Source organism: Oncorhynchus nerka, linkage group LG19, assembly GCF_034236695.1.
Source record: "Oncorhynchus nerka isolate Pitt River linkage group LG19, Oner_Uvic_2.0, whole genome shotgun sequence".
NCBI lineage: Eukaryota > Metazoa > Chordata > Actinopteri > Salmoniformes > Salmonidae > Oncorhynchus > Oncorhynchus nerka.
The window spans coordinates 16,591,361-16,660,164 of NC_088414.1; the positions used below are offsets into that span (position 1 = coordinate 16,591,361).

The 68,804-nt window shown below is 42.6% G+C and overlaps 1 protein-coding gene and 1 pseudogene across 3 annotated transcripts; both read right to left on the reverse strand.

The window, feature by feature from the left end:
- Nucleotides 1-284: 284 nt before the first annotated feature.
- Nucleotides 285-17,909, reverse strand: LOC115101114 (E3 ubiquitin-protein ligase ARK2C-like; annotated as a pseudogene).
- Nucleotides 17,910-19,663: 1,754 nt separating this feature from the next.
- Nucleotides 19,664-43,277, reverse strand: LOC115146899 (protein ARK2N-like). Of its 3 annotated transcripts, XM_065004762.1 has the most exons (5): nt 43,076-43,276; nt 41,191-42,045; nt 24,163-24,360; nt 22,585-22,696; nt 19,664-22,273 (listed from the first exon to the last, which is right to left on the reverse strand). In XM_065004762.1, the coding sequence occupies exons 2-5, from the start codon at nt 41,972-41,974 to the stop codon at nt 22,075-22,077; spliced, it is 1,293 nt and encodes a 430-aa protein (XP_064860834.1). In that variant the 5' UTR covers nt 41,975-42,045; nt 43,076-43,276; the 3' UTR covers nt 19,664-22,074. The 3 variants fall into 3 exon arrangements, with proteins under 3 accessions (XP_064860834.1, XP_064860836.1, XP_064860835.1); XM_065004764.1 differs by lacking the exon at nt 24,163-24,360; XM_065004763.1 differs by lacking the exons at nt 19,664-22,273; nt 22,585-22,696; nt 24,163-24,360 and adding an exon at nt 25,250-31,330 and having other exon boundaries at nt 43,076-43,277.
- Between the last annotated feature and the right edge of the window lie 25,527 nt (nt 43,278-68,804).

Sequence of the window (68,804 nt, forward strand, 5' to 3'; positions counted from 1 at the left end):
TTAGGTTTTATAAGTGTATACAGTTTTGTACTGCTTATTCAAAACACTTGTTTCTGAAAACATATTTTTTAAATGCTTTATCAGATGTGTTCAGCTCCAGGCGAGATTGATTACTTTGAAGGGAGCCTCGGAAAACAAATCCAAACATGATTGTCAGCATCATCAGGATGGAGATCATGTCTCATTCTCAATGAAAGTATTTTTTGAAAAACATTTAGAGGCATGGCTAGCTGGCCTTCTAGGGACACAAGTTAGCCTCCACTCACGCACACCCATAATACACCTTCCATTTTATCCAATTTATTACAAAAAGAGCACATACAAAAAGGATAATATACAAGCCTTGAAATAAAATTGAAAAAAAAAGAGAACAGTTTCGGTTTAGCGATGCAACTTTTAAAATCATTATTAGTAGTAATAAATAAAGTACAAAATTCCACCAAATGTGAATCTAACATTTTACACAATATGCTCATCCAGTTCTTCATCAACACACTCATCATTAATGAGCTATTGCTTTAATATTAATGATAAATAGTTCTACTCTCCGATAAAATATCCTATATTGAAAAACATTGCGCAGTCACAGCTAAAACAGCAGATATCTCATACAAAGGTGGCGGTTGCCCTTTCACTGGCACTTTTTGGGATATTTTCTCTTTCCTTCAGTTTTTGTTTGTCAGATGCAAGCAGCAGCAAAATGAATTATTTGTATTATTCTTAGTGTAATCTGCAAATATTTTCACCATATACTTATATACCATCGAGAATATATATATATATCCAAACCTGAGAAATACATGCATTTTTAGTTAGTTTGTGCTTTAAGAGATCCTCTGTTCTTGTTTTCCCTTGAGAGAGGATTGTGAAGGGAAACATTGGATGGGTTCTGAGTGACGGGAGGGATGGACGGTCATGAAAAAATAAAGGGAAAGTGAAAGATGGGAATAATTAGTGTAGCGTCGATGAACACAGTGAAACCTGCCTCTTTGTAGAAAGGTTTTGGTCAAATATTTCATACATTTTTTATAAATCAAAGTTATTTTAAAGGAATGGTCTGATTTGGTACGATTTAGAGTTTAACTAAAAAAAGGAGAACAACTGGTTATGTCCAAATACTCCTAAATAGCTGCTTTCATTTCTCTCATAAGGTAATCACAGATATATTTGGTTAGTGAAAGCATTAATATGCCAACCACACCACCGGATGATCCCACACTTCACTTATGGGGGCTGACATATTTATTTCACCTTGCAGGTTGGTCAGTGGTGACCTTAAAAAGAGAAAGGAGGGAATAAGGGAGGAAAGACAACATTAAACACTATTTGGAGATGGATTTTGGGTAAATGAATGCGGTTTAAATCATAAGGTAATATCTCTTGACACTAGAAGCGAGGCACTTGTTGGACTCAACTACATGTTTTTCTGGAAAAGAGGTAAGGAGAAATATCCCATGACAAAGACGAGAAGGAACATGCTTCGTAACAGACAGAATGGATAGAAGGATGAGACGCAGAGAGCTGGAAATGACAGAGTATATAATAATGATGATAATACATCTATGTTCGTAAACTGTTATGCCAGTGAGAGGGTTCCCATGTTAAAACTAAGAGTGCAAAATGAGAAACAGGAAAACAAATCAACTAAAAACCATTTCATTTCATTGCAGTTTGTCCACTACGTCACAGCATAGGGGATAAGGGAAAATTGCATTGAATGGAATGTAACCAAGATATCCACAGCACCACATGAGAAGGGCAGGCCAGACAGCTCAGCTCGGGACAGTAAACATAGCACAGCCGGCTCGAGGAGAGATCAAACAGCAGTTTTTTTTGTTTAATTTCTTCAGGAAAAATACAACTGCATGCGGAGCATTCCCATTTAAAACAACGCAAAAATGAGGTAAATCATTTTTTGTTATTTCTAAATAAATTGATTAAAATTGCAACAAAACAAACTATATCAAATTAAATATGTACCCATGATATCTACAGTTAGTAATAAATTATGATTGTTAAATACTTAAGGCATCTCAACTGACAACACCCTGTGTAAACTATCAAAACATCCCATAGAAAACTCCACTAAAGGAGGAGGCAGTATCAACACTGGCAGTGCACAGGTCAGTAAGGGTCTGTCCCAATCCTTCACAACTAAGTCCACAGGGCAATTCAATTTTTCCTAATGCTTCAATACTTCAATACAGTCCACAATCCATATGACAGATAGGTTCTTAAGGATTGGCACTGCTATGTACTGTTTATGCACATTGACTTAAACGTCACAGGGCAACAGATCAAAAGGAAAACATAAAATATCAACATTTAAATCCTTCATTATTTTTTTTATTTTTTTTACAATAAAAAGTGTTCTATGACCCTTATTTTGCCCCCCCGTCCGTCCGTCCGTGTGCACTGTGGATACTGCCCCCACATCACACAACATTCTACATTGTTGTTCTAGCAATACAGCATAGAAACCAGCATAGCAACAACGAGGGGAGATCTGTCACACAAAAACACAAGTTCAACAACTAAGCTCCTCACTCGGTCCAAAACATTGCGTGTTTATATACCTAAATATACAGAAACCAACGCAAATGCAATACCAAAGAAAGAGGTTGTTGCTATATCTATCATCACATGTGCTTGTTCTTTAGGCAATAAGGTAAACGTCACAATAGGATTCCATTTTGTTTGCCACCAAAAAGGGGCAGGATGAACACACGCTACAGGTCAGGGACAGCCACTGACATGGTGCTCAGTTCTTTTTTCTTTGTTAGTGTTGAGAAAGATAGTCACAGCTCAGATTAACTAAGTCATGCACAGACAACCCCCTCCCCTCCCCTTATAATTTTTTTGTACGCTAACACAACAGCCCAAGCCAACATTGAAACATGCATTTCACTACACTGCTCAGCCATAACGTCTGCGCCAGGAGGGGATGGCACAGAGTTGCTGTTTCCAGGGCAGCTAACCCTCCTGCATACCCAGAATGCCCCACACCTCACCCAGTCACTGCAGTGCATGATGGGGGATTGGGTCTTACTACATTTCTTTTTTGCATTTTTTAAAGTCCTTATTTGGCTTTGTATTCTACAAGCACTCCAATCAAACCACCGTTAATCTAACTTCTATATTCCCCTTTAACCCTTGATACACACTTGAACCCGCACTTTAAGTTTGTCACGCATGATCACGCATTGGTTAAATACACACTGAAACCCACACACTGGGGCAGAACACACACATTAACCCGTGCTGCAGCAGGTCAAGCGATACCATAACTCTTTTGGTGAAACACTCACTAACCTGTGTATTTACTCAAACACACGCCAACCCATGCATTGGGGCAGGCCGATATGGCAGCGGTGAAATAGTCGTATTATGTCCCAACACTGATGACAGCATCAGTCCCAAGCAAATGTACAACTACTGTATTGCTGTGTCTGATACTGCTACTGTACTACCACAAATGATCTGTAGGCAAACATGGCGACAGGGCTTTTACGTGATTGATTTAGATTCCTGTTGTGGCAGAATAAGCAAGGTGTGTGTGTGTGTGTGGCCAGCTGGCAAGTGGGGTAGTGTGTTTTTCACTCAGTACATTAATGTCATGGCTTTAAGAACATGCTACAAAGACACAGGAAACAGGACACACACCTGCCTCCCCTACCTACAACAACACGACGGCAACAACACCCCACCTCCAGCAAGCAACTAGTAAACCGTGTGTGTGTGTGTGTGTGTGTGTGTGTGTGTGTGTGTGTGTGTGTCTTTTTGCCGGGGATGTGCTTTTATTGAGAGAGAGAGAAAGAGAGAGAGACTCCATTCTCTCGTGCAGTAAGTAATCCTGGATTGGCTCAGTAAAGCGAGAGTCAGAGGGTGATGTCACATGACGTCTGGAGACATTTGGCAAGCACCCGTGTGAGGAGGGACCAGGGCCTGGGTGGATGGGAGCAGGAAACACACCAGGGTGATTGACAGCAGCCAGGCCGTCAGGCTTCACCCCCGGGCCATCAGCTGTCAGGATGGAGCTGCGTCTCGATGTCCACGCGGCAGATTGGACACTTTCTGCTGGTCGCCAGCCACTGGTCCACACAGCCTTGGTGGAAGAGGTGCATGCAGGGTAACCGCCTGGACGGGTGAGGGGGAGAAAAGGAGGAAGATAAATCGTCTGGTCATCAATTCACATATATTGAAAGAAAGAAATATACGGTATACACATCACACTGGTATATTTTATATGCTCCCAAAGGTTATTGATTGACGAGACGCAGAAATGGACACAACAAATCACCTTTGGGAGCATATCAGTTGCAGCCTACTCATTATTCAGAGGGTCCTGACAGTCATTACCTGACATCCTCTGCGTCCTCCAGCATCGACAGGCAGATGGTACATTTCTCATCCACGTCAGTCTCCTCGTCTTTCTCACCAATCTTCATATCCAGAGGCTTCCTCTGTGGACCAATCGAATGACATATCCAGACTATAATCAAATGGGGTCATCAGTGCTCAAGAGTTTTTAAAAAGAGACAAAAGGCTTCAGAAGTAAGCGACATTGCTTTAAAAAAATATATATATTTCTTTTAACTTTGTTTGTATACAACACCATAATCATACCACACAGAATGCTAACCTGTGCTTGTGTATCTATGATGATTTGGAATCATGCTTTAGTGTTGAGGTAGGCCTGTCTGAGACTTAAAAAGCCCATGAGCTTGAGGATGTCTTCTTGGTCTAAGACATTAGCAATATAGCTCCACTTCTGTGTATACTTGTAGCTGAAAGAGCTGCCTCCTCACCTTCTTGTATTTGTGTGGGAAGGTGAATCTCTCTATGGTGGTCTGAACTGCTCCTCTACTGACACTTCCCAGCCTGTCTTCAAGCTGCAACAGCTCCTAGGGCACAGGAGAACAAGGCTTTAGACAGAACTTCACTAGGCATTTGCAATTACAAGTCCACTGGTAACGGAATATAGAACAGATAAGGCATTGCCGTTAAAGCTAAATTGTTAAACATGTATAGTACACATTAGAGGTCGACCATTAATCGGAATGGCCGATTAATTAGGGCCAATTTAAAGTTTTCATAACAATCGGAAACCGGTACTTATGGACACCGATTTGGCCGTTTTATTTATCCTTTATTTACCTAGGCAAGTCAGTTAAGAACACATTCTTATTTTCAATGACAGCCTAGGAACGGTGGGTTTAACTGCCTTGTTCAGGGGCAGAATGACAGATTTTTACCTTGTCAGCTCGGGGATTCAATCTTGCAACCTTACAGTTAACTAGTCCAACGCTCTAACCACCTGATTAGATTGCACTCCATGAGGAGACTGCCTGTTACGCGAATACAGTAAGAAGCCAAGGTAAGATGCTAGCTAACATTAAACCTATCTTATAAAAAACAATCAATCATAATCACTAGTTAACTTCACATGGTTGATGATATTACTAGTTTATCTAGCGTGTCCTGGTTGCATATAATCGATGCGGTGCATATTCGCGAAAAAAGGACTGTCTTGCTCCAATGTGTACCTAACCATAAACATCAATGCCTTTCTTAAAATCAATACACAAGTATATATTTTTAAACCTGCATATTTAGTTAATATTGCCTGCTAACCTGGCTCGTTGCGAACTCTGTGAAGACTATTTCTTCCGAACAAAGACATCCAACTTCGCCAAAAGGGGGATGATTTAACAAAAGCGCATTTGCGAAAAAAGCACAATCGTTGCACGACTGTACCTAACCATAAACATCAATGCCTTTCTTAAAATTAATACACAGAAGTATATATTTTTAAACCTGCATATTTTGCTAAAAGAAATCCAGGTTAGCAGGCAATATTAACCAGGTGAAATTGTGTCACTTCTCTTGCGTTCATTGCACGCAGAGTCAGTGTATATGCAACAGTTTGGGCCGCCTAATTTGCCAGAATTTTACGTAATTATGACATGACATTGAAGGTTGTGCAATGTAACAGGAATATTTAGATTTATGGATGCCACCCGTTAGATAAAATACGGAACAATATTTCACTGAAAGAAAGAACGTCTTGTTTTCGAGATGATAGTTTCCGGATTCAACCATATTAATGACGTAAGGCTCGTATTTCTGTGTGTTATTATGTTATAATTAAGTCTATGATTTGATAGAGCAGTCTGACTGAGCGATGGTAGGCACCAGCAGGCTCGTAAGCATTCATTCAAACGGCACTTTCGTGCGTTTTGCCAGCAGCTCGTCGCTGTGCTTCAAGCATTGAGCTGTTTATGACTTCAAGCCTATCAACTCCCGAGATTAACGCTGCTTCGAGGGAGGCTGTTGTCGATGTGTTCCTGTTTCAAGCCCAGGTAGGGGCGAGGAGAGGGATGGAAGCTATACTGTTACACTGGCAATACTAAAGTGCCTATAAGAACATCCAATAGTCAAAGGTATATGAAATACAAATCGTATAGAGAGAAATTGTCCTATAATTCCTATAATAACTACAACCTAAAACTTCTTACCTGGGAATATTGAAGACTCCTGTTAAAAGGAACCACCAGCTTTCATATGTTCTCATGTTCTGAGCAAGGAACTTAAACGTTAGCTTTTTTACATGGCACATATTGCACTTTTACTTTCTTCTCCAACACTTTGTTTTTGTATTATTTAAACCAAATTAAACATGTTTCATTTTATTTGAGGCTAAATTGATTTTGTTGTATTATCTTAAGTTATAATAAGTGTTCATTTAGTATTGTAATTGTCATTATTACAAATAAAAAATAAATAAAAATCGGCCGATTAATCAGTATCGGCTTTTTTTTTTTGGACCTCCAATCATCGGTATTGGTGTTGAAAAATCATAATCGGTCGACCTCTAGTACACATGTATAACACTAGTAACAACAGATATAGAATACAGCTATAGGTAAAACAGAATATGGTAGGATACATCTAGAGATGGACGTTTACCTCATAGCTCTCTCGTACAGCCGAAGCGTGGCGTGAGGGGTTGAGGCTCTGTAGAGCCAGCAAGTGTAGCTGGGGGTATGGATAGTTTCTGATCTCGTGTACAACCTGTAAAAAAAAACACACAAAACACTTTAGTCATTCACAGAACATCGTAAGATATGACCGAAACATACAGCACGGGACAGAAGTCAAGCAAAAACCTAAACCTAATAAAACAGCGAGACAGACACCAAACAAAAGATGTTAACAGAGACAGACAGACAAACCACCAACATAGACCCCAAAACAGGCAGCACACAGTCTAAAAAAAAGCTAAAGCATAGATCTACAAAGACACTGAACAATAAAGATAGACATAAAACAACAACAAAGCAGAGACAGACCAAAACAGCCAAGTCATTGGTGTACCACTTGAGTAGAAGTCGTGTTCCTGGGAAAGTGGTGCATTCTGGGGGATGCCGCCAAGTAATGCTGATAGTGCTGTGGAAGCTGCTGGAGCTGGTACTGATGGTGAGAAAGGCCGGCGTCCACACTGAGGTCCCTACGAACAGAGGGACAGTGAGCGACCTTGATTAACATCAACACAGAATATGAAGGCGTTTACAGACAGGCTGCGATAAATAGCAATTGAACCGCAAGAACATCGGCCTACTGTTTGTAGAGACCAGGTCCCGGTTGTTGTCAGCTCGAATGTTGTCATTAAAACATTGTTTGATTGGTTGACAAGATTAACTCTGCTCATTGGTCAACCATGCACAGCGGCTGCTCAATACTTCAGCTAATTTCATATTTTGGCACCTCGAGCACCGGGCTAGCAGCGCAGCTCATGGTAGCGAACCGCTTCTGTAAAATGCCTGATGAACAATTATCAAATCAAACTTTATCGGTCGCATATGTACTATATGAGTGAGAGAAAATAGATTGTATTCACTTGGCTGAATGACAGAGATAAAGATAAAAAGTGCTCATGTTACTAGCTCCTTACAATGTAGTAAAATGTCAAACACTTAAAATGTAAAGTGGAAGAAAATACAAAAAAAAAAAATATATATATATTTTTTTAATTAATCAAGAACGGCAGGACAGTTGAGCTATGATCTATGGTCAGTTTAGCATTTACCTCCCAAATTGTTAAGGTTGTGATTTGGAATGGGTATGCTAATAATAGATCCGTTCTTATGAGTAACTACCCAAAGCCATAAACACTCCCGAGGTGCTCTCTACATGCAGGTGGAGAGACACCTAAATCAACAAACACACTAATGCCTGACAGACGCGGAGGTGGAACAATGACTTAACGTCTCCATGGTTCCCGGTTTAATTTCAAACAGTGACTCACCAGTCTGTGCCCTCGGCCAGGTAGCGAGGCTGCTGGCTGATTGGCTGGGGGACGTGGAGGGGAGGGGTGTAGTCATACCCCGAGCGGAGCCTGTGAGGGTTCAGAGGAACGCGCTCCTGTGTTCGCCTGCACGGAGGAGGCATTTACATCCATTAGCATTTGGAAATTGGAGGGGCTGTAGTGCTCTAATGTCTGTTCGTGTGTGTGTGAGAGAGAGCGAGAAAGAAGGGTCGATAAAGTGTATCAAAGTGTGTGTCTTAATGAGCATCCAAGAGTGTGTTTAACTGAGCATGTCAAAGTGTCTTGGAGAGTGAGCTTAAAAAAAGTGTGTGGTCATACCGGGAGTGTGGGAGGATCCTGCGGTGCTGCGCCTCTAGAAGCTGCTGCTGGATGAGGTATTGCTGGTGTAAGGCCTGAGGTAGAAACGGAGGCCCCTGGACGTCCTGGAACTGAGGGGGGGCCGGCAGGGCCGGAGGTTGGTGGGGGGCTGGAGACAGGTGAGGGGCCAGGCCAGTCTGGGGGGGCTGGCTGGCATGGCCCAGGGGGAACTCTGCTGAGATGGGAGCCTGGGGGCCGCAAGGTTAAAATGTCGGCAGGAGGTAGCATGGCTGTGCTGATGCCTGGTGAAGTGTGCTCCTGCGGGAGACAAGCGCACCCAATCAGGATTTAGAGGAAGTAGGCCTCAACCAATCAAGACAAGACCGAAAAGTCACTCAGCCAATCAGACGATAGAGAATCACACCCACCCGGAGAATAGACAGACAGAGTGATCAACCAAGACAAGAGAACACTCACCCAATCAAAGAAGACGCCAGAGAGAGTAGAAAGATTGAGTGATCACACCAATCACAGACAGACAGTGAACAGCCAAACAGATAGAGGGAGTCAGTCACACTCAATTAAACATCACACAGAACTACACAGACATTTTACATTACATTTTAGTCATTAAGCAGATGCTATTATCCAGAGCGACTTACATAAGCAATTATAGTTAAGTGTATTACTCAAGTCACATCAAAACAGATCTTTCACCTAATTGGCTCTGGGGATTTGAACCAGCGACATTTCAGTTACTGTCCCAATGCTCTTAACCGCTAGGCTACCTGCCGGCCACAGACCGATCTAATGATAGCTTAATCACACAAAATATGACAAACAATCTGACAACAGACAGGAGACGTACAAATCATTCTCAGACAGAAACCAAAACCACGCACACAGAGTTTTAACCAACACAATCGTAAAAACACATTCAGAAACAAACTGACAACACACACACACACACACACACGAGATCACTCACACACAGTCATACAGATCAATCATACACAGAGAGAAAACAGAAAGTGACCTCACCCAGGAAGAAAACACAAAACAGATGAAAGAGCAGATGAAGAACAGACAAAGTGGAGGGACGTCTAACCTCCAGAGAGAGCCAAACTATTCAGCTCATATCCTGCCGTTCTACAGAGTCAGCCGGGAGTGATGGGGTTCATTGGGCACCGACCGACTGGCCTTTAGTTTGATTTGGACTTCAAGCAGGTCTCTGATAATATCAGCTAAGTTTGATTTCAAGGTTTGATGAGGACTTTTGCTTAAGTAGGTTTGTATAAAAGTTATAAATAAGTACCCTGGGTTTAATTGCACCTTGAATGAACACATATTTTCATATGGTACGGAGTTCTAGTGTATGAGAATGTTTAACGTGATATGGCGGTACATATTTTCAACGTTCAACATGCTACTTATTCACAAGGAAAACAGCCACTCTCTACCTGCCTGTCCAGCTGTGAGATGTAACTGCAGTATTACCATCAGACCTCTGAACACTAGGCATATAGGCCTCTCTCATTATGGAGCCTGGCATTATGGGATCAACTGATAGATCCACCAGCCACTTGGGGTGCGACTCAATAGTCTAAAGTGGGGTCCTCATCTTGTCTCATTTTCTTATATCTTCGCTGATCTGGAAAGACAAGGCAGGTGAACACAACATGGCAAATAGACATGCCAAAATTGCTTTCACTTGTCCAGGGTTGCCAGTTTCCCGATGGAACTTAAGCTTACAAGTTTTTAATGATGCATCTTTCCTACAACGGCCCGAAGACACCACGAAGAAAGAAAGATCGCTAAGTGCGTGGTTGGAGGGTGTTTCTATACTGATAAGATCGAAAGAAAGGAAATAATAGCATAACAGACGGATCAGCTCCTAGAGAGATATTACCACCTACGGCTGCATATATTGAGGTGGCTTATTCTAATGCTTACCCCCCCAAAATTCACAAAATCACCTACTTGGCACATCATTGCCCGCATTTTAGGCTACACATCATGAAATATATTGAGACAAATTACAGAAAGTAGCCTACAAGTAGAAAAATAAAACACAATTGAACATTAAATGTATTTCAATATGATTGAATAAATAGGCTTATAGCCTACTGTTTATATTTTAATGCAGCATCTTGGTTTTCATTTGATGCATATTTTAATATGTCGCTTGTTTGTATCAATTGCAAAGACAGTGGCAACTTTGTATTTGTAGTCAACTTTACTCTGAAGTTATCGGCAGTCAGAGACGGATAACCTAAGTGATTCTATGTTTAGCGGACATCTGTGTATGAAGTCATGAAGGGCAATTTTTTTTTTTTACGCATTTAGCGCTCTACAAGTGGTCTGAGGCAGGCGTTAGATTACGAGCGTTTAAGTGCAACGTTAATAACAATGGTTTTGGGAAACAGCTCGGAGATTTAACGACGCTCCAACGAAGGTTCTAATGAAGAACTTAAGATCCTTTTGGGAAACCGTCCTTCACACAGATCTGAAAGAGAACTGGGCTAGAAGGAAAGGACACAAGAGGAAGCCAATACAGACAATTAGACTATTGAGGTGCAGACCTGTAGCTAATCCTACACTCCCATCTGAGGCAAGCTGCTGCTGATATATTCCCCACGTATCACCCCCGGGTTAATGCCGCCTCTCGGTCTGTCTCTCTGTTCCTCAAAGGAGGAGTTGTGAAGCGCTGGCCAACCTGCTGAATCAGCACACTGCTGGGTCGCAGCCAAACAATCAATATCCATTACACACAGAAGGGAGGTGAGGAGGGGGAGGCAGCTGCTCCTTCAGCCCCCAGCTGTCTGAGCCGGGGAGCAGACTCCAAGGTCTGGGACTCCAAGGCCTAGTTTATTCAGCAAGCAGGTTATTCCTCACAAAACAAGAACAAAAAAGCCAAAGTATTTAAAAAAAAAAAATGTACTCCATAGAAGGGTCCTTCGGAGGAAGGATAGTTGACATATGTTCAACTTGTATATGCCTGTAGAGTATATTATGTTCAACAATGTATTGAAAAAATAGCCAAATGAAAAATGGTATATTTTCAATATTCATGTTATTTTACAATATTCATAAATGAATATAAGAAAATTGTGATTGAAATCAAAATACTACTTAGATTACAGAGCAAGCGGAAAAGCTTCATATGACATCAATTCTGGCTTTGTAGCACTTACCAGATGAAACACTATGGAGTCTTAAAGGAGGCCAGAGCAAGGCCAAAATGTCACAAATATTCCAACTTCAATGAATTATTTCTCAATTAAGCTTCAAGATACAACATGTAAAATGTATGTCAACAATCCTTCCTCCAAAGGACCCTTCTATGAAATACATTGTGAAAATCCCCAAAGTCATGTTCTTTTTTTGTTATAGTTTCGTGAGGAATCACCCAAGCTATTTGACTATTATTGTGATAATAAAACGATACTACTGACCTCCATAAATGATAAAGAATGGCTCACAAAACAGCTATGCAACTTCGTTCTAATTTGATGCAGAGACGAGAGGGTTTAATCATTATCTTTACTGTTCAGAGGGGAATTTTAAGTAGCACTGCCTCTGTAATGATTATGATAAGCAGAGGTGTACTTGATACTTTTAGCTGATGGTTGAATCACATTGTGTAACCAATTCAAGTGACAAATGTATTTATCTGATACAGTGGTTGGACTATTTAAATTACAACCCGAAAAGGTTACTTCAGATCAACTCAAAATTGTATAACCCCCCCCCCACCATAGCCTACGTAATTCAAAGCAGTTTGAATGTTTTAGTCACAAACTAAAATGACATATTCTGCTTGGTTGTTCTTTTGCTACAGTATATATTGCCCTGAGACACAGGAAACCCAGTGAACCTCAGCCATAAGAGGAGAAATTGTGTTGGCTGGCTGAGGAAGTAGAGCGGAAAAAAACTGTTGGCTTCTGGCTTTGGTGGAAGAGGATGCCATTTCAAAGCATTTTCACTCCGTTCTGACGGAATGCTTTACATTTATGTTATTTTACAATATTCATAAATGTAAGAAAATTGGGATTGAAATCCAAATGCTACTTATATTACAGAACTCAAGAACAAACGGTTAAACTGACCCCAGTAACAAAGGAGAAACATGATCATACATTTTATTAGATTTGGATATAACAATATCTCATGGTGGATGTGTCCTATGATGACAGGGTTGTCCCCAGTATTTTTTAACAAGGTGTTGCTGCTGAGAAGGGGGGCATTGGACCCCCTTTGGACTCAAAACATTGTTTCATTTTTGAACACCTGTCACAAGGTGTGCGAGCACCCCTCTTACATTCCTTGGAGAGAACCCTTGATGATTCTAATCATAAATGGACCATGAAATAGCCTACTAAATACACCTTACTTGGCACACATTGCACCACTGACAGACTGAGCAGCATACAGCCTCTATAGCCTATTATTGACTGTCTGTCTACTCATACCTCTGTACTGAGCTCAGGCTGCAAATCTCCTGACTGGTGCATATCTGTGCTCAGACCCTCCAGAGCTGCACGCACACACCCAGCCCCTCCCTCATGGTGTGGCTGCGGCATAGCTCCCCCTCTTGACTGACAAGCCTGTAGCCCTGCCCATACATGAATGCAGCAGTCTGACGTCCAACCCGGCTGTCTCTGCAGCTTTATAATCACTGCTACTACTCCCCCCAACATAATCCCCATCTACACTACACACCCCATTCCCTCGGCAGCATAAGCATCCCATTATTTTACAGTGCACAAATAGAGGGGTGAAGAGGTAATGTGTAGGCTAATCAGTGCAGTAGCTATCAACCAATCATGAAGGATTTAGTACCTAGGTCTATCTGATGTAATGGCATGTAATCTGCACAAGTGCAGGGTTTAGTAGGAAATTGCAAACTGGTTTGAGGGGGTAGCTAAGAAACACCTTATGTTTTACATATAAATAACCCTAAGTATCAAAAGATTCATAACTCATTATGGCTGTAGGTGTCCGGTGCATACTAAAGTATAGTAAGATAAGGTGCATATATCAATTCTAGTGATTTGTGCATTATTTCATCACATGATTAGAATACACATGTAAAGTCTAAAGTGGCTGCTTGCATGGAACACTACAGTAGGGTTGAATAATTTGTAATTGACTCCCGAATATGACCTTGTAAGCGTTTGAATACCAAGGCGGTGACAATAACCTTTACCTGTAGGTAGGAAGGCTATAAACCTTAGCCAGATATCTTTGGTCTTTTGGTACAAGAAACTGTCATAGAAAGCCTCTTTTCCCAAAAACATGAGATATTCATTAAACGAGGGCAGTTGACCAAATTTAACACAATCTAGCCTAAATTTATATCATCAACAAATAGGCCTAGCCGACATAAAAGCGGTTTTACCTTTACCTTGTACAAATATTTACCCATTTTCAAATTGCACTTAAATCGGATCCAACTTCGTCTGTGTATAAAACTGATACAACCACAGTCTGCTTAAGACATTATCCAAAAGGTAAAACAAGGCAACTCAGAGATGTTATGCTTCTGTCACAGATTTATACCGACTTAGGGTTGATGTAATGTCTTTTACTGCAAAGTGTATTGAGCTTTTCAAATGAATTTTAAATACAGTATCATTCATTGTATAAAGTTATTTTGCTAATTGAGTTCAGTTTGATGCTGATTGATCTAGCTCACCTGAACAGCTAGGGGTCATTCCATATTGAAGCAAGAGAGAATTATGCATCTAAGTGTATATGTCAAGGTAAAGACATCACTTGTTCCTTGTGCTGTAGTGTTGTCAAAGTAAAAGTTTCACTTGCTAGTTTTGAGATACAGGCAAGTCTATCTATTTGCTAGTTTATATAGCAAATATAACAATTCAAATGCTTTATGTTGACCAACTCAGTCTGTACAGCAATTGAATGGCTGGTGCCACGTGTCAAAACTCTATTGAAGAACACCAAAGTAAACAGAACCGGCATAACCTCCATAGCATTTAAATCAGTGTTTTATGTTGGGTGTCATGTAGAGGAACTTCAAGGTGTGTATTCAGCCTCATAACAACACTCAATCTCCCGTCCTGGTCAGTTTCTGAAAGACACTAATTCAAGATTCATTATTTTGCAAAAGATTCAACGCCAAATTCATCCGCTGCGTGCGACACATGGTGCATATACGGAATAACACTTTTGTAACCAGATTACAACAATCTTTAAAAAACAAACCGAGACTGGCAAAAAAGGGTGAAAGGAAGAAACAGATTTTGCTCACTATTACTACTACAGTAAACAACCAATGTGTTACAGCTGACAAGAGTCAAATACAGATGGAATGTGTATTGATTGGGGGGGTGACTATGGTTCCAACATTGATCCCTGCCTCCCATGTCTGTCAAAATGTATTTTCCCAGTAGGACCAAGTGATTTGACTGTCCCTAACCCTATGATTGGGAGTGGGGAGAGAGCAGCACCCTGAAGTGCCTCCGCAAGAGCGAGATGAGAGCACAGGGGGGGGGGGGGGGGGGCTGCCTTAGTGATGGCACGGTGGTGGGGACACACACACATGGAAATCAGCAAAAAGCACACTGAAGGTTAGGAAAAATACTACAAGTCTTTATTGGAAAATATTAGTATGTGTGGCACTGTGTGATAATAGTAATAATAATATAACTACATGCAAATAAAGACCAAAGGCAAGGCCCGACCATGCTCTGTAGGGTTAACAGAACAGAAGCAGCATCCAATGAGTAGATGTGTATGCTACAGCACATTTCAGTACAGCAGGGACATCTCTACACCAAGATTTACATTGGAATCTGCTGTTCAATGTGAAAACATAAAAGTAATAAAAAATGATCATGCATTAGGTTCTAATACAAGAACATAAGGTAGAGAAACCACAACCAAAGAATAAAGACATTTTGATTCTAAAAGGAGTTCTACAGCAGTGCAGGATATACACATCCCTGTAAAATGGATAGCATTCTGTGGAGGTGTTGAGACTAGGGAATTTAGCATGACTGTGGATCACAAAAGGAATATTAAAAAGCAAGTCAAGTCTCGAAGATTCGCTGTGACAGACTAAATGGGTTCATTCAATTAGATGAGACAAGGGCTCATACACACATATAGGATTATGGCTGGCCTTTTAGCCACCAGAACAGGTGCATGGACCATCAAAGGTGGCAATTTAGGATCATTTGGGGAAAGGGCATGCAAATTAGAATGCAGATTTATTGCAGCCAGTTGTCCAATTGGTTATTTGCGATTAGGATGATAGCATTTGGAAGGGGGAATGAATGTGAATGTGATGCGTTTCAAACAGGCCATCAGGTCCAATTGACAAATGCAAGTTGGTACAATGCACCTTAGATTCAAGAGGGATGACTGGAGACAGTTATCCACAAGTTCGATCAAGCCGGACTATAATCTAATCGAGGGGCCAAGGGGTCTAAATGTATCCACTTTACAGAAATTTACAGCAAAATGTAGTCTATCCACACTGAATGGGAGAATCACAATGACATTTTGTAGTACTAGGTCTAAGGCTACAATGGGTTATTTACTAAAGAGCAACATGACAGTTTAAATAAAGACAAAACTGTTTTCCTAGAGAAGGTGTTATTCTTTAGTCTGTTACACAGAAGGATACGGTATGAGTGGGAGAACTCGGGTTTTAATGCCAATGTCGTCTTCAGATGGAAATAGGAAATGAGGAAGAAGGGGTTCACAATACAGCTAGATGCAGAGAACAGGCAGAGGCTACGGCAGACAGCAGCAGATGATCGTTAGCAACACAATGGAAGGGGACAAAGGTCTGAGAAATGCGGAATGTAGCGCCAGCCTCGATACTATGGAACAGGAAAAAAGAACACAAATAAAAGCACAATGAAATCATTGGTGCTAATGCATGTCTCTTAAAATGCACGTTCATATGATTATTATTACATGATTAGTATAGCCTTTTACCGCATATGGAGTATGTTACTTATTTTGGCCGCTTTGGCTAGTATGGTGTTTGCAATCGAGCGAAACAAAAGGCAACCAATTGTGCTCGTGTTTTTCCTGGAATATATAACGTTAGCTTGATAGCTCAAAACTAGACATAGGGTTTGGTTTCGGGTTTGAGAGAAGAAAAAAACCATTTACAAAGCTACGGGATAGTGTTTCTGACCGGACTATAGTTGACTAAGAAAACGCGTCACTAGACTGCAGTGCATTTTAAAACGCCGAACGTCAGCCAACCAGCTCAGATTGATTGAACGTGGCAGTCGTTTTCGGGAGTTAATTGCATAATGAAAATGTATATAAATGAGGGATTTTAGTAAGCCGATTTAATGTACAGTCTCTGCCAATAACATTAAGCTACCTACACCAAATAGTTCGCTGAAGTCAACTAATCCCACACAGTACACACTAACACGATATTGTCACTCGCCAAAAACCAATACATAAGGATAAACAATTGATGCCACTGATGTGATGTTCGCTAACCAGCTGCTCGACCAGAGTAAATACAACAGCCAGTTAATGTATTAGTCGACGGTGTAAAACATACATTTACAGTTAGAGTACTGTAGGCCAAATTGGTAGAAACGACTCCGCTAGTTATATCCTACTGTACTGTTAGTAATAAAATGGACTATTCTACTGATGGTCCTTGCGCGTCTATCAGCCTAATAGTAAAGGCTGGCTCAGCCAGGGTGGCCCATACCACATAAACTAGCGGTGTTGGCTGGCTAGCTGCCATTTTGCTTCGTTAGTTAGCTTGGCAATTTAACGTTTGGCTTTGACAATAAGAATTGCAAGCTAGAAAGGATTGCAAACATTGCGCATTCGTTACATCAGGTACACAAGTTGATTATTTCGTTTGACCTTGTTCGATTAGTTACAACCTTTAACGTTACTGCAAAGCCAGATTTTAGTCGCTCGAGCGAAGTTGAGCTAGCAGGCAATCTAGCTAAGCAGCTAACGTTAGCTGGCTGGCTAGCATTATTAGCTTGGCGTCTGGCACTGCAGATGGCAGTTAGCTTTAATATTTACTTCGTACAGGAACGAGAAAATACCTAAAAAATTGACATAATAAATACATAACTTTACCTCTATTTCTTACAGAGCCAAATACGGGAAGAACCAAATATCCGACATGTACTAACACCATCCTGGGTCCTTTGTTGTATCGCTAGCCTGTGAGACAGATGGTCCATGGAAATGGTCCCTTCCAATCCCTGCACATTCAAACGGACAGGCTGCTCAGCTGCCTGGCATACAAAGACAGAACGAACCAATCAATGAACACCTCTCTTCGTAAGCCTCTTCCTGTGGCACACGGGACAGCCAATCAAATCAGCGATTTGCGTTTTGCGAATTACAAAGAGGTGGTCATGTCCGTCTTCTGGACATCTACTCAAGTCAATCAGGCTCAGATCCATCCATATCATTGAATTTCTTTCATACCAATACACGATGCTGCTAAAAATGTACACATTGTGTCATGTTCCTATATGTACTCCAGGACATTTTTTTGTTGAAGGCCTATTATTTGAAATAAGGATATTGTCATGCCATGGTGTCCTGGCTAGACTCTCCAGTCTGCACCACCAGAGTTAAGACAGGACCTGAGCAAGTCTGACATGGGAACAGATGGAGAGGGGAGGTAAGAGGGGGTCACTAAACTCAATCATTCTCTACTCAGTGGCAACCCTTATACCGCCTAGCCTACCCACCACTATGGTCTTGCACAAAGGACCTGGAGCTCTTTACTGCACCCCCGCGGTCTGACTGTCGATGCCTTTACGGAGGTCATGCTCCAGCCACAGATATAACCTAATTTACCTTTTAGTTTCATATCATATTGACTGAGAGACTGACCAACACTCTTTGACATCCCCACTATCAAATTGACCCTTTACTTAGTGTGAGAAGTAATCACAACGGTCATATTGATCAAATCAGGAGAAAAAAAATGGAAAACCATTCCTATGCATTGTTGACACCAGTTGAGAGATTTGGTTAATTTTGGTACAAAATATGAATATTCAGACACAAAGAGCGTTACACTGATCTCGGAAGTCTGATGGCAATAAAAGCCCCATCACATAGCTATCTTTGGATAATAAAAGGATATTCCTGCACACAGATTAACTTCTGCATTTATTTGCAGAGTCAAGCAAGTACGTGGTGGAAATATTTGTTTAATATTGTGTGTAGGCTATGATCGTTGGTTTGTGAAATTAATTACAAACTCAATGCAGTGACAGCTCGGTCGTCCTCCAGCAGGCAGCAGTTAGCTGAAATGAAGTCAACACCATTTTCATGCCTATGACATGGCGGGGTAGGGGAAGGTAAATGGTGACATGCAATATAAACCTGTGGATTGTTTACAACATATTGAATAACCTAGTATTTTACCATTAATTTCAAGGACTCGCTTACTGGTACTTAACGATGGTCCTTACCTCTGTGAACGTTTGTTTTGATTTCTGCTAGGACAGGGCCCTCTGGTGGTCAAGTGTGTACTCTACAATCACAGACATAATTTCAATGAAAACGGCACGAACCAACGGCTACTCAGATATCCAATCACCTCCTTCAGAGTTCCCTAAAATAACAGAACATAACAATTTAATTTATTTTCTAGGCTAGTAAAATATCTATTAGCAATTGTTCATGTCATTACAAGGGGACTAGCCATGGGAATTAGCATACAGCTGTAGTGGTGGCCTCAGGATTAACAGAGATGGCAGAAGGGCTCCGTGGTTGAGGTTAGGATAGGCAGATTGCACAGCTCTGGTCCCCCTTGCCTGACCCCTGACCCTTTGTGGGTGAGGGGTCATATTGTTCATGAAGAGAGGGAGTCCTCTGTGCTGTTGGGGTACTGAAGAAGGGAAACACTGCTCTACACAGATATTGAATCAGAGACAAGTAATAAGTGAAGCAGAAACATCCCTTTGTCACTCTGATAAGGCAAAGACACTGACAAACCCAACAGTACATGGTGGCAATTACATAAAATAAAAATCACAATCAACACAGTCCTTAAATAATACTTTATTTATTTAGTTTTAAAATAATTTCCTTTTTGTTCTACAGACATCATTTCAAAGAAGTCCGGGACTTGCAAAATATTAACTCTCATTTCTTGTTAATTTAAAATAATGACAGTAAAATAAATTAAACAGAACAAAAGGGTTAAATTACTGAGAGCGGGTTGAAACAATGTTTGACTTGAGGACAAAAATGTAACAATGGTATGCGCAACCATACCCGAGTGATGCTGCCCTAGTTTCTTACAGAAAGCAATCCACTAAGCCTAAAAGGTATGAGCAATGTCTTAACCGACAAACAATAATCAGCTACACAACAAGAATGGGCTTAGCGGTGTTGCATGCAAGAGAATAGGTCTGGAATAAAAAATGTAAATTTCAGTGCTAGCTGCATGCAGTGGAGAAAACTGGCCAGTTAGAAACCGTCATGGTGGAAACTAAAATTCCAACATAATCATGTCATCATCTAAATTACACAGTATTTTTCTCTGGAAGGAGGGTGATAACACATTCAAGTTGAAATCAACTAAACAACTTAAGAATAAATTCATAGACCTCAAAATAATTTAATACATGCAAAGGGAAATAAAAGCTGTCAAAAGCTTAAACATCACAAGTCTGTAAGGATTTGAAGTCTTTCGTTGACAAAAATTTGATTAGACTTTGGTTCAGTTCCTGGTGTCGAGAACTTTTCCCTTTCTGTGACCAGCAGGAGTGAATTAAATGCTTCAATATAAACCTCTAATGAGGGAAAGAGAGATAGAGACCAAGAGGTTAATGCAGTTCAAATGGATGTGATGTTTCATACCAGATCATTGGTAAAAACTAACTAGGCGTGGTTGCAGTCTCACCAAGCCTGAAGTACTGCATGAGTACACAATAAACAGGAGAACCAGGTAGTCCTGAGGAATCAGGGTTAAAACAATTCGTACATTAAATAGGTATCTCTATAAAGCCCCCAAATGGGCACAACACTCACCAGTACTTTCCTTGTTAATATCTACGTCGTAAATTCACATCTATTATTAAAATAACTTTTTTGTAGAGGCGGCAAAATCCGCCACACTTTAAGGTAAGAGAATATACATGACTCTGAAAGAAAATAGTTCACATTCCAAGGCATTCAGGCAATCTTTGCTTTTTAATGTTCAATGGAAGATACATTTCCTCAGATGTCAGAAGGGGGTCTCGAAAAGTTAGGAGGGATATCTCATTCACACTGATACACATACACACAATCCACATAAGTGCATCCAGTTAGCACTGCAGGGTCATACAGTCACTGACTACCAAAATGACACCTGGGACACTTTCAGACTGTTCTCCATAGCAACGGGCTGGCTCAACAGCCAGCAGACCTGTCTTACAGTAATAGTACTGTACATAACCTGCTATGTCAGAGAGCTGCAGCAACTGTTTAAGTACAAACAGGGCTGCAGCACTCATCTTGTCTTGTGTGTCTGACCACTAGCTACTCAAAGAGAAAGACAGGAACTGAACATAGAGCAGTGATGCTGTTTGTTTCCTTGAATAGATAGTATTTTTTTCCTATCTAGCTAGCTTAGAACTTGATTTAGCTACGGTCTTACAGGCATCGAGTCACTGACAGCACAGTTATCAATAGTATAAATTAAACATAATTGACTATATATTTTTGTAAGCGAAGTAAGGTAAAATCAACATTATTACGGTAGTTTGACCAGTGAGAGTGTGGAGCCAGTGGTCAAATCTTAACATACTAACACCTAAAAAAGTGACTCTTATCGAGATGTATGAATCAGGTCAAGCCACCAAAGCCCTGTCACAGGCCGGCGGATCATGCTGTAGAAAGTGTACCAGTTGCCATTTAGTATCAACTGAAAGCCCAGTCCAGTCAGTTGGAGAATAGGTCACCAGTCTGTAGTGCAGCAGGTTCAAGCCACTGATCCTGCCCCTCCCTCATGCAGCAGCTTTTAAGTCTTGTTACAGCTAGCGGACAGAACACAAAGTGCCTACCTACGTACGCACGACAGTCTCCGGGATGAATGAGGTACAGGACAGGGAGAATATTGCTATGTGTTTTACTGTAAAACGTCTCTATGGTTCCACCTGCTCTAGTGTCTTGCCCTCCTGATTATTATATATTTTTTTTAAACGAACAGGAATCACCTTAGTTAAAATAACTTTTGATACACAGTAGGTTATAAACAAACAGCACTCAGCAAGAAGAGAAGAGTCCATGGGGCTGCATCTCAAGACACCCTATTCCCTATATAGCACACTTCTTTTGACCAAATAGGGTGTCATTCGAGACACAGCCCATGAGTCACAGGTGGTGGCTGTAATACTCAGGAAGGGCTTCCGCCGTGGTGGGGGAGGAGGAGGAGAGGGGTGTAAGGAAGTCTTCAGCGCACAAGTTGCTCAAAGTAGGAATTTGTGTCTAGTATCCTCATCCAGAGTGAGATCCACTACCTCCGGAGGGGACACCCAGTTGGGCTGGGGGGACACGGTAGTCCAGAGCTGGGAGGATTGCCTTGTGCTGTTGTTGAAGTGCTCCCCTGAGTTGGGCTTCCAGGCAGAGGACAGGCTCTGGATCACTCCGGCCCTGGGATGGGCACATCTGTTAAGAGAAGCAGCACAATAACACAACAAGGACATTAGAGCAATGTAAGATAAATATTTGGGCAACAACATTACACTGAGGATTTGGTAAGTGCAAACTATGCATTGCAGTTCACCAGTTCCTTGACGTTGTCACACAGTAAAACTATAATGACAGTTTTGTTGCAGCAATAAAACAGTCGCATGACCATGATTCTCAAATGAACACGTTTCAGAGAAACACCATATAACGATTACAGTTTCGTAGTGTTTGCAGTGCAGGCAGATGTGACCTCAGTGTGTGTTGTAAGTTATGCTTTCTGAACTCACCTTGCATTTTCTTGCACTCCTACTATTTCTACCTCACTGTCTGAGGAGGGGATGTTGATGTGGCCCTTGTGCTGAGGGGGTTCCCTGTGGGCCAGTTCTGCCTCCATGTGACCTGCAACACAACAATGCAACACACTTTAGAATGCAAAGGGACATGTAGAGCTTTGCACCCCAGTAAAACTAATACAACAAATGAATTGTGAAGTTAGGGGAGACTGAAATTATACAGTTCACAGACCTCTTCTGGAAGTCTAATGGACACGAATATCCGGTTCACTCTAAATTGCAGTCGATCTATGTCAATTTATACTGAACAAAAATATAAACGCAACATGTAAAATGCGGGTCCCATGTTTCGTGAGCTGAAATAAAAGAGCTCAGAAATAATTTCCATGTGCACAAAAAGCTTACTTCGCTCAAATTTTGTGGACAAACTTGTTTACATCCCTGTTAGTGAGCATTTCTCCTTTGCCAAGATAATCCATCCACTTGACAGGTGGGGCATATCAAGAAGCTGATTAAACAGCATGATAATCACACAGTTGCACCTTGTGCTTGGGACAATAAAAGGCCACTCTAAAATGTGCTGTTTAGTCACACAATCCAATTTATTTATAAAGCTCTTCTTGCATCAGATGATGTCACAAAGTGCTGTACAGAAACCTAGCCTAAAACCCCAAACAGCAAGCAATGCAGGTGTAGAATGCACAATGCCACAGATGTGCACAATGCCACAGATGTCTCAAGTTGAGGGAGCATGCAATTGGCATGCTGACTGCAGGAATGTCCATCAGAACTGTTGCCAGATAGTTGAATGTTGATTTCTCTACTAGAGAAATTGGCAGTAACGTCCAACCAGCCTCATAACCACAGACCATTTGTAACCACGCCAGCCCAGGACCTCCACACCCAGCTTCTTCACCTGCGGGATCATCTGAGACCAACCACTCGGACAGCTGATGTAGGGAAAATCTCATTCTGATTGGCTGGGACTGGCTCCCCAGTGGCTCCCATCATTGGCCCACCTATGGCTGCGCCCTTGCCCAGTCACGTGAAATCCATAGATTAGGTCATTCATTAATTTATATTGACTGATTTCATACGAACTGTAACTCAGTAAAATCGTTAAAATTTTTGCATGTCGCATTTATATTTTTGTTCAGTATACAGCTATGTCAATTGACTAACTGAATTGCTATGAAATACATGTACAGCAAGATGAAAAAGAAAAAGGCAACCTCAAAAAGAAAAACAGCATTTGCAGCACCAGAAAGGAAAAGACAAGCAGATAGACAGTGTAATTTCTCCTTCAAACTCCAAAAGATCTCCCCTTTCCAACCTTCGGAGCACAGTACAACATGTTCTATTCAACCGTATCCATGTCATGGAGCTTGAGATGGAGGAAATTACATCATTATGACAATATTACCAGGTCTTCATCTTGGAGAGTTTGGTTCCTATCACTACTTGTTGCCCTAAACAATCTTCTTGTGCCTGTCAAACTGTCTGCAGATTATACAGGAAGTCATCCCAGAGAGGGTGGAAATTTCAGTGTGATATAGCGAGTTTGTAACTGACCTGCTGAGAGAGAGCACAGATGCTGTACTCTTACTGCCCCAGAGTTTGCTCCCATATCCTGGTCCCTGTGTGTTTTTAGCCTTTCATGTGTTATCACGGTTGTCCGGCGCAGGCACACTCTCTCCACAGTCACACTTAAGCTCTCCTGGTTAGAATCAGTGTCCGAAATATCATAGTGGCCCACTACGGGAGGCCCGTCTGTAGAAACAACAGAAAACACTTCATTAATCAAATCACGGTGTCTCTCAGGAGGTCTCACGTTAGCAGACTTCAGTGTTCGCAGCAGACGTAGCTACCTCCATGAGCACAAATGCATTCTTTGCCATTTGCCCTGTGAAAAGGTTACAACCCCACTGACAATATCATAAGTGTTAGACCAAGTTGCTTGCAGCACCCCATGGCAGATTATGTAACGGTACACAAAACTGTAGCAGAGCAGTGGTCTAGAGCAGACTGTTTATAGGTCTAGTATAACAGCGCACGATAGGATTTCAGACATGGAATGACTGAGTGGATCAGATACATCATAAAAACCCACATTCTACAACTCCCAATATTTTAATTAATGATCTTGACTGCTTAATGCCACCTGTCATGCGCGGTAATGAATGACCATGCGTTTCAGTTGTAAATATTTTTGTTGCTAGACAATTAACAAGTTAGTAATAATTTAACTATTCAACCTAAATAATTGCCTTTGTTTTGCTCAGCTGTAAATGCAGGGTTTGGTTTTAGGAGTGGGGGGACATTCTTTTTGGGCCTCTAAAGCTCATTTCCTGCATTTTTACACAATCCAATATGCCAGCTCTAGAACAAAAAGTAAGCAAAATTGCCCAAAGTCATCAAGCTAGGTAAGAGAACATTAAACATTTTTAAGTGATTAATAAGACTGAATTAGATCAAAGGTAATTCAATATTAAATATTGTGTTGCACCTTTAACCAATAGCCTAACAACTTATCACCTCTAGAAAAAAAGACTTGATTCGCTTTATTAGGAATCCTCTATATCAAATTTCAGCCAGCCCCATCTGCCTGCACACTCGACCTCCACCAGTCTAGTCAATAACTCAACTCTCCCAACACAAGTTCCTTACCAGTTCCCATCTTTATTTTTTTGTTGTTCCCAAGTGAAAGGTAAAAAAAAAAGACATAACACATACACCTCAAATATACTTTAACAACCAGAAACAGCAAATTCTCCAAATAATTAATCTCATGGGCCTAATAGTACGATAGAGCTCTTTTTACATCATTTTTTGCACATAATAAAGCAATGTCACTCCGTCCTGTTGCTAGTGGTCCACCACCCTGCAGCACCTCAACCCAACACACCCCACTAAGGTTTAGGATCTTAGTGAAACATTCATTATTGGTTTAGGGTGTTTTAGGCCAAGGCCAACGTGACAACCCACAGGATGGCAGACACCCAGGGCCAGGACTGAGCAATCCAGCAGCTAGGGATTGCCGAAATAGGTATCTTCCATGACGTGGGCACGTTTTCAATACAGACTCCTTTAGTCGTACTGTATTCCATTCAAGTAATCCAGACCTCATGAAAGTTGCCCAGTATACCCTTAATCTTGTAATACATTTCTGATTACACTGTTTCTTCAGATGGTCTCCAGTATCAACATTTCTAAGCAAAAAAAAAAAAAAACAGGGAGATGGGAGAATCTGTAGACATGCTGAGATAAAAGATCATACTCTTTGCCAGAATTCAGCCAGCCTTCACAAGACCAAAACATATGCAAATATGTCCCCTTTTGTGTTTACATCTCCAGCAGAGGAATGACATTTCTGAGTGCATGTAATTCAGTTTCACTGGCATATATTACATTCTAAGGATGGTCTTAAACTGCAGAAATCTATGACTGAGATGATATGCACATGACTGGGCATTCAAACACATCTGTATCCATTCATCATCATCGATAGCTTCTACCAGGTCTTCTTCACATTTTTGTTTTACATGTTTTGTGTCATCGGGAAAAGCCTCTAATACCCCTTGACCAGTTTGTAAAACAACTTGTGGTTTGTCATGCCGCCTAAAAAATAAAAGCATCTGGCGTGTTCAGGGTTTGCTTCACAGAGAAAATAAAAGTGTTGCGTTCACCTCAGCTCCGTCACAGACTGGTCTTCCTTGGCTAACTGACCCTGTCACCATCCGAACCTCTTAAATTGAGGCATGACAAATAATTAACTTGGTGTACATTTATACATAATTTTATCCAAAAATAGAATCAAATGGTTCAATAATTGAAAATGACCATTATTCCCAGATCCCAGACTGTAGCTTTAAGCTGCTGTCTTGTAGCTACTGTAGGTCTTACCCATCAAGTCAAGATGGAACGTTGTATCATTCACTGATATTGTTATATACTGTAAAATTCCCCTGAACTCTATAGACTGGTCTTGCCTGGCTGTCTGACCCTGATGGGACCCGTCACCACCTAATCCTGCACTAGAGGGCTGCATTCCCGCGGGATCTGACAGAGATCATTGCAGCACGGTCAGCGGGCAGTCCGAGACTGCTTTGAGATGAAAATGTACAGAACAAAACATAAAAATGCAACAATTTCAAAGATTTTACAGAGTTACAGTTCATACAGTGCCTTCGGAAAGTATTCAGACTCCTGGACTTTTTCCACATTGTTATGTGACAGCCTTATTCTAAAATGATTTTTTTTTTTTTTAATACCTCATTTACGTAAGTATTCAGACCAGTTGCTACGAGACTCGAATTTGAGCTCAGGTGCATCCTGTTTACACTAATCATCCTTGAGATATTTCTACAACTTGGAGTCCATCTGCGGCTGATTCAATTAATTGGACATTATTTAGAAAAGCACACAACTGTCTATATAAGGTCACACAGTTGACAGTGCATGTCAGAGCAAAAACCAAGCCACGATGTCAAAGGAATTGTCCGTAGAGCTCCAAGACAGGATTGTGTCGTGAACAGATCTGGGGAAGGGTACCAAAAAATGCCTGCAGCATTTTCCCCAAGAACACAGTAGCCTCCATTATTCTTAAATGGAAGAATCTTGGAACCACCATGACTCTTGCTAGAGCTGGTTGCCCGGCCAAACTAAGCAATCGGGGGAGAAGGGCCTTGGTCAGGGAGTTGACCAAGAATCTGATGGTGACACTGACAGAGCTCCAGAGTTGCTCTGTGGGAATGGGATAACATTCCAGAAGGAAGGGGAACCTTCCAGAAGGACAACCATCTCTGCAGCACTCAACCAAACCAGGCCTTTATGGTAGAGTGGCCAGACGGAAGCCACTCCTCAGTAAAAGGCACAACAGCCCACTGAGTTTGCCAAAAGGCACCTAAAGGACTCTGATCTGATGAAACCAAGATTGAACTCTTTGGCCTGAATGCCATGCATCACATCTGGAGGAAACCAGGCCCCGCTGATCACCTGGCCAATACCAGCCCTACGGTAAAGCATGGTGGGGTTGTTTTTCAGATGCAGGAGACCAGTCAGGATCGAGAGAAAGATGAACGGAGCAAAGTACAGAGAGATCCTTAATGAAAACCTGCTCCAGAACGCTCAGGACCTCAGACTGGGGCGAAGGTTCACCTTCCAACAGGACATATCTAAGCACATATCCAAGACAACGCAGGAGTGGCTTTGGGACAAGTCTCTGAATATCCTTGAGTGGCCGAGCCCAGAGCCCGGACTTGAATCTGATTTAACATCTCTGGAGAGAGCTGAAAATAGCTGTGCAGAGACACTCCCCATCCAACCTGACAGAGCTTGAGAGGATCTGAAGCGGATGTTGTTTTTTTAAGTACTTTTTGCTTCGTCATTATGGGGTATTGTGTGTAGACTGAGCATTTTTTATTTCTTTTTAAATACAAAAATTAGAAGAAGGCTGTAACCTAACAATGTGATGGGGTCTGAATACTTTCCAAGTGCACTGTGTTTTATATAAACACTACCGGTCAAAAGTTTTAGAAAACCTAATTCAAGAGTTTCTATATTTTTTACTATTTTCTACATTGTAGAATAATAGCGAAGACATCAAAATTATGACATAACACATATGGAATCATGTAGTGTTAAACAAATCAAAATATATATGTTATATTTGAGATTATTCAAATAGACAGACCAGGTGTGCAAAGCCGTCAAGGCAAAGGGTGGCTATGTCATGGAAAGAGCATGTGTCCTTCATGTTTTGTACACATACATTCTTTATTAAAAACTTTGAGGGGGCCAAAATAAAAAGGATCCAAAGGATAAGGGCCCAGAGTTTTCCTGGCTGATCAGAATCACAGGGTCAGGAACAACTCTTGGCCCTCCCTATAACTAGGCCTAATGAAGATAAAAATGACTAATATAAACCAAGATTCTCACTTTGTTAATCATACCTGTCCTCAATGGAGAATAACCATAAAGGTATTTGATGTACTTGTAAAACTGGGCTCGCTCTCGCTCTCCAGTGAGATGCTGACATGATACAATACTGTGGTAAACAAATAGAAGACAATTTACAGTACTGTGATCCATACCAGACAATAAGGCAAACCAAATATATCAAATGAACTGTGCACCATGAAATTAAAGGCAGGAGATGGAAGGTGGACAAAGTCTTGTTAACATAAAAGGTTAAAAAAAAAATGTATCAAAGAATGTCAATCACTACAATTCATGAGCATATGAACACATATTTGACACTGACATACAGTGAAGATCACAAGCAAACAGTAAGAATTTGATGCAGTTTAAACCATGTGGAATTGATAACTGTCGCTATATTCCACAGTACATTTTGATCTGCAAATTGCGATACACCAAAAGATACAGCCCAACTGAATATGCTTCCAGATTTGTTCCTTTAGCTGTCCTGAATGTGGTGTTTTAAGAAGTTCTCTTCTTTTTTTTTTACCCCCCTTTTTCAATCTTGTCTTATCGCTGCAACTCCCCAACGGTCTCGGGAGAGGAGAAGGTGGAGTCACGCGTCCTCGGAAACGTGACCCGCCTAACCGCTCTTCTTAACACCCACCAGCTTAACCGGAAGCCAGCTGCACCAATGTGTCGGAGAAAACACCTTTCCACTGGTGACCGGGGTCAGCATTAGACCGCTGAGCCACATGGGAGGCCCCATCTTTATTATTTTACAAGAAACTGGAGAAGGTTGTTCAGACTCAAGCAACAGGATCTGAACCAGAAAAAGCCACGTTGTCACCTGTATCTTATGTAGGCCGATATAGGAACTAGTAAACAAACATACGCTTTACCACTCTGGAACCCAACGTCTGTTGTGTTAGTGTGAAACCTGGTTTCAGTTTGATAATACAAGTATTATCAATACAACTACTAGTCTAAAAAAGGCTGCGTTTGCATCAAGCACAGGCCAGGTTGGCAGACAAACACACAACCAACACCTAACTACTAGGGCCGGGACTATACCAGTATTGCGTTAGTATCGTGGCAAGGAAACAAAAAACAAAGCAGATTTAACATTTAGGAAAACAGCCCTAAGGTCAGAAACAAACATTATGTTGTCATCCAGCTATAGCACAGAATATTTTATCTACAGCAGTTTTTTAAAGGACCAAAGAGTTTGATCTGCTTCGTGTTCTTTTTTACCATGGAAAAAATATTGTGATACAGGTATTGTTCCCGCCCTACTCACCACTATGAGGATATGAAAATAATAATATTGATATTTTATCTCTTGTTCAACTCAAAAGATAACACATCTAAGGCCCACAATCTGCACATAAAATTTAAAAAAAAAAAAAACGTTTCTCTCAACTGCTATCACTGTATTAGGCCTAATCTTTCACAGTATCAGTGCCACCACAACAGCTGTTCAGGTGAAAAGAGACATCCACTCTACCTACATATAAAAGTTTAACAACGTTCTGAGTTGGACATACAAATTCAAGGAATCATATGGGGCAGTGGGTATATTGCGTTAAGAATATAATTCTCTCCAGAATGTTTACTGTTAGTAGAGCAGTATTTAATCAATTACAAATCCTAACCTAGTGGCTGTTGCTCTGAGTAAAATGGCAGTATGATATTCCTCACAACGTTCTCATTCCCAGCATGAATTCAGTATGTCAAGGCACATGCTATGAAGCAGCCCCCTGCCTAATTGGTTGTCTGGGGTGCTGTAATGCACGTTTTTGTGCGAACTGACACAGTGTGTGTGTGTTAGCTGGTAAACATGTATACTTTTGGAATAGGCCATACTGCAAGCAATACAATGAGAGCCCTGACTTGACAGTATCTGTCGATAAAATATGCATTGTCCGTGTCAATGATGCATGTTATGCAGTACAAACAAGTCATTTGGCTCCGTTGAGTTGTTTAAAACGCATTAAGAGATTTCACATGGATTCAGTGCAGTGAATCACAGTGATTCAAGTTCTGCAGGCATGGAGGACTTTAGAGTGCCATTCAAATGTAATCACCTGTTTCTAACTGCGGTTGATTGTGTTGTTTTTGTACTTGTACAGTCTTTATGTAAAAACACAGGCAATGCCATGCTCTCCGGGTTAACTAGTATGGAATACTGCACATAATGGACTTTCAGTAGAATTGGTGGCTTGGTGACTAAAATCAACGATAACATTTGGAAATCAGATAAGCACATCTGCAATCATCACTGTGTGCGTGATGGTAATGGAACTTTATCCATTCTGGAAATACAACACTAATGCAGTCCATGAGTCAAACAAGCCCATCTAAACTTTCAATAGCCCGGGGTCGGAAATGTCCGGGTTTCCATTTTGGGTGGCCACTGGCACTACGTCAGGCAGGACGTTGTTGTTGAGGGGATCGGGGGACATGCTGCTCATGGTGATGTTCTCCTGGGCCAACATGTACACCACCATTGTCTCCTGCGACTCCGACGAGGGAAGGAAGGAGCTGGGCAGTGACGGGCGTGGCGCCCTGTGACGGTGCCGCACAGGGGCGTCGCTCGAGTGGATGGATGAGTCGCCGCTGTCGTCCGAGTCGAGGCGCGTCAGCTTCTCCATCCAGACGCGGAAGCGCTCCTCGGTCTGCTGCTGCATCACGGCGAAGCGCGTCATGGCCTCCTCCAGCACGCTGCCAATGCTGTTCCTGTCCCACGAGCCACCGCTGTCCAACAGGTCCTGAATCTGAGCGCTCACTCCGGAACCCTCCGCTGCACGGCAGAAGCCAGCTTTAAAGACATTGAGGCCAAAGCCATAAGAAACACAGTAGTACTTTTCATGTACGCTGGTGGACTGTTTTTGTTTGTTTGATAAAAAATTACAAATTACAAGTTTTGTTGACGTGCAGATCGACGTTTTCATGCTGATGACGGACTACGTTTTCATGCAGTTGTAGCAGTCAGGTCTGTGTAGGGAATGCAGTAATGGTTGATAACATGGAGTTCTACAGATCCATTCCGGACAGAAATGGGTGTTTTAGGAGATTGAGTTGCTGTACCTCTTCATTGAAAGTGTTTACTGAAGATTAACCGTCTATAGTTTTGGCGATAAGATAAAGAAACTAACTACATGCACGGTACAATTACAGCATACAATAATTAAAGATGAAGCACCAAGCCACAAAGTACCATGGTTTTGAAATTCCACCTTGGATGTCAAATGTACTTAAACAAGCAAGATATGACCTATTAGATCTAGCACTAGCATGCAAGTAGCAGGCAAAGCATTTTACCACTACCTCCATGTTATTTCTGTGCTTTAACCCAGTCTAAATAAGGACAATTCTACCTCAAATTAATATAAATTTGTCACCGCACTGCCAGCTTTTTATTTTATTATTATTATTATTATTATTCAGGGAAAACCCATTGAGACCAGGGTCTCATTCAAGGGTGCCCTGATCATAGTAATACAAAAACAAAACACTGAGTAATACCATACGCCAAAACTGTAATACACCAGCTAGCAACATCATTGAGATAACAATGGAATGCCAGAGTAAGAAACAGAGGAAGAAGAAAAAAACTCAATATGAAAGGTCAAGAGCTTAAAGCAATAATGATATTTATTTGATCTACAGTTTATTTGATTTAACTAGGCAAGTCAGTACTAGGGCAATTTATATTTGACCCATTGTACTGATTGAAGTTGAACAACACATTGTTTCTGTAATTCAAGAACTCATTTGTGAACCCAACGTCAGTGTGCTGCTAAGTTTAGCTTCCTCCACTGTTCCTGTCCCCATACCAGGCTCGAACCAGTGATCCTCTGCTTTGCAACATGTGACCGCCCTCCTTGACAACTGTTTGAGCTATACAAAAAAGGTACGACAATGGAAATACATTATTCTATTTTTGTGTTATCCTCTACCCATTTTTAAATCCATTGTATCCACGTGGTTATTTTATTTATTTTTTAAATTGTCAAATAAAAATCTATCAATTCACTCCAATTATCAGGGAAGACAAACGCAAGGGTCACTTATAAAACATCAATAAGACAATGTGTGACAATCTAGAATATAATTAATCTTAAAATGGTGTACTCAAAAAATGCCTATAAACCGAGTCAATGATTGTTTATTTTTTTTGCTAGCTTTGACGAGATGCTGCAGTTAGTGCAATCATTGGACGGGAAAGGGGATTCAGTTGCACAACAATGCATTCAACCGAATTGTGTCTCCCACATTTAACCCAACCCCTCGGAATCAGGAGAGCAGCTGTTGTTAGGGGTTAACTGCCTTGCTCAAAGGCAGAATGGCAGATTTTTACACCTTGCCGGCTCTGGGATTCGAACCAGTGACCTTTTGATTATTGGCCCAATGTTCTTAACCGTTAGGCTACCTTCTACCCCATGAAGATCTCCTAAAAATGGGCACCGCATTGCCAACAAAGGTGTTTATTAGAACCTATTAGACTTGAAGCATCTGCTGTAACAGTCAACCAGAGCTATGAAAACAGCTGCGTCGAGAACCAGAGCTATGAAAACAGCTGCGTCAAGAACCACTGCACTGAAAACAGGTGCTACTTCTGTCTGTAAAACACTGGACTGGCGCCCAGGGTAAACTGGAAGGGCCACAATTGAATAATTCAACAGTTCCTCAACACAACCAGCACGGTAGGCTAGAAATCCAGTGCAAAATGGCATGGTGAATTACTGGAAGGCTCTGGAAGATGGAGACATCTCATTCCATTCTGCATCAGTCTCTCTATGACAAAGGACAGGGAGAAGTAAATCACAATAGGGTGGTTCCATTTGATTTCAATCCCTTTTGACCGCACTCCTTTTAAATTTGAACAAAGGTAGACATATTTGACCATAATAGAAGTCGTCAGAAAGTAACTTTTTGGACCTGAATGCCACAACATTTAGGAGAGGTGCACAAAGCTGACCCATTTTGCATACCCCCACTACCATGAGACAGCCCTGTCTTAATCACTGGAAAAGGTAAATTGTTGAGTTTAATATAAAAGCTTACAAACAGGGTTGTCAAACTATTTTTTACAAATGTTTAATAATTTATTTTTATTTTTACATTTGACCTTTTACATCAACTCTGAATATTTCACATTTGTTGTAGCTTAGACTAGAGAATGACCAATATGGATTTTTTAAGGCTGATGCAGATACCGATTTTGGGGGGGGTCAAGATGGCCAATATTTTAGGCCAATTTCAAAATCATTAAATTAGAAAATGAATACAGTCATGTATGAATTATAATGCATCAATTAAAATAAAATAAAAAGTGTAACCAATCTAAAGACATAACGGTAATAATTTGATCTGAATGGTAAATCTCTTGATAACCTAAATAAATTAAGATGGCATAGGCCTACTCACAATACAGGTGAATGCCCATTCAATAAGAGCGTGTGCATGCATTGAGTTATTGTTCTGGCTGATCAGTGAAGTCTGTGGTGCTAAGGATGACAAACAATCTGTTCGCCTTCCATTTGGGATTTACTAGCCTACTAATCAACATTTGTTATAGAAGCACCACTCCAGCATATCACGCCTGTATGGAAGGACATTATATAGGCACTGCTATTAGTTTCAGAACATAAAATAACATATATTCAAAGCAAATGGGTCCTACGTAACGTCATTATTTGTGATCACGGATGCTTATGAAACTAGTATGTCATTTTCCGTGATTGAATGTTTTTAAATAAAAATTAAACTGTCAGGACGCATCTCTAAACAACTCAGCTGCCAGGACGAAATTCGCTAGTTCAGCTATCTGTCAAGAAATGGGCAGGTTGCAACTTCCATCCTACGGCTACGATTGGATAGAGTGTAACTCCGCTCCCTTTCACATCTCCCTCCATCGCTAATATCACGTGCTGCTGTTTACAGGTACTATGAGAACTAGATCAACGGCAATGAAATTTGCTACCAAGCCATAACATTTGCATAATATCTAACAAGGAGAGGAGGAAAAAATATGAAAACAACAATGCACGTTCTGTCTGAATTACTCAAATCTGCCCATGGTTTGAGAAGTGAGTACTCAGACACACGCTGGTATACAGCTTTCTTGCTCCATAAACATGCAGGGAGATTCTTTACTTAGCTAAACCCATTGCTAACATTTATTTGGGCATATTAAAACACTTAATTATTCCCCTATTATAGCAATCTAATCCGACTTTTCAATTCACGGATACAATTGCGGCTAGTCAAATCAGCACACCAGAAAATAGCTAACCTTACAGTGCAAATCAGATGGCTTGTTGCTGAAAATGGTGCATGCTCAAAATGATAACTAACCAACTAACGTTAGCTAGTTACATTGGCAATTAGCTCATTGCATCATGTTTATCTAACCAGCAAGGTAGCTAATATAGCAAGCTACCCAACAACACAAATTAAAGGGTTAGTTATCGTAATATTTGCTAACAGATGCTTTGCTAGATAGCTGGCTAGCTTATTGCATGCATGTCGGGGCACATCGACATGAGCCTGATTGGCAAATTAACTAATATTTGCAACAGGAGTTTAATTTTGGTTAAATTCAGTTCGCAATACCGAACCTTTCTTTTGGAGAATGAGCTTGCTGCTGATTTTCCGAGCCAGATATTCCTTGGCATTAGATAGACTAGAAAAGGCCAATATCGGCCCGATATATGAGCTCAGTTGTTTATCGGTAGTTCTCTACCTTAGACCCTATTTTACATGATTTGAAGTGTTTGTGTTGTGCTTGCCATTGTTTGAGAAACAGCATGCTCTTGAATACAGGGTGGGTGTCATGTTTTGGCTGATAAATGTACTGAAATGGGAATATTTCAACTTTCAAATGATCGCATAAAGAGGTTTTACATTATACTGTCAATCTTCCATAGGAAACCCATTGAAATAGAAATATAGGCAATAGAGTAGACCTCACTATTTATGTTGACATTCGATGGTGGCTGGACCAGCAGCCATCTTTGTGGTAGTAATTGGAATTTAACAATCCTATTGCAGCAGTCTGAAGGGATATGTCGATTCTATGATTTAAATATACCTACCCCATATTCAAGAGAATGCTTTGTCTCTGCTGATGGTAGGCACAACACAACTCACCTTAATGCAAAATACAGTCTAAACTACACCATTGTGGGAGAAACAATATATACACACACACACACACACACACCATACAGTTGAAGTCGGAAGTTCACATACACCTTAGCCAAATACATGTAAACTCAGTACTTCACAATTCCTGACATTTAATCCAAGTAAAAATTCCCTGTCAGTTAGGCTGACTATATTTTTTGAATGTGAAATGTCAGAATAATAGCAGAGAGAATGACTTATTTCAGCTTTTATTTCTTTCGTCACATTTCCAGTGGGTCAGAAGTTTACATACACTCAATTAGTATTTGGTAGCATTGCCTTTAAATTGTTTAACCTGGGTCAAACGTTTCAGGTAGCCTTCCACAAGCTTCCCACAATAAGCTGGGTGAATTTTGGCCCATTCCTCCTGACAGAGCTGGTATAACTGAGTCAGGTTTGTAGGCCTCCTTGCTCACACACGCATTTTCAGTTGTGCCCACAAATATTCTATAGGATTGAGGTTAAGGCTTTGTGATGGCCACTCCAATACCTTGACTTTGTTGTCCTTAAGCCAGTTTGCCACAACTTTGAAAGTATGCTTGGGGTCATTGCCCTCACTACATATTTGTCGCCAGACCCACTGGCTCCAGGTCATCTATAAGGCTTTGCTAGGTAAAGCCCCGCCTTATCTCAGCTCACTGGTCGCGATAACACCCACCCGTAGCACGTGCTCCAGCAGGTATATCTCACTGGTCATCCCCAAAGCCAACACCTCCTTTGGCCGCCTTTTCTTCCAGTTCTCTACTGCCAATGACTGGAACGAATTGCGCAAAAACAAGCTGAAGTCAGAGACTTATCTCCCCCACTAACTTTAAACATCAGCTATCTGAGCAGCTAACCAATCGCTGCAGCTGTACACAACCAAATCAAAATCAAATCAAATTTTATTTGTCACATACACATGGTTAGCAGATGTTAATGCGAGTATAGCGAAATGCTTGTGCTTCTAGTTCCGACAATGCAGTAATAACCAACAAGTAATCTAACTAACAATTCCAAAACTACTGTCTTATACACATAAGTGTAGAGGGATAAAGAATATGTACATAAAGATATATGAATGAGTGATGGTACAGAGTACAGTATATACATATGAGATGAGTATGTAAACAAAGTGGCATAGTTAAAGTTGCTAGTGATACATGTATTACATAAAGATGCAGTAGATGATATAGAGTACAGTATATACGTATACATATGAGATGATTAATGTAGGGTATGTAAACATATTAGGTAGCATTGTTTAAAGTGGCTAGTGATATATTTTACATAATTTCCCATCAATTCCCATTATTAAAGTGGCTGGAGTTGAGTCAGTGTGTTGGCAGCAGCCACTCAATGTTAGTGGTGGCTGTTTAACAGTCTGATGGCCGTGAGATAGAAGCTGTTTTTCAGTCTCTCGGTCCCAGCTTTGATGCACCTGTACTGACCTCGCCTTCTGGATGATAGCGGGGTGAACAGGCAGTGGCTCGGGTGGTTGTTGTCCTTGATCTTTATGGCCTTCCTGTAACATCCAATCTACCTACCTCATCCCCATATAGTTTTTTACTGTTTTGCACACCAGTATTTCTACTTGCACATCATCATCTGCAAATCTATCACTCCAGTGTTAAGGCTCGGGTGGTTGTTGTCCTTGATCTTTATGGCCTTCCTGTAACATCCAATCTACCTACCTCATCCCCATATAGTTTTTTACTGTTTTGCACACCAGTATTTCTACTTGCACATCATCATCTGCAAATCTAAGCACTCCAGTGCTTACCTCCTCACGCCATTTGTACACACTGTATATAGACTTTGTTTTTGACTGTACTTTGTTTATTCCATGTAAACATGTTGTTTGTGTCGCACTGCTTTGCTTTAACTTGGCCAAGTCGCAGTTGTAAATGAGAACTTGTTCTCAAATGGCCTACCCGGTTAAATAAAGGTTAAGTTTAAAAAATTGTCAATTTGGAAGACCCATTCGCGACCAAGCTTTAGAGGTCTTGAGATATTGCTTCAATATATCCACAATTTTCCTATCTCATGATGCCATCTATTTTGTGAAGTACACCAGTCCCTCCTGTAGCAAAGCACACCCACAACATGATGCTAACACCCCTGTGCTTCACTGTTGGGATGGTGTTCGTCGGCTTGCAAGCCTCCCCCCTTTTCCTCCAAACATAAAATGGTCATTATGGCCAAACGGTTCTATTTTTGTTTCATGAGACCAGAGGACATTTCTCCAAAAACTATGATCTTTGTCCCCATGTGCAGTTGCAAACCGTATGGCTTTTTTTATGACGGTTTTGGAGCAGTGGCTTCTTCCTTGCTGAGCGACCTTTCAGGTTATGTTGATATAGGACTCGTTTTACTGAGGATATGGATACTTTTGCACCTGTTTTCTCCAGCATCTTCACAAGGTCCTTTACAGTTGTTCTGGGATTGATTTGCACCAAAGTACGTTCATCTCTAGGAGAAAGAACGCGTCTCCTTCCTGAGCGGTATGACGGCTGCGTGGTCCCATGGTGTTTATACTTGCGTACTATTGTTTGTACAGATGAATGTGATACCTTCAGGCGTTTGGAAATTGCTCCCAAGGATGAACCAGATTTGTGTAGGTTTACAATTTTTTTCCTGAGGTCTTGGCCGATTATGTTTTATTTATTTTGATGTCAAGCAAAGAGGCACTGAGTTTGAAGGTAGACCTTCAAAATACATCCACAGGTACGCCTCCAATTGACTCAAAGGATGTCAATTAGCCTATCAGAAGCTTCTAAAGCCATGACATAATGGAATTTTCCAAGCTGTTTAAAGGCACAGTCAATTTCGTGTATGTAAACTTCTGACACACTGGAATTGTGGTACAGTGAATTATAAGTGAAATAATCTGCCTGTAAACAATTGTTGGAAAAATGACTTGTCTCATGCACAAAGTAGATGTCCTAACCAACTTAACAAACAAAAAACTAGTTTTGGCAACAAGAAATTTGTAGAGTGGTTGATAAACGAGTTTTAATGACTCCAACTTAGGTGTATGTAAACTTCCGACTTCAACTGTGTGTGTATTATAATATATATAAATAATAATTGACGTTAAAGGATTAAAAAAATACATGTTTTTACAAATTTGTTTGACAAACCTGTTGGTATGCATTTAAATATCAAGCTCAACCCTTTACATTTTCCAGTGATTAAGACATGGATGTCTCGTGGTTGGGTAGGGTATGCAAAATGGGTCAACTTCAATTTCTGACCACTTATACAAAGGACAAATATGGAAAGTTTTGTTCAAATCAAAATAATGTGCGGTCAAAAAGTGATTGAAATCAAATGGAACAACGCAATACTATGTACGCCTTCAACGTGAATGACACATTTACTATGGTATGTCACAGCTTTGAGATAGTAGTAACCTTGTGGCATAGTAGTATGTCACAAGGTTACCGCTGCACACTGTTCTCACAGTGAATAACACACAGTGAGGTCATATACTGTGGTAAAGAATTGCTCCCTACAGCAGCACAGAACAAACTAGCAAATTAGAGGTTAAACAATAACCTAATTTTAACATTCTCAATAAATGATGTCTATATTCCCACAACATGCCAATAACGACAGTCACAGTTCAACAAGAACACTACCGACGTGTGGATTACGTGTAATCTTCAAAAGGCATGGTGAATGGAGACAAATTAAAACAGTGGAACAGTCATTAAAACATTCAACACTCAATGATGCCTGTGCTAGTATCCATTTCAGATGAGCAAACATGAATAACCAGAAGCGTCAGTGAGTGATTGCATTGGCTTGGGAGCAATCGTTACTTCACGTCTCTAGTGAATGTATGTGGAGTGACTCATCTGAAATGTCTCTAGAAATGTTTACAGCCTCTACAGCCTTATTCCAAAACAGATTAAATAAAAAAAAAAATCCTCAATCTACACACAATACCCCATAATGAAAAAGCGAACAGGTTTGACATTTTTGCAAATGTATAAAATAAAAAATACCTTATTTCCATAAGTATTCAGACCCTTCACTAATGAGACTCGAAATTGAGCTCAGGTGAATCCTGTTTCCATTGATCAACCTTGAAATGTTTCTACAACTTGATTGGACATTATTTGGAAAGGCACACAACAATCTATACAAGGTCCCAGAGTTGCAGTGCATGTCAGAGCAAAATCCAAGCCATGAGGTCGAAGGAATTGTCCGTAGAGCTCCAAGACAGGATTGTGTCGAGGCACAGATCTGGGTAAGGGTACCAAAACATTTCTGCAGCACTGTAGGTCCCGAAGAACACAGTGGCCTCCATCATTCTTAAATGGAAGAAGTTTGGAATCACCAAGACTCTTCCTAGAGCTGGCCGCCGGGCCAAACTGAGCACCTGGGGAGAAGGGCCTTGACCAAGAACACGACGGTCACTCTGACAGAGCTCCAGAGGTCTTCAGTGGAGATGGGAGAACCTTCCAGAAAGACAACAAATCAAGCCTTTATTGTAGAGTGGCCAGACGGAAGCCACTCCAGAGTAAAAAGCACATGACAGACCGCTTGGAGTTTGCCAAATGGAACCTAAAGGACTCTCAGAACATGAGAAACAAGATTCTCTGGTCTGATGAAACCAAGATTGAACTCTTTGGCTTAAATGCCAAGTATCAGGTCTAGAGGAAACTTGGCACCATCACTACGGTGAAGCATGGTGGTGGCAGCATCATGCTGTGGGGATGTTTTTCAGCCGCAGTGACTGGGACACTAGTCAGAATCGAGGGAAAGATGAACAGAGCAAAGTACAGTGAGATGATTGATGAAAACCTGCTCCAGAGCGCTCAGGACCTCAGACTGGGGCAAAGGTTCAGCTTCCAACAAGACAATGACCGCAAGCACACAGACAATGCAGGTGTGGCTTCAGGACAAGTCTCTGAATGTCATCAAGTCAGCCAGAGCCCGGACTTGAACCATATCGAACATCTCTGGAGGGACCTGAAAATAGCTGTGCAGCTCCCCATCCAACCTGACAGAGCTTGAGAGGATCTACAGAGAAGAATGGGAGAAACAACCCAAATACAGGTCTGCCAAGCTTGTAGCGTTATCCACAAGAAGACTTGAGGGTGTAATCACTGCCAAAGGTGCTTCAACAAAGTACTGAGTAAAGGGCCTGAATGCTTATGTAAATATAATATTTTTTATTGATTTAAAAAATGGGCATTTCCTAAAAGAAAATAGTTTTTGCTTTGTCATTATGGGGTATTGTGAGGAAGAAAAAAACTATCCATTTTAGAATAAGGCTGTAATGTAACAAAATGTGTAAGTCAATGGGTCTGAATACTTTCCAAATGCACTATACCTGTGATGTCTGGAGCAAATGTATAGTGATTGTTACTTCATGGTATGCTAAATGTGGGTTACTTGGAATGTCTGTAGTAAATGTATTTAACATGGGATATACATGTGGTGAATATTACCGCTGGGTGGGTTGGGGTGAATGTGTGTGGTGTTGATTGTTACCTGGGATATCTGTGGTGATTGTCTTGCCGCCTGATGTCTCATCTTCAGAGGAGCTGGTGCTAGAGTCACAGGTGAGGTCGCTGTCACTTGTACTGCTGTCCTGCAGCAGGTTGTACTTCTTCCTCGCCGCTGCCTCACGCTTCTGCCTCAGCAGCCGTATCCGCTCCTTGTGCTTCTGGCTCCGGTGACCTTTGACTTTAGCCAGCCGGCCGTTGGTCTGCTTCTCGCCGCCTGCTCCTCCTGCCACAGCCGGCTGGCAGCGGTTCTTCTTGGCTGCCATTGTGTTGGTGGACATCTCACTTTCAGAACGTGAACGCCGGGACTTTTGCCTGCTTGACGATGACGTTTGGCACCCTGCTGCCAGCCCGGTGTCAGCCACCGTGGTGCCCTCATCCCCTGACGCCCGCGAGGCGGCTCCCTCCTCACCAGAAGAGAGTGTGTCTGAGTCGGCCTGGTGACCACTGGAGGAGGGCGAGAGCATACAGGGGTTGGAGGAGTCGCTCTCGTAGACGTGGCCTGAGGCGGGCTTGTCACTGCTGGTGGAGGCGTGCTGGGACTCTGGAGAGTCTCTCCTTAGCTCCTTCATGAGGCAGGGCATGGAGAGCAGGCTGGGCTCACCCTCCATCTGCAAGGGACTGTCCCACTCTTCTCCTGGTGGAAAGCTGGTGGTGCTCTCTGTTTTAAAGGGCTCCCCCTGCTCCCCCCTAAAAGCAGCTGCTGACCCCACCTGTGCAGGACACTCTGGGAGGTTCTCGCCATCCACAAACTCCTCTGTGTCTGCCATCTTAAGGCTAGTTGAGAGTAGGGCCCCGTGGTCTGACTGTCTTAGAAGAGTGGGCCTGGACAGGAACTCACCTGGAACAACAATACATATATATTTAGGGAAAAGGTGATACCTGGTCAGTTGTCTAACTGAATGCATTCAACTGAAATGTGTCTCCTGCATTTTTACACACACACACACATATATATATATATATATATATATAAAGAAATGCAACTTCACACAGACTGTTTGGTTCAAACGCCCAAGGAAGCTGGCTATTTTTCTTCTTTGCTAGCTGGCTAATGGTAGCTTAGCTGTCTGGCTAGGTAGCTAGATTAGTGTGTGTGGGGGGGGGGGGGACTGTACAGTACTGTACTGTAACGTTGGATGCCAACCGCCGATAAACCCCACAAAAGAAGAGGCGGGGGCTAGAACTGTAGCTAGCTAGTGTCCTTTCACCCCCGCCAGTCGTGCACCACTTAACCCGCAGTTCTGAGGGCAAGTGTTCGGCAGGCGGGAGCAAAGGTCACTGTGTGCTTGCTAGGACTCCGGTACACAGCTGGTGGGACGAAACAGGTAGCTAGCTAGGACACCGGTAGACAGTGTCCTTTGCTCCAGAAAAACTCAAATACTTGCATTTCTCTTTTGACACATTTTAATCGCATTGACAATCAGGGGAAATCCTGAATATCAAGTGCCTCACAAGCATGAAGATGGCTGGTGAATAGGAGGAGGAAGGGCTTTAATACAGGAACCAATGGGATGCTTGGACGCAATGCAGGAATGCCCACATGCAGGAACGCCCTGAATTGCGGGCCGCTACTGAGAAAGGCTGCAAGTTTCCCATAAATCGATTGTTTTTGACGAGTGGATTCAGTTGCGGGGAAGGACGGGTGATTTGTAAACATGGTCATCCATGCATTTGTTATACTAGCACGAACCCGCTGGGCAGATAACTACGTAGTTAGCCAACTACCTAAAATGGAAGAGACGTAACATTAGCTATGCTAGTGACGATTCGATTTAAAACGCATTCCTTTAGCTAGCCATGGTATACTAGCCAGTTAGCACTGACGGCGTATCTAGCTATGCAGGCGAACATGCTAGCTAGCATCTTACCTTGGACCGGGTGTTACACGCTTGTTTCTTCAGTGTCCGACTTCTGTGACATCTTATTTTTATATATGCATATATATTTATGTATGACTTATACAAATAATACACTTGCAACGTCAACCTTAGTCCATTCACACATACGAATACCAGCTAGCTACTTATTTCAAAATGTCCCCACCGGCCGATGTTCACATAAAAATGTGCGTCACTTCCGTTGTTGTAAATGACATTAGGGAAAACTAGCACCTCGGTGCGTCTAGGAGGTAGTGTAGCTACGTAATCACTTCAGGTTGTTGTATGTGCACTCTGCATATTGGTTTTGAACTTAAATCAATAAAGCCGTGCTCACATTGACAGTTTGAAGTGTCTCAAATCCAATTTATTTTGCATATCCGATTCGAATCTGTTCTTTTTCCTGCAGTCTGAACAGGCAAAAAGTACATGGAAACAGATATTTCAAGCCACATTTCGTTTGAAGTCCAATACTATGCAAATCTGATTCCTGGACATGTCACTTGTCTGAATGGTCAAACTACTCTGACATTTTGACAATAACATGTGGTAGCTAACTAGCTTGTTAATTAGTGAATGTGCTAGAAAGCTAAACAGCTACCTAGCTAGCTACTTGACTGTTGTGGCTAGCCAAAAATGACTCATTTTGAAAGTTTGATCATGTTATCCTTTTTGGCTTTAAAAAGTGTTCTTACACTGATTTTGAACGTTCAACGGACCTGGGAAACGTCCATGTCAGGCATTGTCACCCTAGCATGCTACATAACTTCTGAATGATAGGAAGCACCACCAATCAGCTGCATCATTTGTGGGGGACGACATGTTTACCGTTGCATTGTTTTCATAGGAAACAATTTGGGGCTCATCTTTACTTTCCTACCTATGATTTTGTAAGACAGCTAAAGATACCCATTAGACACATTCTGGAAAGAATATAGCCTAAACAGCCCATGACAAGTTAATGAAAAACCTTTATGATTTCCATAAACATTTATTATCTTTAAAAATACTTTCAACACTTACCATCCCCAAAATGTGTCATTTTAAAGGCAGCCCTTTAGACATGGAGAAATTCATGAAGTCCGCCTTCATCTCCAGTTGAGCATCGATTGCAGCCTTAGACAAGGAGAAAACAGTTAACTTAAAATATAAGTGTCACAATGTACAGTATTATCACAAAGTTCATGTTGGCAAAACTCCCAAATTCTCGCTTTGCCGCTTCAATTTTTACTTCCACAAGAGATGGATTCTAATGGGGAAATACGATATTTAGAAAAGCATACCACAAATTTAGAAAAATGTAAATGAAAATTTTAAAAATACTAACATTTCTTACTGGGCTCAAATCTCTGTAGGGTTCTAGTTTCTTTTACAAAGGTATCATTTTTTGTTTCAATGTGGCAACTTGCTGCAGAGGGAGGAGAACCCCATGGCAGTACATTTCACAGCAAAGCAGAATGGCAAATACTACCAGCTTAAAACATCATAACATGATTAAACCTCAAAGTGTAAGTATAATAATTTGGGTCAGTCAGTTTTGTCTAAATCGGAGTTTGGAAGCTCAGTGTGTCACAACAAGAAAATTAAGGTTAGGTTTGGATTACAATTATGTCAACAAGTCATGCTGCTTTTTGCCAAGCTTCACATGATAATTGCCCCTCCGCCCACTTTGCTTCCCTACATTGAATGGGGCTCCGTTGTTTCATCGCCCACAGTTTTGAGACTGAAAAGCCCTATACGAATTGACCAACTATGGGTTGCATGCCCTTCTAAATCAAATCAAATTTTATTAGTGACATGCCCCACATACAACCTTACAGTGCAATACTTACTTACGAGCTCATAACCAACAATGCAATAAAAAAAATACAAGTAAGGAATAAAAGTTACAAGTAATTACAGAGTTGCAGTAAAACAACAATAGCGAGACTACACAGAGGGATACCGGTGGGAGGGGGTAATGCTTGGGGGTAGATGTTCAGGAGTCTTATGGCTTGGGGGTAGAAGCAGTTTAGAAGCCTCTTGGACCTAGACTTGGCGCTCCGGTACCGCTTGCTGTGCAGTAGCAGAGAGAACAGTCTATGACAATTTTTAGGGCCTTCCTCTGAAACCGTGTAGAGGTCCTGGATGGTAGGAAGCTTGGCCCCAGTGATGTACTGGGCCGTATGCACTACCCTCTGTAACGCCTTGTGGTCGGAGGCCGAGCAGTTGCCATACCAGGCAGTGATGCAACCAATGCTCTCGATGCTGCAGCTGTAGAACCTTTTGAGGATCTGAGGACCCATGCCAGATCTTTCAGTCTTCTGAGGGGGAATAGATTTGGTTGTGCCCTCTTCACGACTGTCTTTGTGTGCTTGGACCATGTTAGTTTGACGGAGATGTGGACACCAAGGAACTTGAAGCTCTCAACCTGCTCCACTACAGCCCTGTCGATGAGAATGGGGGCATGCTTGGTCCTTTTTTTCCTGTAGTCCACAATCATCTCCTTTATCTTCATGACGTTGAGGGAGAGGTTGTTGTCCTGGCACCACACGGCCAGGTCTCTGACCTCCTCCCTATAGGCTACCTCATCATTGTCGGTGATCACTGTTGTGTCATCGACAAACTTCATTATGGTGTTGGAGTCGTGCCTGGCCGTGCAGTCATGAGTGAACAGGGAATACAGGAGGGGACTGAGCACGCACCCCCGAGGGGCCCCCTGTGTTGAGGATCAGTGTGGCGGATGTGCTGTTACCTACCCTTACCACCTGGGGGTGGCCCGTCAGGAACTCCAGGATCTAGTTGCAGAGGGAGGGGTTTAGTCCCAGGGTCCTCAGCTTATTGATGAGCTTTGAGGGCACGATGTTGTTGAACGCTGAGCTGTAGTCAAGGAATAGCATTTTCACATAGGTGTTCCTTTTGTCCAGGTGGGAAAGGGCAGTGTGGAGTGCAATAGAGATTGCATCATCTGTGGATCTGTTGGGGTGGTATGCAAATTGGAGTGAGTCTAGAATTTCTGGGATAATGGTGTTGATGTGAGCCATGACCAGCCTTTCAAAGCATTTCATGGCTACAGGCGTGAGTGCTACGGGTCGGTAGTCAATTAGGCAGGTTACCTTAGTGTTCTTGGGCACAGGGACTATGGTGGTCTGCTTAAAACATGTTGGTATTACAGACTCGGACAGGGAGAGGTTGAAAATGTCAGTGAAGACACTTGCCAGTTGGTCACCGCATGCTCGCATAACACGTCCTGGTAATCCGTCTGGCCCTGCAGCCTTGTGAATGTTGACCTGTTTAAAGGTCTAACTCACATCGGCTGCGGAGAGGGTGGTCACAGTCTTCCACAACAGCTGGTGCTCTCATGCATGTTTCAGTGTTATTTGCCACGAAGCCAGCATAGAAGTAGCTTAGCTCGTCTGGTAGACTCGTGTCACTGGGCAGCTCTCGACTGTGCTTCCCTTTGCAGTCTGTAATGGTTTGCAACCCTGCCACATCCGACGAGCGTCAGAGCTGGTGTAGCACGATTCGATCTTAGTCCTGTATTGATGCTTTGCCTGTTTGATGGTTTGTCGGAGGGCATAGCAGGATTTCTTATAAGCTTCTGGGTCCCGCTCTTATAAGTCCCGCTCTTTGAAAGCGGCAGCATTCAACCAGAATTCCTGGCTTCTGGATGGGGTATGTACGTACGGTCACTGTGGGGACAACGTCATCGATGCACTTATTGATGAAGCCAATGACTGATGTGGTGTACTCCTCAATGCCATCGGAGGAATCCCGGAACATATTCCAGTCTGTGCTAGCAAAATAGTCCTGTAGCTTGGCATCTGCTTCATCTGACCACTTTTTTATTGATTGAGTCACTGGTACTCCTGCTTTCATTTTGGCTCGTAAGCAGGAATCAGGAGGATAAAATTATGGTCATATTTGCCAAATGGAGGGTGAGGGAGAGCTTTGTATGCGTCTCTGTGTGTGGAGTAAAGGTGGTTCAGAGTTATTTTCCCTCTAGTTGCACATTTAACATGCTGATAGAAATGTGGTAAGACGGATTTGAGTTTACCTGCATTAAAGTTCCAGGCTACTAGGGCGCCGCCTCTGGATGAGCGTTTTCCTGTTTGCTTATGGCGGAATACAGCTCATTGAGTGCTGTCTTAGTGCCAGCATCAGTCTGTGGTGGTATGTAGACATCTACGGAAAATATAGATGAAAACTCTGTATGTAGATATTGTGGTCCACAGCTTATCATGAGATACTCTATCTCAGGTGAGAAAAACCTTGAGATGTCCTTAGATATTGTGCACCAACTGTTATTTACAAAAATACATAGTCCGCTGCCCCTTGTCTACCAGACACCACTGTTCTGTCCTGCCGATACAGTGTATAACCATAATGGATATGTTGATAATGTCGCCGTGAAGCACAAGATATTACAGTTTTGAATGTCCCGTTGGTAGTTTAATCTTCTGCGTAGGTCATTTAATTTATTTTCCAAAGATTGCATGTTTGCTAGCAGAATGGAAGGAAGTCGGGGTTTATTCGATCGCCTACGAATTCTCAGAAGGCAGCCCGCCCCCTGGCCCCTTTTTCTCTGCCTTCTCTTCACGCAAATGACGGGGATCTGGACCTGTTCCCAGGGAAGCCGTATATCATTCACGCCGGGCTCGTTAAAGGAAAAAACGGATTCTTCCAGTCCGTGGTGAGTAATCGCAGTCCTGATGTCCTGAAGTTATTTTCGGTCATAAGAGACGGTAGCAGCAACATTATGTACAAAATAAGTTTAAAAAAACAAGTTTCAAACAACGCAAAGAAACAAACAAAAAAACACAATTGGTTAGGAATACGTAAAACGTCAGCCTTGTTCTCTAGCGCCAAGGACTCTATCATGCAGAATAAGTGGTTGGAGTTCGTTGGTCCCCAGTGGTGGGGTTGACCCTGCTAGCTAACATTAGCATTGCTAGCTATTTTTGACAAACTTAGCCACTAACTAATGGCAACATTGCCATCTCTCTAAAGTACATTTGATTACATAATATGGCAATGTTGTTTCCTATAAATGTTTTGCCTACTTTAGCAATGTCATCTTATGTTTATTATATTTTTATTTAAACGTATTTAACTAGGCAAGTCGGTTAAAGAACAAATTGTTCTTTACAATGACGGCCAAACTTGGACAACACTGGGCCAATTGTGCACCGCCCTATGGGACTCCCAATCACGGCCGGATGTGATACATCCTGGATTCTAACAAGGGACTGTACTGTAATTTAGACGAAACAGTCACATTAGCCTCCAAGGTGCAAACCATGTCTAGGACACAAATAAATATTGGATGCAGCTATGGTGGTACTAGCTAACTCATGTCTGACTTCAATGGTGTACTAACTAGCAGCAACAAACTCAAACCAACCATGGGTCATAGCAAAACATGTCACAGTTGGTTGCATAGTGTAATGGCGTCACCGGCTTGAATCTAACCCAACCTTGAGCCATTCAGTCTACATCTGTAACGCATATAATTATCTTCCAAATCAGATTACGTTATTTCTCGAGCTATATTTATAATTAAGGGATGGTGACAATCGTTGATTTTCTGTTAGACAAAGTCCACAGAATGGATTCTGGGACCTACCATAAAGGAGCAAAGGTTGGTATCATAACATGTCCAGCGATGTGATTGCAATGGTTTAGCGACCTCCAAAAATGGGTTAATTCGCTGTTCACTTTCTTTTAGAACAAAATGCAATTGACCACTTGGCTCTCTATTATACCACCCTGTCACAAGCCCTCCCAGTCAACACTACTTCATAAGGTTGTCTGCTGCAGTTGTTTGAGTGATATCCAGTTTGAGGCCGAACATGCATAGAGAAAACCAGCAAGGGGGCCCTCATTAGCATCATGTAGACATGACCTCGCTTTGAGCATTTCTATGAATGGAACAGTCAGCCACATGTTGGCAAGTATCAGCAACCTTCACCTGTCAGCGGCAACAGCTTTCACAGGCTTGCACAAATACAGAAGGTAACCCACTTCATTACTTTGATACATTTCATAACCCAATTGTGAAACATCATTTATGTAAACTGACATTATTTGTTGCTTATTTCCTACTTTTTAGATGCATATAATGTCCAGGGCATAACCTAGCCTGGTGGAACCAGCCTGATCACTGGGTTCACATTCTAATTCACTTCCTTTTGTATGATATCTGAAGTGAAATAGAAAGTAACGCTGCGATCAAGTTGGTTTCCACCAGGCTAATCACAACTAGCATTGATAATGTGCTCTGTATGTGTGTGACCGACCAGTATCTTTGAGGGGCCATGAGATGATCTACGCTGCTATGCCCATCAATGGGGCTCTAGCAAAGACCTTGCCCTCCAGCCTCACCTTTTGTCTTCTCACCAATGGTCGTCAATGAAGAATAACAGAATTAGGTAGGTTTAGTCTGACCTGTTCAAACTTCAACATAGTATATGTTTGTAGGTCGGTTATCACCTAACCCTAACTGCCATTGGTAATATAACAGTGATTGTGTTTGTGATGCATGAGATGCAGAGAGACCTGGCACTCAACACATCCACAATGAGGTGATTACTAATAATACAGTACAGCGCAAATGTCCAGTAATAGAAGCATCCTTTTCATTCCATGTGTCACTGATTAACTCTACCTCAACTCTTGCCTTTTTCTACAGATGCTCAGTCATTTGATGGGGGAGATCATAATTAGGTAGGTTTTTATCTGACCTGTTCAAACGTCAACATAACATATCAATTTCAACATACCTCTTTGTGTGTCAGATTTTTATTTATTTATTTATTTCACCTTTATTTAACCAGGTAAGCAAGTTGAGAACAAGTTCTCATTTACAATTGCGACCTGGCCAAGATAAAGCAAAGCAGTTCGACACATACAACGACACTGAGTTACACATGGAGTAAAACAAACATACAGTCAATAATACAGTAAAAAAAACAAGTCTATATACAATGTGAGCAAATTAGGTGAGAAGGGAGGTAAAGGCAAAAAAGGCCATGGTGGCAAAGTAAATACAATATAGCAAGTAAAACACTGGAATGGTAGTTTTGCAATGGAAGAATGTGCAAAGTAGAAATAAAAATAATGGGGTGCAAAGGAGCAAAATAAATAAATAAATTAAATACAGTTGGGAAAGAGGTAGTTGTTTGGGCTAAATTATAGGTGGGCTATGTACAGGTGCAGTAATCTGTAAGATGCTCTGACAGTTGGTGCTTAAAGCTAGTGAGGGAGATAAGTGTTTCCAATTTAAGAGATTTTTGTAGTTCGTTCCAGTCATTGGCAGCAGAGAACTGGAAGGAGAGGCGGCCAAAGAAAGAATTGGTTTTGGGGGTGACTAGAGAGATATACCTGCTGGAGCGTGTGCTACAGGTGGGAGATGCTATGGTGACCAGCGAGCTGAGATAAGGGGGACTTTACCTAGCAGGGTCTTGTAGATGACATGGAGCCAGTGGGTTTGGCGACGAGTATGAAGTGAGGGCCAGCCAACGAGAGCGTACAGGTCGCAATGGTGGGTAGTATATGGGGCTTTGGTGACAAACGGATTGCACTGTGATAGACTGCATCCAATTTGTTGAGTAGGGTATTGGAGGCTATTTTGTAAATGACATCGCCAAAGTCGAGGATTGGTAGGATGGTCAATTTTACAAGGGTATGTTTGGCAGCATGAGTGAAGGATGCTTTGTTGCGAAATAGGAAGCCAATTCTAGATTTAACTTTGGATTGGAGATGTTTGATATGGGTCTGGAAGGAGAGTTTACAGTCTAACCAGACACCTAAGTATTTGTAGTTGTCCACGTATTCTAAGTCAGAGCCGTCCAGAGTAGTGATGTTGGACAGGCGGGTAGGTGCAGGTAGCGATCGGTTGAAGAGCATGCATTTAGTTTTACTTGTATTTAAGAGCAATTGGAGGCCACGGAAGGAGAGTTGTATGGCATTGAAGCTTGCCTGGAGGGTTGTTAACACAGTGTCCAAAGAAGGGCCGGAAGTATACAGAATGGTGTCGTCTGCGTAGAGGTGGGTCAGAGACTCACCAGCAGCAAGAGCGACCTCATTGATGTATACAGAGAAGAGAGTCGGTCCAAGAATTGAACCCTGTGGCACCCCCATAGAGACTGCCAGAGGTCCGGACAGCAGACCCTCCGATTTGACACACTGAACTCTATCAGAGAAGTAGTTGGTGAACCAGATCCAGCTCTGCAGATCCAGCTTTTTTCAGGTCTCTCCAGAGATGTTTGATCGGGTTCAAGTCCGGGCTCTGGCTGTGCCACTCAAGGACATTCAGAGACTTGTCCCGAAGCCACTCCTGCGTTGTCTTGGCTGTGTGCTTAGGGTCCTTGTCCTGTTGGAAGGTGAACCTTCGCCCCAATCTGAGGTCCTGAGCACTCTGGAGCAGGTTTTCATCAAGGGTCTCTCTGTAATTTGCTCCGTTCATCTTTCCCTCAATCGATGCTTGGCATTCAGGGCAAAGAGTTCAATGTTGGTTTCATCAGACTAGAGAATCTTGTTTCACATGGTCTGAGAGTCCTTTAGGTGCCTTTTGGCAAACTCCAAGCGGGTAGTCATGTGCCTTTTACCGAGGAGTGGCCCCAAATAGGGCTATCTTCTGTATACCACCCCTACCTTGTCACAACACAACTGATTGGTGCAAACGCATTAAGGAAAGAAATTCCACAAATATCTTTTAACAAGGCGTATTCTGTTAATTGAAATGCATTCCAGGAAAAGCAGCCAACAAGTGCTCAGCATATGTGGGAACTCCTTCAAGACTGGTGGAAAAGCATTCCAGGTGACTGTGCAAAGCTGTCATCAAGGCAAAGGGTGGCTACTTTGAAGAATCTCAAATATAAAATATATTTTAATTTCTGTAACACTTTTTTAGTTACTACATGATTCCATATGTGTTATTTCATAGTTTTGATATCTTCAATATTATTCTAGAAAATAGTCAAATAAAGAAAAACCCTGGAATGAGTAGGTTTGTCCAAACTTTTGACTGGTGCTGTATGTAAGTAAGGTATTTATGTTTTTCATTTAAAAAAAAAAAAATTTGCAAAAATAGTTTTTTGCTATTATGGGGTATTGTGTATAGATTGATGAGATGTTTTGGAATACGGTTGTAACGTAACAAAATGTGTAAAAAGGGAAGGGGTCTCAATACTTTCTGAATGCACTGTGTACACAGAGCACAGATTACGTTATCAGTGGTGGTTAGGTGAATTCCAGGACAGATAGTATTTTGACCATTAATCAGGTCAAATTTGACGAACCTGAGTCAAGTGTCCTCCATTACTTTGATGTGGGACTGGTGTCTGGCCACTGCCTCAGCCTTCTGTAACAGCTCCTTATATGGTAGGGGCATTCCCAGGACACTGCTGAACAACAAATCAACCAGGTTTTATACATAGCCTGTGTATTAAATAAATATCACTCAATAAACATACAGTGAAGAAAAATGATTATCTCTAGTTTGGAAATAATGTATACTGCAGAATAGATTCAAGACGGTGACATTGACAACATTACCAAAGATTTCTACTCACCACCAAATATGGTGATAAGAGGTGCCTAGTGGTGGGCAGTTGGAGAAGATGGTAAGTACTCTGCAAATGTTCTCATAGATTAAACATTTGATCTAAAGACAGTTTTCTGTTCCCAAACTAAAATATGTTACAAACACAGTGGACTAAGTTTAGTAGACTTTACCCTTTATAAAAATTGCGTTGTTCATGAGTGCAAAGGCGAATTGAGTTATTGCACACTACTGGAACATAGTAGCTGTTCCTTGACGGAAATATGGGTTAGTTATAAAAATCTTTGCCGGTACTATGCAACCAGTTGTGTATGTTGCTGAATGCTTGCTGATACATTTTGCTCTTTGCTGCCAGAGCCATAGCTATATTTGCACCATATTTCATTTATTTTTGCCCTAGATAAATTCACTTGGCCAACGCACTGAAGAGTTTTGTGAACAATGGTGTGCTATACTTAATAACTGTTCATTGGACCTGATGACTCTGATCATTGAACAACTTACAAAGGATATTACCTTAGTTGAACATTCACAGCAAGCTCTACGAGACGAGCTTAATGACCCTATCAAACTGGATGATCTCATTAAGAGTAACGCTGAACTTCAGACTAAGATTATGACTGAACTGAAGGAGAAGAAAATGAAGAAGTATAAACGTGATTTGGAAGAAAAGAACAAAGGATTAATATACCTCTGGTGAGATCCTGAGCACAAGAAACCACAAAACCCGGAAGAGACAAGCCGATGACAGACGCCGAGTTCCTCTGTCAGACCGACTATCCACAGACAGAGCTAACTCTGGCTCCTCTACCAACGGTGAGCGTTTTTTCTACAACAGAGGGCTGGGACACCGTCGAGGCCAACACCCCAGCACATAAGAAGGGGAAGAAGAAATCCACTACCACCCCGCGACACCTACCGATTGAGACCCAGGATGGGACCCCAGTCCAACAAGAGCTAAACGTCTTCAACTCATCAAGTAGGACCCTGACATCAGCTCACCTCAGTGTTCTCAATAAGGGGTTATCGTTTGTACCCATTGCATACTAGAGATGCAACAGTACACAGTATTTTGTCGAACCGTTCGGTACGCCGCCTACGGTTCAATACGCACACGTGAACCACGGAATTACGATATGCCTGTCATTTTCCTATTATTTCCAAAACTTGCTTTTTATTTTATTTATTTTTTCACCTTTATTTAACCAGGTAGGCAAGTTGAGAACAAGTTCACATTTGCAACTGCCACCTGGCCACGATAAAGCAAAGTTACACATGGAATAAACAAACAATACAATCAATAATACAGTATAAATAATCTATATACAGCATGTGCAAATGAGGTAGGATAAGAGAGGTAAGGCAATAAATAGGCTATGGTGGCAAATTAATTACAATATAGCAATTAAACACTGGAATGGTAGGATGTGCAGAAGATGAATGTGCAAGTTGAGATACTGGGGTGCAAAGGAGCAAGATAAATAAATAAATACAGTATGGGGATGAGGTAGTTGGATGGGCTGTCTACAGATGGCCTATGTACAGGTGCAGTGATCTGTGAGCTGCTCTGACAACTGGTGCTTAAAGCTAGTGAGGGAGGTAAGAGTCTCCAGCTTTAGAGATTTTTGCAGTTCGTTCCAGTCATTGGCAGCAGAGAACTGGAAGGAGAGGCGGCCAAAGGAAGAATTGGCTTTGGGGGTGACCAGTGAGATATACCTGCTGGAGCTACGGGTGGGTGATGCTATGGTGACCAGTGAGCTAAGATAAGGCGGGGCTTTACCTAGCAGAGACTTGTGGATGACCTGGAGCAAGTGGGTTTGGCGACAAGTATGAAGCGAGGGCCAGCCAAGGAGAGCGTACAGGTCGCAGTGGTGGGTAGTATATGGGGCTTTGGTGACAAAACAGATGACACTGTGATAGACTGCATACAATTTGTTTAGTAGAATGTTGGAGGCTATTTTGTAAATGACATCGCCAAAGTCGAGGATTGGTAGGATGGTCAGTTTTATGAGGATATGTTTGGCAGCATGAGTGAAGGATGCTTTGTTGCGAAATATGAAGCCAATTCGAGATTTAATTTTGGAATGGAGATGTTTAAGAGTCTGGAAGGAGAGTTTACAGTCTAACCAGACACCTAGGTATTTGTAGTTGTCCACATATTCTAAGTCAGAACCGTCCAGAGTATTGATGCTGGACGGGCGGGCAGGTGCGGGCAGCGATCGGACGAAGAGCATGCATTTAGCTTTACTTGTATTTAAGAGCAGTTGGAGGCTACGGAAGGAGAGTTGTATGGCATTGAAGCTCATCTGGAGGTTAGTTAACACAGTGTCCAACGAAGGGCCAGAGGTATACAGAATGGTATTGTCTGCGTAGAGGTGGATCAAAAACTCACCAGCAGCGAGAGCGACATCATTGATGTATACAGAGAAGAGAGTCGGCCCGAGAATTGAACCCTGTGGCACCCCGATAGAGACTGCCAGAGGTCCGGACAACAGGCCCTCTGATTTGACATACTGAACTCTATCGGAGAAGTAGTTGGTGAACCAAGCGAGGCAATCATTTAAGAAACCAAGGCTGTTGAGTCTGCCAATAAGACTGTTGTGTTTGACAGAGTCGAAAGCCTTAGCCAGGTCGATGAATACAGCTGCACAGTAATGTCTTTTATCGATGGCGGTTATGATATTGTTTAGGACCTTGAGTGTGGCTGAGGTGCACCCATGACCAGCTTTGAAACCAGACTATATAGCGGAGAAGGTACGGTGAGATTCGAAACGGTCGGTAATCTGTTTGTTAACTTAGCTTTCGAAGACCTTAGAAAGGCAGGATAGAATAGATATAGGTCTGTAGCAGTTTGGGTCTAGAGTGTCTCCCCCTTTGAAGAGGGTTGATGACCGCAGCAGCTTTCCAATCTATGGGATTCTCAGACGATACGAAAGAGAGGTTGAACAGGCTAATAATAGGGGTTGCAATAATTTTGGCAGATAATTTTAGAAAGAGAGGGTCCAGATTGTCTAGCCCGGTTGATGTGTAGGGGTCCAGATTTTGCAGCTCTTTCAGAACATCAGCTATCTGGATTTGGGTGAAGGAGAAGTGGGGGAGGTTTGGGCGAGTTTCTGTTGGGAGCGCAGGGCTGTTGACCGGGGTAGGGGTAGCCAGGTGGAAAGCATGGCCAGCCGTAGAAAGATGCTTATTGAAATTCTCAATTATTGTGGACTTATCGGTGGTAACAGTGTTTTCTAGCCTCAGTGCAGTGGGCAGCTGGGAGGAGGTGCTCTTATTCTCCATGGACTTTACAGTGTCCCAGAACTTTTTTGAGTCTGTACTACAGGATGCAAATTTCTGTTTGAAAAATCTAGCCTTAGCTTTACTAACTGCCTGTGTATATTGGTTCCTAACTTCCCCGAAAAGGTGCATATCACGGGGGCTATTCGATACTAATGCAGCACGCCACAGAATGTTTTTGTGCTGGTCAAGGGCAGACAGGTCTGGATTGAACCAAGGGCTAAATCTATTCCTAGTTGTACATTTTTTGAATGGAGCATGCTTATTTAAGATGGTGAGGAAGGCACTTTTAAAGAATAACCAGGCATCCTCGACTGACGGGATGAGGTCAATGTCATTCCAGGATACCCCGGCCAGGTCGATTAGAAAGGCCTGTTCGCTGAAGTGTTTTTAGGGAGCGTTTGACAGTGATGAGAGGTGGTCGTTTGACCGCATACCCATTACGGATGCAGGCAATGAGGCAGTGATCGCTGAGATCTTGGTTGAAGACAGCAGAGGTGTATTTAGAGGGCGAGTTAGTTAGGATGATATCTATGAGGGTGCCCGTGTTTACGGATTTGGGGTTGTACCTGGGAGGTTCATTGATCATTTGTGTGAGATTGAGGGCATCAAACTTAGATTGTAGGATGGCCGTGGTGTTATGCATGTCCCAGTTTAGGTCACCAAGCAGCACGAGCTCAGAAGATAGATGGGGGGGGACAATCAATTCACATATGGTGTCTAGGGCACAGCTGGGGGCAGAGAGGGGTCTATAGCAAGTGGCAACAGTGAGACACTTGTTTCTGAAAAGGTGAATTTTTAGAAGTAGAAGCTCGAATTGTTTTGGTACAGACCTGGATAGTAAAGACAGAAGTCTGCAGGCTATCTCTGCAGTAGATTGCAACACCGCCCCCTTTGGCAGTTCTTTCCTGGCGGAAAATGTTATAGTTAGGGATGGAAATTTCAGGGGTTTTGGTGGTTTTCCTTAAGCCAGGATTCAGACACGGCTAAGACATTCGGGTTGGCAGAATGTGCTAAAGCAGTGAATAAAGCAAACTTAGGGAGTAGGCTTCTAATGTTAACATGCATGAAACCAAGGCTTTTACGGTTACAGAAGTCAACCAATTAGAGCACCTGGGGAGTACGAGTGGAGCTAGGCACTGCAGATCCTGGATTAACCACTACATTACCAGAGGAATAGAGGAGAACTAGGATAAGGGTACGGCTAAAGGCTATAAGAACTGGCCGCATAGCACGTTCGGAACAGAGAGTAAAGGGAGCAGGTTTCTTGGCATGATAGCATAGATTCAAGGCATAATGTACAGATAAAGGTATGGTAGGAAGAGAGTACATTGGAGGTAAACCTAGGCATTGAGTAATGATGAGAGAGATATAGTCTCTAGAGACTTTTAAACCAGGTGATGTGCATATGTGGGAGGTGGAACAACATGGTTGTTTAAGGCATATTGAGCAGGGCTAGAGGCTCTACATAGAAATAACAGTAATCATTAACCAGGACCGTAATGGACAAGGCATATTGATATTAGGGAGTGGCATGCATAGCCAAGTGATCGTATGGGTCCAGTGTGTGGTTGGGCTTGCTGGGGACACAGCAAATCAGACAGTTAGCAAGCTAGCAGTTAGCAGGCCGGGGCTAGCAAGCTAGAAGTTAGCAGACCGGGGCTAGCGAGCTAGCATAAGGGCCTTAGAGGGACGTTACGATGGGGGAACATCTGTTTTTGCCTCCTCGTGCGGTCACGGGATGGAAACGTTAGCCAGGAGTAGTCAACCCGGGTTGCGGTTAGCTAGCTGCCATGATCCAGATGAAAAGGTTCAGAGTTTGCGGTAGGAATCCGGGGATATGGAGAGAAAAATAGGTCCGGTATGCTCTGGTTTGAAACACGTTGTACGAACTGGCGAGCGCTTTCCGAGCTAAAGGTTAGCTGATGACCGCTAGCAGTGGTTAACTAGCTGATAGCTGGTAGCTAGTTAGCTAGCTAGCTTCAGTTGAGGTATTCCAGTTCGGAGGTAAATAGAAATAGAAAAACGAATTGATCCACACCACATTGGGTGAGGCAGGTTGCAGGAGAGTATTTAGTTGAGGTTTAGGAAAAATATTAAAAAGAATGCGAAGAAAAATATATATAAAAAGATATATACATTGGACGAGACAAGACAAAGACGTCTGACTGCAACGCCTTCTTGGAAATCAGCTTATTGAGCTGCAGACTACAAGCACATTGTACATTCAGATCCACAGAACGTGAACAGGCAAGGCAGGCAACTGCTTGGGGCCCCAGGCCGTTAGGGGGCTCCTGAGGGCTGAGAAACTTTACTCAACAGCAATGTCTCAAAATGTGGAAACCGCAGTGACCGCAACCCCTCCCCCTTAACCTCTTGAAGCTAGGGGGCACTATTTTTATGTTTGGAAAAACAACGTTCCCAAAGTAAACGGCCTATTTCTCAGGACCAGATGCTAGAATATGCATATAATTGACAGATTAGGATAGAAAACACTCTAAAGTTTCCAAAACTGTCAAAATATTGTCTGTGAGTATAACAGAACTTCCTTAGGCAAAACCCTGAGGAAAATCCAATCAGGAAGTGCCTCTTATTTTGAAACCCTTCTGTTCCTTTGCATGCCTATCCTCCATTTAAAGGGATATCAACCAGATTCCTTTTTATCTGGCTTCCCTAAGGTGTCAACAGTCTTTAGACATAGTTTCAGGCTTTTAGTTTGAAAAATGAGCGTGAAAGATCACATTGCGTAAGTGGATATAGGTGGGGATAGTGAGTTTTTGCGCTACAGAGTAAAGCCGCCATTGTTCCTCCCGCTGTTATTGAAAAACCTACACACTCGGTTGATATATTATCGAATATATATTTTAAAAACTACCTGAGGAATGATTATTAAAAACGTTTTACATGTTTCTGTGGACATTATGAAGACTATTGGGAATTTCCGTCTGCGTTGTCGTGACCGCGCTTTTCTGTGGATTTCTGAACATAACGCGACAAACAAACGTCGGTATTTTGGGTATAAAAATAATCTTTATGGAACAAAAGGAACATTTGTTGTGTAGCTGCGAGTCTCGTGAGTTAAAACATCCGAAGATCATCAAAGGTAAACGGTTCATTTTATTGCTTTTCTGATTTTCGTGACCAAGCTTTCTGATGCTAAGTGTACATAATGCTATGCTAGGCTATCGATAAACTTACACAAATGCTTGGATTGCTTTCGCTGTAAAGCATAATTTCAAAATCTGAGACGACAGGTGGATTAACAAAAGGCTAAACTGTGTTTTGCAATATTGCACTTGTGATTTCATGAATTTGAATATTTTTAGTAATATTATTTGACTGTTGCGCTATGCTATTCAGCGGTTGCTGGCGAAAATGATCCCGCGACAGGGATGGGTAGCGTCAAGAAGACAACCAGTGGACGATTTGCAATGACATCTCAGTAAATGGGCCCCATGAAGAGAGGGGAAACTAAAGACAAATATTCTCTCAGCTCCAACGTGACAATGGCGAGCGTTAGCGAGACAGAGAGAAGGAAATTTGAAGAGGCACCGCATTTTGGATTCAGCGTTCAATACGATGACGAGTGTAAGAAGACCGTAAAACAAACAAAGTGCAGTCTGCAAGCATTGCTTTGCCACTATCGGCTAATCAAGTGGAAACACTTCTAACATGATGTGTCATTTACGTCGCCATCACCCGGCCGTATCCCTTGCAGGTGGGGCAGGAGCAAGGAGAGTCCACTCCTTAGCGAAAACACAACAATCTCTCGCTGCTGCTTTTCAACAACAAATTTTCGACAAATTCAGAAAAACATACAGAAATAATGAAAGCAGTGGGAGTATTCATAGATTTGCAGCCCTATTCGGTGGTTACTGACTCTGGATTTTGTCACCTGATGGCAGTTTTTTTACCATGTTACAATGTCCCCTCCCGCACACATTTTGGCAGCGAAGTTATTCCCAAACTTTATGAAACATCACAGAGAGAAATTGAAAACGAATTGACAGACACACTATCTAGCTCTCTCCACTGATAGTTGGAACTCCAGAGCAACTCAAAGCTACCTCACTTTGACGGTTTACTATGTACTGGATCAGGAGATGAAAAGCTATGTGTTGCAAACTCGTCCCCTGTATGAGAGTCATACAAGCACACACTTTTATTAAATATAAAGATACTGTACCATTACCGTGGCCCACAAACCGTGGCCCACAAACTGTGATACATACCGAACCATGGGCCCACTGTACCGTTGCATCCCTACTGCATACATTAATGACTTTGACTTCCAGATAGATCTATTCAAGTTTTTCCGTAATCTGAGAGTTCTTTGATAACAGTGAAATTTACATGACTCCACTTGAAATTTCATCCTCAGTGAGATGTATACATAGGTCTACAATGCTAATCAATAGACTTACATGTCCTACCGTGAGTCAATAAGGAGATGGAGCCATTAACCCAGATGAGGTACCTGAGAACTCTGAGAGAACCACATTTAGAGCAAAAAGCAATGCGTCCATAGAAACCTTCTGTAGGATTGTTAAAGATTATGTAGGTGACCTACTGAAAGACAAACAGAAACAGAAATCCTATGATAACCTGAGTAGAGACGAGAGAATGGCTCTTAAGGACTTAGTCAGAGCCTTCGATTATGTCACGACTCCGACCGAAGGTGGCTCCCCTTCACGTTCGGGTGGCGCTCGGCGGTCGTCGTCGCCGGCCTACTAGCTGCCACTGATTCTTTCCTCCCCCTCCTTATGTGTTTATTGAGTACACCTGTTTTGTGTTGGGTATAATTAGGGAGGCTTTATTATTCAGCCGGCCCGCCTGGTTCTTTGTGCGGGATTCATTATTGTGACCTTCTGTTTGGTAGTAGAGGAACGTGTTTGTTCCTGGTCGTGTATTTTTGGTTGTGAGCACACTGTGTTGCGTTTTGGTGCATTAAAGAGCACAGCATCGCACTCTCTGTTTCCTGCGTCTGACTCCACACCCACGACACCCGGAGCGTTACAGATTATCATAAAAAAAATGTGACAAAGAGGAATTTGGTATACAAAACAAATGTGACTATGTGAATGAATGTTGCCGACAACTATCTAAAGGTGACTTCTATCGCAAACTGAATTATGACCCTACCCTAGAATTCCAGCATAAGATCTCATCCACAGTGGAAGCTGTTTGGAATCAGGACAAATCACCAAAAAAGAAGATGAATTTATATGTGTGAAATTTCCCAAGATACCAACTTTCTATACAGTCACTAAATTACACAAACAAGTGTCTCCTCCAGGTAGACCCATTGTAGCAGCAATCGACTCTGTGACATCCAACATTTCTACATTTGTGGATTACCACATTAATCTGATGGTTGAGAATCTCCCATTTTATGTCAAAGACACTAGTCACATTATCTCATTGATAGAGGGCTTAGGAAGGATACAAGAGGGCACACTGCTGGCCGCTTTTGATGTAGAGAGCTTGTACACTAACATCCCACACACTGGAGGCTTGCAGGCACTACAACACTTCCTTCAGCAGAGAGACTCTACCCTTGCTCCATACAATTAATGCATCTTACAACTTACTGAACTGGTATTATCCAATAACTACTTCATAGACTTTTTCTTTCAAAATTTGGGGTGTAGCCATGGGCTCCCCCTTTTCCCCCAACTATGCAAACCTGTATTTGGGACAATTTGAAGAAGCACTCCTGTACAAAACAGAAACACACCCCATGCTTTCTAAAATCATCCTATGGAAGAGACAAATAGATGATGTCTTTGTGCTCTGGGAAGGAAGTCAGCAGGAACTAAATTAATTCCAAACTCTACTGGCAACATGACCGAATACAAACAGTGCAGCTATTCCCTCCGCAAGGCTATTAAACAAGCTAAGCGTCAGTACAGAGACAAAGTAGAATCTCAATTCAACGGCTCAGACACAAGAGGCATGTGGCAGTCAATCGAGAGCATCCTGGCGGGCTGTATCACCGCCTGGTACGGCAACTGCTCCGCCCTCAACCGTAAGGCTCTCCAGAGGGTAGTGAGGTCTGCACAACGCATCACCGGGGGCAAACTACCTGCCCTCCAGGACACCTACACCACCCGATGTTACAGGAAGGCCATAAAGATCATCAAGGACATCAACCACCCGAACCACTGCCTGTTCACCCCGCTATCATCCAGACGGCGAGGTCAGTACAGGTGCATCAAAGCTGGGACCGAGAGACTGAAAAACAGCTTCTATCTCAAGGCCATCAGACTGTTAAACAGCCACCACTAACATTGAGTGGCTGCTGCCAACACACTGTCATTGACACTGACCCAACTCCAGCCACTTTAATAATGGGAATTGATGGGAAATGATGTAAATATATCACTAGCCACTTTAAACAATGCTACCTTATATAATGTTACTTACCCTACATTATTAATCTCATATGCATACGTATATACTGTACACTACATCATCGACTGCATCCTTATGTAATACATGTATCACTAGCCACTTTAACTATGCACTTTGTTTACATACTCATCTCATATGTATATACTGTACTCGATACCATCTACTGTATGCTGCTCTGTACCATCACTCATTCATATATCCTTATGTACATATTCTTTATCCCCTTACACTGTGTATAAGACAGTAGTTTTGGAATTGTTAGTTAGATTACTTGTTGGTTATCACTGCATTGTCGGAACTAGAAGCACAAGCATTTCGCTACACTCGCATTAACATCTGCTAACCATGTGTATGTGACAAATAAAATTTGATTTGATTTGATTTACTAAATGACAACTCTGAATACCTCAAATTCACCATGCAGACTGATGAGATAAAAATAAAGTACCTGGACTTATGGATCATCAAAGAAAATTATGCATTACACACAGACTTATACACAAAGCCCACAGACCGCAACACCTTGCTATGTGCGGATAGTATGCATCCTCTTCCCCTCAAGAATGGTCTACCACATAGCCAGTTATGCAGGGTAAAACAAATCTGTGGCCATTAGACAGATTTTGACAGCAATGCTAAAAAACATTACAGATACATTCAAAATGAGAGGCTACAAGGACAAAACTCTTGATGGTGCAATGATGAGAATATCTCAAAAACCAAGAGATGTTAGTGCAATTAAAATGTAAAGTACATAGCTGTATTTGCAGTTATGACACATTGATCACACAGCTGTAGTCAATCAACCAGTTAAGTATGGATATCCTTCGGTATGGAGGTCTATCTTTTCTGTCAACATTAATCCACAATCCACTAGTTCATCAACATTACTCTTAAGTCAATGTTGTACGGTTATGCAGAATGTCAGCCAAGTTGTACAACTTTTGCTTCTTTATCTGTTAGAAAAGCTCAGTGTGTTTCATTTGATTGTTTGCCAACTAGTGATGCCTATTGTCACGACTTCCGCCGAAGTCGGTTCCTCTCCTTGTTCGGTGGTCGAAGTTACCGGTCTTCTAGCCATCGCCGATCCACTTTTCATTTTCCATTTGTTTTGTCTTGTTTTCCCACACACCTGGTTAACATTCCCTCATTATTTGACGTGTATTTAACCCTCTGTTCCCCCCATGTCTGTGCGTGGAATTGTTTGTTGTTACGTGTATGTGTACGTCAGACTGGTTTGTCAACCCGTATTTGTTTATTGTTCTTAGTGCCGTGTGTCTGTTCGCCGTAATAGAGGGCTCCATTTGCTATCCAATTCGGGTCTCCTGCGCCTGACTTCCCTGCAGCCAGTTACGCATACCTTACAGAATTCCACACCCGAGTATGGAGTCAGCAGGGGCAGGTACCTCTGATAGCGGAGTCGAGAAGCGCGTCCGGGAGCACAGGGTGTTGATTCACCATCTTGGCGCCACCATGGACAGCGTCATCCAGACAATGGATCGCTGGGAGAGACAGAGAGTCCCTCCAGCGCCCCCACCAGCATAACAGGGCTCTCCACTACTCACCCCCTCCACACCCGGTTCCAGTGGGATTCGTCTCGCACTTCCCAGGGAGTACGATGGGATGGCCGCACGCTGCCAGGGTTTCCTGCTGCAGCTGGATTTATATCTGGCGACCGTCCACCCGGCTCCGAGGGTGTCAGCCCTCGTCTCGTGCCTCTCGGGGAAAGCCCTGGAGTGGGTCAACGCTGTGTGGGGAGAAGGAGATGCGGTGCTGGACCACTTTGAGGATTTTACCCGCCGATTCCGGGCAGTTTTCGACCACCAGCCCGAGGGTAGAGCGGCGGGTGAACGTCTCTTGCACCTGAGGCAGGGGACGAGGAGCGGGCAGGAGTTCGCAATGGACTTTCGGACCCTGGCTGCCGGTGCGGGATGGAACAACAGGGACCACTATCGCTGCAGTTTGCGCGAGGAAGTCTGTCGGGAGTTGGCCTGCAGGGATTACCACCCTCACCTTTGACCAGCTGTTGGACCTGTCCATTCGGCTGGATAACCTGCTGGCTACCCGCGGACGTTCAGAGCGGGGTCTGTCAGTTCCTTCCCCCACTACTCCCTCTCCGATGCCCATGGAGCTGGGAGGTGCTGCGCACAGGGAGACCGGAGGAGGTCCCTTCGGGTGCACCATCTGTGGCCGCAGAGGTCACACTGCCGGTCGGTGCCGGGTTGTTCCTCTGGGGGTCGAGGCAGCAGGCAGGGTACTCTGGCGTCACCCCAGGTGAGCCGGCACCATTCTCACCCAAAGCCCTTTGTTGCACACATGTTTTTGTATGTTACTTTTCCTGAGTTTTCCCCATATTCCCAGCATAAGGCGCTCATCGATTCAGGCGCGGCTGGGAATTTTATAGACAGATCATTCGCCCATAGTTTAGGATCCCCATTAGTCCAGTGGCTATGCCCTTCCCAGTTCACGCCTTAGATAGTCGACCATTAGGGTCAGGGTAGATTAGGGAGGCCACCGCTCCCCTGGGCATGGTGACGCAGGTCAGAAGGAGAGAATCTGTCTCTTCCTCATTGACTCTTCTGCGTTTCGCGTGGTGCTAGGCCTACCCTGGTTAACCTGTCATGACCCCACTGTTACTTGGCAACAATGGGCTCTCCCGGGGTGGTCGCGAGAGTGCTCGGGGAGATGTTTAGGGGTTTTCATGGGTGCTACAACAGTGGAAAGTCCAGACCAGGTCTCCACCGTGCGCATTCCCACCGATTATGCCGATTTGGCTTTCGCCTTCTCCAAAAAGAAGGCGACTCAATTACCACCCCATCGTGGGGGGGATTGTGCGATAAATCTCCTGGTAGACGCCACACTTCCCAGGAGTCACGTGTATCCCCTGTCACAGGCGGAGATGGCAGCTATGGAAACATATGTCTCCGAATCCCTCCGTCATGGGTTCATTCGGTCCTCCACTTCACCCGCCTCCTCAAGTTTCTTTTTTGTGAAGAAGAAGGAGGGAGGTCTGCGCCCGTGTATTGACTATCGGCCTAAAGCAGATCACTGTGAGGTACCCGCTACCTCTCATAGCCACAGCGATTGAGTCAATGCACGGGGCGCGCTTCTTCACCAAACTAGATCTCAGGAGCGCTTACAACCTGGTGCGTATCCAGGAGGGAGACGAGTGGAAGACGGCATTCAGTACTACCTCAGGGCATTATGAGTACCTCGTCATGCCGTACGGGATGGTGAATGCTCCATCAGTCTTCCAAATCAAATCAAATCAAATTTATTTATATAGCCCTTCGTACATCAGCTGATATCTCAAAGTGCTGTACAGAAACCCAGCCTAAAACCCCAAACAGCAAACAATGCAGGTGTAAAAGCACGGTGGCTAGGAAAAACTCCCTAGAAAGGCCAAAACCTAGGAAGAAACCTAGAGAGGAACCAGGCTATGTGGGGTGGCCAGTCCTCTTCTGGCTGTGCCGGGTAGAGATTATAACAGAACATGACCAAGATGTTCAAATGTTCATAAATGACCAGCATGGTCGAATAATAATAAGGCAGAACAGTTGAAACTGGAGCAGCAGCACAGTCAGGTGGACTGGGGACAGCAAGGAGTCATCATGTCAGGTAGTCCTGGGGCACGGTCCTAGGGCTCAGGTCCTCCGAGAGAGAGAAAGAAAGAGAGAATTAGAGAGAGCATATGTGGGGTAGCCAGTCCTCTTCTGGCTGTGCCGGGTGGAGATTATAACAGAACGTGGCCAAGATGTTCAAATGTTCATAAATGACCAGCATGGTTGAATAATAGTAAGGCAGAACAGTTGAAACTGGAGCAGCAGCATGGCCAGGTGGACTGGGGACAGCAAGGAGTCATCATGTCAGGTAGTCCTGGGACATGGTCCTAGGGCCCAGGCCAGTTGAAACTGGAGCAGCAGCATGGCCAGGTGGACTGGGGACAGCAAGGAGTCATCATGTCAGGTAGTCCTGGGGCATGGTCCTAGGGCTCAGGTCCTCCGAGAGAGAGAAAGAAAGAGAGAAGGAGAGAATTAGAGAACGCACACTTAGATTCACACAGGACACCGAATAGGACAGGAGAAGTACTCCAGATATAACAAACTGACCCTAGCCCCGACACATAAACTAATGCAGCATAAATACTGGAGGCTGAGACAGGAGGGGTCAGGAGACACTGTGGCCCCATCCGAGGACACCCCGGACAGGGCCAAACAGGAAGGATATAACCCCACCCACTTTGCCAAAGCACAGCCCCCACACCACTAGAGGGATATCTTCAACCACCAACTTACCATCCTGAGACAAGGCCGAGTATAGCCCACAAAGATCTCCGCCACGGCACAACCCAAGGGGGGCGCCAACCCAGACAGGCCTACCACAACAGTGAATCAACCCACCCAGGTGACGCACCCCCAGGGACGGCATGAGAGAGCCCCAGTAAGCCAGTGACTCAGCCCCGTAACAGGGTAGAGGCAGAGAATCCCAGTGGAAAGAGGGGAATCTGCCAGGCAGAGACAGCAAGGGCGGTTCGTTGCTCCAGAGCCTTTCCGTTCACCTTCCCACTCCTGGGCCAGACTACACTCAATCATATGACCCACTGAAGAGATGAGTCTTCAGTAAAGACTTAAAGGTTGAGACCGAGTTTGCGTCTCTGACATGGGTAGGCAGACCGTTCCATAAAAATGGAGCTCTATAGGAGAAAGCCCTGCCTCCAGCTGTTTGCTTAGAAATTCTAGGGACAATTAGGAGGCCTGCGTCTTGTGACCGTAGCGTACGTGTAGGTATGTACGGCAGGACCAAATCAGAGAGATAGGTAGGAGCAAGCCCATGTAATGCTTTGTAGGTTAGCAGTAAAACCTTGAAATCAGCCCTTGCTTTGACAGGAAGCCAGTGTAGAGAGGCTAGCACTGGAGTAATATGATCAAATTTTTTGGTTCTAGTCAGGATTCTAGCAGCCGTATTCAGCACTAACTGAAGTTTATTTAGTGCTTTATCCGGGTAGCCGGAAAATAGAGCATTGCAGTAGTCTAACCTAGAAGTGACAAAAGCATGGATTAATTTTTCTGCATCATTTTTGGACAGAAAGTTTCTGATTTTTGCAATGTTACGTAGATGGAAAAAAGCTGTCCTCGAAATGGTCTTGATATGTTCTTCAAAAGAGAGATCAGGGTCCAGAGTAACGCCGAGGTCCTTCACAGTTTTATTTGAGACGACTGTACAACCATTAAGATTAATTGTCAGATTCAACAGAAGATCTCTTTGTTTCTTGGGACCTAGAACAAGCATCTCTGTTTTGTCCGAGTTTAATAGTAGAAAGTTTGCAGCCATCCACTTCCTTATGTCTGAAACACATGCTTCTAGCGAGGGCAATTTTGGGGCTTCACCATGTTTCATTGAAATGTACAGCTGTGTGTCATCCGCATAGCAGTGAAAGTTTACATTATGTTTTCGAATAACATCCCCAAGAGGTAAAATATATAGTGAAAACAATAGTGGTCCTAAAACAGAACCTTGAGGAACACCGAAATTTACAGTTGATTTGTCAGAGGACAAACCATTCACAGAGACAAACTGATATCTTTCCGACAGATAAGATCTAAACCAGGCCAGAACATGTCCGTGTAGACCAATTTGGGTTTCCAATCTCTCCAAAAGAATGTGGTGATCGATGGTATCAAAAGCAGCACTAAGGTCTAGGAGCACGAGGACAGATGCAGAGCCTCGGTCCGTTGCCATTAAAATGTCATTTACCACCTTCACAAGTGCCGTCTCAGTGCTATGATGGGGTCTAAAACCAGACTGAAGCATTTCGTATACATTGTTTGTCTTCAGGAAGGCAGTGAGTTGCTGCGCAACAGCCTTCTCTAAAATTTTTGAGAGGAATGGAAGATTCGATATAGGCCGATAGTTTTTTATATTTTCTGGGTCAAGGTTTGGCTTTTTCAAGAGAGGCTTTATTACTGCCACTTTTAGTGAGTTTGGTACACATCCAGTGGATAGAGAGCCGTTTATTATGTTCAACATAGGAGGGCCAAGCACAGGAAGCAGCTCTTTCAGTAGTTTAGTTGGAATAGGGTCCAGTATGCAGCTTGAAGGTTTAGAGGCCATGATTATTTTCATCATTGTGTCAAGAGATATAGTACTAAAAGACTTGAGCGTCTCTCTTGATCCTAGGTCCTGGCAGAGTTGTGCAGACTCAGGACAACTGAGGTTTGGAGGAATACGCAGGTTTAAAGAGGAGTCCGTAATTTGCTTTCTAATAATCATAATCTTTTCCTCAAAGAAGTTCATGAATTTATCACTGCTAAAGTGAAAGTCATCCTCTCTTGGGGAATGCTGCTTTTTAGTTAGCTTTGCGACAGTATCAAAAAGGAATTTCGGATTGTTCTTATTTTCCTCAATTAAGTTAGAAAAATAGGATGATCGAGCAGCAGTAAGGGCTCTTCGGTACTGCACGGTACCGTCCTTCCAAGCTAG

Excerpts from the sequence above, each read along its gene's own strand:
- LOC115146899 (XM_065004762.1), bottom strand. The coding sequence starts at position 41,974 with ATGGCAGACACAGAGGAGTTTGTGGATGGCGAGAACCTCCCAGAGTGT. Across the intron at positions 22,697-24,162 it reads TCTGTGCTCTCTCTCAGCAG|GTCACATGGAGGCAGAACTG; the intron begins GTCAGTTACAAA and ends GTTGTGTTGCAG. Across the intron at positions 22,274-22,584 it reads GGAGTGCAAGAAAATGCAAG|ATGTGCCCATCCCAGGGCCG; the intron begins GTGAGTTCAGAA and ends TTCTCTTAACAG.